General features: G+C 35.7%; 4 protein-coding genes across 4 annotated transcripts; 1 reads left to right on the top strand and 3 right to left on the bottom strand.

Annotated features, from left to right (window-relative positions):
* Window positions 1–1,996: 1,996 nt before the first annotated feature.
* LOC123558935 (cytochrome P450 1A2-like) lies at window positions 1,997–6,146 on the bottom strand. The gene is made up of 3 exons (XM_053544858.1): window positions 5,885–6,146; window positions 4,661–4,788; window positions 1,997–3,915 (listed from the first exon to the last, which is right to left on the bottom strand). The coding sequence occupies exons 1-3, from the start codon at window positions 6,125–6,127 to the stop codon at window positions 3,699–3,701; spliced, it is 588 nt and encodes a 195-aa protein (XP_053400833.1). The 5' UTR covers window positions 6,128–6,146; the 3' UTR covers window positions 1,997–3,698.
* Window positions 6,147–6,196: 50 nt separating this feature from the next.
* On the bottom strand, window positions 6,197–17,003 carry LOC128557475 (cytochrome P450 2J6-like). Its single transcript, XM_053544857.1, has 3 exons — window positions 16,438–17,003; window positions 13,853–14,065; window positions 6,197–6,596 (listed from the first exon to the last, which is right to left on the bottom strand). The coding sequence occupies exons 1-3, from the start codon at window positions 16,999–17,001 to the stop codon at window positions 6,444–6,446; spliced, it is 930 nt and encodes a 309-aa protein (XP_053400832.1). The 5' UTR covers window positions 17,002–17,003; the 3' UTR covers window positions 6,197–6,443.
* A 6,365-nt stretch (window positions 17,004–23,368) lies between these two features.
* Window positions 23,369–24,135, top strand: LOC123558345 (proton channel OtopLc-like). The gene is given in 3 exon segments (XM_053544566.1): window positions 23,369–23,602; window positions 23,822–23,993; window positions 23,996–24,135. Coding segments are annotated over 3 exon segments (534 nt in total). The 3' UTR covers window positions 24,124–24,135.
* Window positions 24,136–38,247: 14,112 nt separating this feature from the next.
* LOC123558927 (uncharacterized) lies at window positions 38,248–42,569 on the bottom strand. The gene is made up of 3 exons (XM_053544856.1): window positions 42,403–42,569; window positions 41,366–41,517; window positions 38,248–40,161 (listed from the first exon to the last, which is right to left on the bottom strand). The coding sequence occupies exons 1-3, from the start codon at window positions 42,544–42,546 to the stop codon at window positions 39,369–39,371; spliced, it is 1,089 nt and encodes a 362-aa protein (XP_053400831.1). The 5' UTR covers window positions 42,547–42,569; the 3' UTR covers window positions 38,248–39,368.
* Window positions 42,570–51,002: the final 8,433 nt, after the last annotated feature.

Raw genomic sequence — 51,002 nt, 5'->3', positions numbered from 1 at the left:
GGTATTTCATATAACATACCGGTAAATCTAGTCGACATTTTATCTGTATAATACTTTCATGTCATATTAAGAACACATTTTATGTACTCGGGACCAGTCTTTTAGTACAGACGGTTTCTTATGAATTATATCGTTTGATAGATTTAACGTTTTCGTGATTTTATCTTCTTTACGAAAATGCGTGTTTTTGATATCCTCAAAAATAACTGTCATCGGACGTTTAGGTGGTCTGAATGCCAGATATTTCCTTAGACTGACATTATCGCCTCCTTTTCATCAGATATAAATTATTTTCTCACTTGATGTTAACCCTTATCCTGCTAAATTTCTATAATGAACTTGTCCATGTTTCACTTTTGACAGTACTATTAACTGTTTAAAGGGGTGCATACCAAACAGATACTGACTGAATGGCGGACAGTGCAGATCATGATCAGACTGCATGTATGTGCAGGCTGATCATGATCTGCACTGGTCGCAAAAGCAGAATAAATCGTGTCCAGCATGTTAAGGGTTAGATAGACTTTACTGCCAAACTAAGTATTGTTAGAATTCATACATTGTCAACTACTATTGCCAAATAGAAGCAGATTTCACACATGGCATTATTTTTGGATTAAGTATCAGTTATGCACCTTAATTGTTCCTATGTCGGGACAATTGATTAGTGTATTTAGCGCCGCATATCTTGAGTCTCATTAATTCAACTGTTGATTTGACAAGCATATCGAAAAGATGTTGGGTGGTCAAGAATTTGAAAACGATTAACTAATTTCGAACCGGAAATTTCCCTCTTGTAAATTATAACAAAAAGACTAAATATCAAGAGCTTTGCATCACAGGTACTCTGCGGCTGGACATAAAGCTGCTGGGCTGACTACCCCCCCCCCCCCCCGTGATTTGACCGTCATATCTCCTTTCTAAAAATCTTTACATTTTTAGTCACCAAAAAACTCACAGCTTTCAGTTTAAATGCTGCTTTAAAATAATGATATTAAAAAATGACAATGTAATTCTGTACCATTTTTCAACCAAGGGAAGTGGATTGAACCCGGTTTAGTAATGAAAACAACAAAATCCGCGAGGGCTGGTGAAAAGAGCCAGATTCTCGGCATGCGCATGCGTTTTCACTTCCAAGCCGGGCTCAATCCACTTCCATTGGTTGAAAATACCTTGTCATTTTTTTAATATCATCGGAAAATTCTGGATATGTAAGAAATTTTAAATAGAAGAAATAGCCTCAAATCAAGGCGGCTAGTCAAAACGGCGGCTGTATTTCCATGATGTTTTATTATACATCACTTTTGTTCACAATGATAAAATCCCATTACCCGGGAAAGAAATATTTTGACTATCAAAAACATTTTTCCAAGCGAATCATGTAACCGCGCTGATATTTTGAATGTCATATATGGGGAAATAACTGTTTCAATTTTTTAGCAAAATCATGAAATGATTGCCTCCCTTTTACATAGTGAAAACAGTGGATTTCTTTTGATAATAATTGTTGCAATTTCTTGCTAATCTTACCATTTTCAGCTTCTAATGTGATGTTTTGTTTACCTTGCTGAGCTTGTTCATGAGGATGTTGAAAAGATGAAACTGTTGAATTAAATTAATTAAAAACATTTTGAAACTTTTTATGTACTTAATTTTGTTCGGTATAATGAAATAAATATCACATGGCAGCGTGTGTGATATTGATATCAAAACAGAATGTCACCACTCGACTTTCGCCTCGGGTGACATACTGTCCTCGGGTTGACAATATCAATGTCACACACGCTGCCATGGGATATTTATATAATATGCTACAGTGATATTATCTGTTAAGGTACAGTGCACTTTATATCTCAATGAATTTAAGTATGTACAGGTATCAATTTCAATGTAATCATAAATTCTGTCAGTGTAAATTTGAAGTGGTTTTGAACATAAATTATACAGTTTGAAAAACAAACATTGCGCAATGATGCACGCAAATTTATATTTACGTTGAAAAATATTTTTTTATTCTCACCTTTATTATAATATTATACAGGGATCATGTACGCTATTATGCATTATGTCCTTGTTATGAATTTATTTTTGTCCTGCTACAGTTATGATATTTTAGTACTTTAATAGACTTCACTTTCTGCACACTTCGTTCCTGTTTGCTCAAATAAGGGGTTCATTCTGTGAGCAGAACTTCAACAAAAACTGGAAACATTTTTTTTTCCAGTTGATCTGATACAGTTATTTGTTCCATTTCAAAGTCTTAAATGCCTTTTCAGTAGATTCTTTTGTTGTCTGTCGTTAAAACATGCTCTGAAAATAATACTATGATCATGATAACATCGTGCGAGTCACTTGCCACTTATTTCACTATACAGTCAAACCTCGTTCGTTCGAACTGGACGGGACCGGAAAATATTGTTCGAGTTATCATTAGTTTGAGTTATGAAACAATCTACATTACACAGGGACTTTGCCGTGACGTGTCTAGGTGTTCCAGCGAACGGCGTTGTTCGATTTATTCGGGTTCGAGCGAACGAAGTTTGACTGTATATACTTGTATATCTATTCAGAAATAATAGAAGCGCAAATATAGCTATTTATCATCAACTGGAATAACTTCGGTAGATGTTATAAAGGAGGTAGTATACCTTAACAATATAAAATACCTATGGAGGGTCATGTATTTAAAAGCTGTATAAAATTGTAATTGAAGCGACAGCGATAAAAGAACTTGAATTGGTAGAAGCTAAAATATTAAATTACACTATAATATACAATCAATTGCTACGGTTCAATTAATTTGAATCTACGCTGGTGGTAAGGTATACTACATCCTTAGTGTAGAATTTGATGATTAAAAATAGTCAAAGGAATATGCCAATGAGTTAAGTCATATCAGAAAATGTTCACACAAATAAGGTAACTCATTATTAACTCAAATAGCATAAACTAAATAATCAGAGATATCTACAAATTTCAGAAATACATTGTCCGCACAAATAAGGTTATAATTCATCATCAAGTTAAAAGTCACAAATTGTCGGTATATTTTCAGTCAAATATTTATCAATCTGCATAATAAAGAAACACACTGTCTGCATAGGGCTATGACCTTTCCTGAACTGGGATAGCAAATAGCAGCAATAATATTCAGTCAAACAGATATATAAATATATCAATCTACAAATAATAGAAGCATAGTATTCGCATAAATAAAGCTATACTTCATCACTTAAAGTGGAATTATGCGCATTTTCAAGTAAAAATCCAGCTGAAATAGATGTGTGTGTACAAAGGGTGGAGGAAATTATAGTTTTTAACCCAGTATACCAAATTCTTCCTGTTAGCAGTACGAAATAATGACTTTCCAAATTTAACTTTTTTTTATTTTGTCTGGGGCAGTCTTTTAAAGAAAAGTCAAACTGTATGCAGGAGTTGCTTCCCTTCAACTTCAGAAATATCTGCCTAAAGGTAAGGGAGATCACTGCGTAGAAGATTGAAGAAAAGAACTATAATTATTTTATTAGTCCGATTTTTTTATTTCTAAAGCATCAACTTCAAATACGTATGCAGCATTATCGTTAATTCAACATATTTAAATGCAGAGCATCCGAAAATTGCTTTTATAAAACATTCACCAAAAACACACTATGTGCAGAAAGATGCGCATAATGCCACTTTAAACTGTCTATAAATATTTAGTATCGTTCCTGCACATGGCAATAAAAAGGCTTAGGACGCATTGTTACTTCATAACAAAAACTTGATTGGTCCCTTGGATCACATGACATCATTTTTCCAGGTGGAGCTACAAATTTCCAACGTCTCAAAAGCGACGCCAAATACATGAAGATACGGAAGCGACCAAACTGTTCTCCAATACACTGCCTTCTTCCATAACCAAACGGAAGCCAGCTGAAATGTACAGTTTTCCGATAACTGTTTTTTTTTCTGGCCTCAATCTGGGTAACCCCGTTTTTTTTAAAATTGTATACATACATAAATACATACAAACACATGAATGAATAATGTAAATATCAAAACATATTATTTAACATGTTACCTTAATGACCTATTTTATTTATACATATTTATGTAACTACTTCACATACAGGGCAAAGTCCTATATCGTCACTGAAATTTTTTATCTGACAATTTTCAAATTGGGGTAATACATACAAAAATGTTTTTCGATTACTTATACGAAACTATTGAGGTTGACTCAATACTCAGGGCCGGAATTCGAAAGCTCTATGTAAACATTTTAACTACTGTTAAACATATGGGAATGGGAATAAGAATAAGAAGAATTATCCTACGACACAGACAATTTCAGTATAGGAAAACATAAAACTGACGACGTGGGTGACAGATCCCAATGCAGTCCTGTCTCTCGTGTTTTGTGACCAACAGAATTAAAACTAATACAAATGTGCTAAGTTTCCTTTTGACGGCGCGATAGTATTTATTCTTCGCTTGGACTAAACAAATACGCCGGTATTAGAGGCAATTACATATATTTTTCAAAGTAATTCAAACATACCCAAACACTCATGAATTTACGAGTAAACTCAAAATTATATACAAATCAAAATAATTGGGAAATCCAGATCAGCACTTCACATACAGAAAACTACACTGCATGTTGGTTGATACCCACTTTTTTCTATAGACGTGATCTCTTGGCAACAGATTCCCTTGTTCGTCGAGCCATCTTTCAGGTCGAAAGTTCCAGGGGTCACCCCATATCTTCTCATTATGGAAAATATGCCAAAAATTTGCAAAGACCTAAAAAAAGCAAGGGCACCGATTTAATAGGATCGACATGTTCAACGAATGCACCCTCTCCGAAAGAAACCCTACACCGATGTATGCAGCGATGTGTAAATTTTTGACATTTTAGACAAAGTAAAACAAACAAAAGAAAAATGTACCGCCTTGAAACGACCAGCCACTTGTAAGTTTAAACCAGTTGATGCCGCCCAATGGCACCAGAACAGAAAGAAAATGCCTCTGTACATGTTATACCCTACCCCTAGGTATTCTATAAGAACCATGGTCATGAACGGGAAAATATACTAACCCGTTTCAATCGCGCTTTTCATACATAAAACACACAGCTCGGTAAATATGTACTATGGATATCAAACAAGTGGTAATTTATCTTCCATTAACTTGCTTGAACTTCCCTGGTGAAGTTCCGTTCTAGATTACAAAACTATTCTAACTGGCTGTTGTGATAATGTTTATCAATCGTCATTTTACTACACGTGTTCGCTAAAATGTGAAAATGCAGCATAAATGTGCAAAATGTATAAAATAAACAGAACAGATGCAGACCAATGTACCATTTCAAATTAAAGATCATATACAAGATGAATTTCATTCATCATTTCGAGTTTTAGTATAAAATTGTGATTTTTTTAAATTCTGTTTTAGTTTGTTTACATTTCGCCAAACATGTGCACACTGCAGTGACCTCTAGACCGGTATGTTTTTTTAAAAGCCTACCATAATAAAACACATTGAACGAGAATCTAAATTAACACAGTTTTCTAATGTAGCGAAATCATGGGCATTGTACATAATATTTGCCTGCTCACAGTTAATGTAAAAGCTACGAAAAGCAAGTCTTTAAAAAAAATATCCATTCGGAGATTACCGAATGCACCTGACACTGTACATGTCTTATCATATCCTCTATATATTTGGAACAACAATCAGCTAGTTTTCCGTGCCTAGATACTTTAAAATCATTTGTACGAAAAGTACACAGTCATGTAATTATATCTTATTCAATCTTGATATACAGATAAGCTTATTTAATTATCCTGTAACATTCTGTATATAATCTATTTACAGAATATTCTGGAACTTAACTTACCATACTGCCTTTCGGTAAGTCGTATCCTTCAAACTCCAAGTTTACTCCACACAGCCTAGGACCAACTAGTGGCGCGACTGGTATATATCGATGAGTTTCTAGCTCCACAGCTTCATAGGTAGGACATTTTGCCTTATCGTTTATACAGAGGTCCATGTCGCGTCCAGCAACTGCATCTAGTTCTTCAAACATCTTATCTTGGTATTCCGAGTGATGCAACAAACAGAGAAATGTACTGGGCATGATACTGCGTGTTGTCAACAAAGCAGACAGTTATTAATCTTATAACACAATGAAACCTGTCCAGTCATTATTCACTGAATGAAAGAAGACAAGGAAAAACCACAATACAAGAACACACACTTTTCAAAACTACCCAACAAACTTTTAAGTTTTTCTTATACGTAAAAAGAACATGGGTAAAAAGCTTTGTAACGTGATGAAATTTCAGTTTTTCAGGCGGGAATAAAAGTAATGAAAAGATAAAATAAAGGAGGACAATACCTCGCAATGACACAATAAGATTCTGTTGTTCAACATTTATAGGACGCATTGGTTATTATATTAACTTACCATTAGCCGCTATTTCTAATATTTGGCAGATGATTCTTTCATCTGTATAGAACGGTTCTTGACCTGCTTCTCTGTCTTTCCGTTGTTCTTCCAGGAACTTGTCCACAACACCTCTAATAACACCAGGTACATGACTTTCCTGCAACACATGCAAACAAAGGTCATCAATGTTATATGGTGCTGATTTATGCCTTTCGTCTTTTTGCCCCGCGGCCTCGCCAAGAGAAAACACGAAAATTGAGAAGTTAAAATTGCGGGGGCGCGGAGCGAAAACTCGTTTAACAGCGGAGGCGCTGGGCAAAAAGTCGAGCTTCTTGAAATAAAACGGCATGGTTCGCACCTTTCTCGAGTGCGAATATTCACTATAAAATCTTACATTTTAGTTCTTTATCTCTTTAGCAATATTCATGATTCTTTTCCTGTGCTTTTCATCTCGGCGATATATGACCATTTTGTGTCAATTCGCCGTAAACCCCAACTCACTGTGCTTTTCATGAGAACGAACATTCATTCTTACATGTTCTTGATTCATTTCATGTTCATCTCTCAAAATAAAAGTGTACGAACGAAATTTGTCTCTCTTCCCTTAATGTCACTACTTTTATAGTACATGCTCTTGGTTTACAAAACTTGCATTCAAAGTTTAAATTAAGATCTTACTTAGTTAAAGAATAAAGCATATAAATATATCCTGGAATTCAATTAAATATTTATTTAATGTCGGTAATCATTTACAGTAGCTTGATTAATCTTGAAAGAAAATCTAGGAACATTATGAATTGGGTGTATTACGTGCATGTTTTGTGATATTTTGCATTACAGTGTCCATCTGTCCAAGTGTTTACAGGAATAAGGTCAGTAATTCGGTTGTAAGCCTCCGTGGTGTAGTCGAAAATAGTGCCTATATATAAATAGTCCAAATTTTTTCTTGGGTAAAAAGCAAATTCTATATGAGCTGAAGCATTTATTCTGCACATGTTATTAATTCACTCATCTGTGGATATTAGAAAGATATTTACAATGTTTTGTGATGTACTGTTTGGAAACAGGAAGCCACAATAGGAGGTAGGTATTGTGGGTATGTTGCGGATTAATTTTTTCACCGACCTTGACATTGGTAGAAACAGCTGACTGGCATTTCACTAGGAACTATTCAACACCATGTTTTCTGTTTGTTTTTCATTTGCAGACACATGGAACTAAAGAGAAAAGGTAGTCTACCAGAGATTGATGTTTTAGAAATATTTTTACAGAGCTTTGTTTATAGCACATTTTATATGAAGTATATAGGCATTTTTTTTACTGACCTTTGACCTATAAGAAAGGGAGACTATTTTGTAAACATTAAAATCTGTCGTCTGTTTTCAGTTTATTTGAAAGAATTAAGTGAAATATGGCAAATAATGACTTTCTAGCAATATTAAAAGCTAGATTAGATGAAAAATTAGAAGATTTTGGCCTTTTGGGCTGTAAGCGGTGGACCGGCGTTGTCTGTGGCACTAAATGGCCCCGTTATGGAAAAATGAGGGCAAAATTTCCACAAGATGTTCATTCTAAATATTATTATGTACACAGATTGGCCTATATGATAGATAAAAACATCATAGAACTAGAAAATACTGATCATGTGTCCCATTTATGCAAGTTTTCACTTTGCTGTAACCCGGAACATTTGGTTTAGAGCCTCAAATAATAAATAATTCAAGACAGCAGTGTATGGAACAGTGTTTTGGTCATAAATGGCAAGGCCGGGTTTATCCGAATTGCATTTTACAGGTATTTCAATGTATGACAGCCTCTATAATACATGTAATATGGAAAAAGAAGTGAAATTTCTATATATACATTGATCATAATATAATACAGTATTTACAGACAAATAGCACTAGTCGTACAGCATTGACCGAAATATTTTCCGGTACTTAGAAAGGTGACCGGTTCAATGAAAATACATATGATCAGCAAGTTCGGGAATTTTCGACAAGTCCGCGGTAGGGTCAGTAAGCCCTTTAGAGTAGTGGACCTCTGCGTGAATCTTATACCTTCGCATACGTGATGCGTAGCGAGAGTCGTTCCTTTCTTTCTGACATTGTTTAGATTTCAATCTGAGGGCAAGTTTTTCAGACTTAAGTAAGTGTTTAATAACTGATGTACCCTTAGGTAAACTTGCACCTAAACACTGTGACTTTAAAAGAGTGGAGTTAGTATATCCGTGGTTCAGTTTCAGGATTTGACCGTGTATACGACCCAAACAGTTCCTAGAATACGTGACAGACTTTGGCATGCATGAAGTATATGCACGATTGACCGCTTCACATTTCTGAGTTGAAGTCTGTAGTTTGGTTAACTCTATGCTATTTGGACCAAGCAAAACTTGAATACATGAATATAAAGTTGCCTCATCAGATTTGGTCATTTTCAGTTTTAGATTTGCTGGCAAGTAATTCTTTGATTGTTTAAAGTTACCGGGACAAACAAAGCTGTATTTCTTACAGGATTCACCGCAGTAACCTTTGAAGCAGAGAATAATTGTTAGTGTAACATTATGCATAGCCCTTTTAATTGCCTCAATGTTTCCCTGGTATACAGAATGGGCCTTTTTTAGCTCACTTACACACCTAGACCTGATAGATAGTGATAGTCTACTTTGAAGGTTAGCCCTGTGGGGGCCACTAAACTATTCTTGCTGAACTTTGCCTTATTTATTTGACGGCGCATTGAATTGCTAAGGTGTCTTAAGTCTTTTAGATGTGAAACAGGTTTAGACTGGCCCTTGTCAACACCACTATGCCCCTTAGAATCCCCATCACCAGTGAAATGGGCAATACTGAGATCCTGATTTATTTCAGTAGTCACCAGACTGTTCCAGCGTGATTCATTGCCAATGGAATCTGACTCAGCTAATGATGCTGTACAGTGTCCCCTGTGGTTAGGACAGACTACAGTTTCCCCTTTATTTCTAAGTTCTGAGGCAATTTTACAGATCTTCACCCCCACAAAAGCACCAATTATTTGCTTGTTTCTTGTATTATTTTCACACATAGTGGTAGTGACAATGGTGCCAGCTTGGAAAGGGGTACTATCAGCATTAAATAGAGGGTTGTTATAGCAAGAATCTCCCTCAGCATTAGTCATTTCTGGGTTTTTGTTGCCACATGCCTTATTTTCAGCTTTTAATTTTTGCCTTAACTCATGCATATTGTTCTTATTTAGTTCAACAATAGCCTTGCCAACACTATTAGACTGTAAGCGCATAGAATTTTTAGCCGGTGGAGTGATGTTTGTATTAGCAAGAATCCGCACTAAGCCGGTGTTGCCTACCGGGGTAGTCATGGCTCCTAACTGTAGACCTACATTAGCTTTTGCAGACTTTCTACCTCTTACATTGGAATCTGCATGTTCAAATAATTGGTAAAACTTGCTCTTGTAATTGCATTTAGTACATTCAGGCGTTCATTCCAACAGATTCCCATTTACGTGAAACAGAAGCATCAATAATCAAGTCACCAGTACATGCATATTTCCAATACAGTGCATTTTTATTTCAGAATTAAACATCTGGTTCAGTTCAAGGGGACGGTACAGTCTATTAGTCAAAAGGTCAGGGTGTACATCTATGTTATCTGGTACAGAGTAATCATCAGACAGTGTTATAGTCTCAGCCAAGCTGCGAAGTGGTACAGCATTGGTGTCAGTACCATCAACATCTTTAAAGGTAAAGATACCTTTGTACTCTTGAATGCGGGAGTCATGAGACTGCTTTGGGAGCCTTATGTACCTTTTATCAGTGTTATGCTTGACATAATTACGTTTTTTACCTTTGTGCACATTACTGACACCTTTTTTAAATCCACATAGCCTTGACAGTCTTTGCCGCTTTGAGACAGACGGCATTGTGTTAACCGTAGCACTAACTATAGAAATTTTTACTATATGAACCTTAGAAAGTCTGCCAGAAGAATAAATTAAAATGCCAAAAACATGTTATTTAACAGGGGCAACATTCTTAGGGTCATGTCAAAGAAGCCAGGTGGTAATTGCAGAGGTGTGAAATGTGTCATTTTTTCATTGTTATTGGAGTCACAGCCATAATTATGTTTGGGTATACCAGAAAGAGGTCTGATTGAAGCTTAATTACTCTTAAATGCTCACTGGGACATCAAAGCATTTTGCTAAAGCAATTATATGGCTGTTTGTCCAAAATAATGTTTAGAAATGCCTTTTGATACTAATATTTTATGAAAAATTTGGTTAATTTTGCATAAAATTTGATTCTTCTGGTGGACAGTCTGCCAATGAAAAACATGTTCTACTATTTTTAAAGTATGATTTCTGAATAATATGAACAGTTTTCAATACACCGGTACCATTTCCTTTAATATATCCATGAAAAAATGACGCGAAATAAGAAAAAATCTATTATCATGTAATTGACCGTAAAACCTCGATTTTGTGGCACCTAGGCGCCTTTGACATGACCTAACAGTTATGCCTGTATTTTCTCTACTGTTGGTATTTCAGCCATGAAACTTGGTAGGAATTTTGGCAAAGGATTATATTTAAAGGAGAAACCAGTTTAATTTAGATATATTATCAAAAAAGTTTCTTATAGGAATAAGGTCAGTAATTCGGCTGTAAGCCTCCGTGGTGTAGTCGAAAATAGTGCCTATATATAAATAGTCCAAATTTTTTCTTGGGTAAAAAGCAAATTCTATATGAGCTGAAGCATTTATTCTGCACATGTTATTAATTCACTCATCTGTGGATATTAGAAAGATATTTACAATGTTTTGTGATGTACTGTTTGGAAACAGGAAGCCACAATAGGAGGTAGGTATTGTGGGTATGTTGCGGATTAATTTTTTCACCGACCTTGACATTGGTAGAAACAGCTGACTGGCATTTCACTAGGAACTATTCAACACCATGTTTTCTGTTTGTTTTTCATTTGCAGACACATGGAACTAAAGAGAAAAGGTAGTCTACCAGAGATTGATGTTTTAGAAATATTTTTTACAGAGCTTTGTTTATAGCACATTTTATATGAAATATATAGGCATTTTTTATACTGACCTTTGACCTACAATGCTAATTATTATTATAGCGGTTTTTATCACTTCCTTATGAAGTACGATCACGAAGCCTTGTGTGGGTCAGCAATATAAACATCAATGACGTTGTGCGCAAATCTGGTGCACTTTTTAAAAAAGATTTACGCATCTTTGTAATTTATATTGGTATAAAATAAGCTTAAACTCTGAGGATTTCATTTTCCAGCATATCTCTCGAATTTATGTCTTTTTAATGGTAGACAATACAATAATTGTAATGCGGACAAGGAAAAATCGACCGTCCCGCGTTGCAATTTTTGTGCACGAGGTATCGATTTTCTTCTGTTTCTGGTAACGACTGCAAACCGCATGCACGACTTCGCAGATGTTCACTTTATATCGACCTTTCTGTTTTTCATATTACAAGTAATTACGAGTAACGGTGGTTTCGTGAGACCCGAACGGTCGAGTGCATATTTTTTCTCGAATCCGTATGTACGAGTGGTTTCTCTTTAGTTAACCAGTTTCTGTATTTTATGGTTTCATAAATAAAAATAACTTTAATAAATAACTGAATCATACAAACTAAATTTAATAAACACAATCTATCGAACTTGACCATTGGAAAATTCACTCGGTATCATCAGATTCATAAAATATAGCTCGGGTAACAAAGTTATCGGTTTTCGCGAGTAAAAGTGATTTTATATCTATATAATATAAAGTTTATTGTTGAACTCAGTTGATAGTGATCGGGTCATTGCAGTAGTCTCTAAGGAGAAAAAATAATCAGAAATGTATGAATATTAAAACAACGAAACAAAAATAAGTCTTCACGCGATATTTTATAACTAAAAAAGTGAATATTGGAGTAAGGTACATTATCTATTACACTTATGTGTCACTTCAAATTTCATTTTTTTTTAAAAGCTTAATGATTTGACAATTAATGTTCAACCACTCGAATAGGTGTATATGCCAAGTTATCAAGTTACTCCATACAATAGATAGAGTGAATTCATGGTTAACTAAAGGGTTCGCGAGTTCGATCCACGGATGCGGTGTATATGACAGCATTTGTAAATCAAAAATATTAACCATCGGATACTACAGTAAAATGATGGATAAAATAAGGTTTGATTTACAAGCTTTTTTTTCAGGCATGTGCTCGTTTACAAATAAATCTATTCTCATCCTGTCTCACAATCGCTGAATGATCACCGATCGCTACAGGTTAAACGTACACGGTTAGACCACAAAAAACGTTACGTATTTCAACGTAAGTAAGGCGATATCTTTAATGTTAATTTTAATCTTTATTGTTAATCTTTTGTCAAATGAGAAAAAATAGGAAGCTATCATTTTTAGCTCACCTGTCACGAAGTGACAAGGTGAGCTATTGTGACCGCTTGATGCGTCGTGCGTCGTCCGTCAACAATTTCTAAAAAATCTTCTTCTTGAAAACCACTGGGCAGAATTACACCAAACTTCACAGGAATGATCCTTGGGTAATCTCCTTTCAAAATATTTCAAAGACTTGAATTCCATGCAGAACTCTGGTTGCCATGGCAACCGAAAGGAAAATTTTTAAAATATTCTTGTCCAAAACCTAGGGCTTTGATATTTGGTATGTAGCATCATCTAGTGGTCCTCTACCAAGATTGTTCAAATTATCCCCCTAGGGTCAAATATGGCTTCGCCCCGGGGGTCCCAAGTTTTACATAGACTTATATAGGAAAAAAAGTTTAAAAATCTTCTTGTCTGAAACCACAACAATTAGACCTTTGATATTTGGTTTGTAGCATTGTATTATGGTCCTCAACCAAAAGTGTTCTAATTGTACCCCTTGGGTGAAAAGAGGCCCTGCCCTGGGGGTCCCAAGCTTTATATAGACTTATATAGGAATAAGCTTTAAAAATCTTCTTGTCTGAAACCATACGATCTAGGCTTTTGATATTTGATATGATGCATTGTCTAGTAGTCCTCTACCAAAATTGTTCAAATTATGCCCATGGGTTTAAAAGAGGCCCCGCCCTGGCGTCACTTAGTTATTATGTGAGTTATATAGGAAAAATACTTAAAAAATCATCGTTTTCAAATATTTGTCAATATATTTGAAATATTATTTCCCAATGTCTTAAAGGTATGTTAATCAGATATTTCATAAAAAAATAATACATAATTTGTTATAGATTACTCTTTGTCTGAATTTTTGTCTCAAGTCGGGTGAGAGAGACAGCTCTTTCAGTTTCTTTAAGTGTTGTGAAAGAACAGTTGTTGTACAAGACCATTCTTTTGCTTTGGTTATGCAAGGTAGTACTGTGACATTCAGGGTATTTCTAACCTTTTGTTCCTTGAAGAAAATGTTGATAATAGTTTCTCTTGTCTTCAGAGCTTTAGCAAACTGTTTTCCGTAAGGTCCCGGCATGTAACGAAGGAAAGGCAACGTTGTCAAAACATTGTTGACACTTGCATTTGAAAAATAGTCTACACAATCACTAAAATCGTCAAAGATGCTAGCGTTTGGGTCATTGTCGTCGAAAGGTTCGCCTCTAAACTGAAATACAAATATAAGACATGTCCTAATATATTGAACTAACATTTATGAGTTAATTTAAAAAAGTGGCTAAAATTGCAAAATTCGAGAAATGTGTCACTTCGTGGCTAGTGGTGAATGAAAATTATAAGCATCTTAGTTACATGCATGCATGTTTTAGGACGGGTTTTGCAACGAAATGGATAGCAGAAATGAGAAAAAGAACTTTAGCTTTATTATGATTTCTGGTCCATTTTGATCATGGAGCCCATTTAATATTTCGGTGTAATACCGCTAGCAGGAATGAGAGGTGTTGCATATTTCAATCTCTCTCATGAACTGACATAATCAAACTAAGGGTCTTGTAGGTAGGGTTTCAAGTTGGAGTCTAGTTTAATGCTCCCGACGAAGGACATAATCGCATATAGATCACTGTATTATAATTGTTACTGTTATAGTTTAAATTCAGTAACTCAAATTCCAAGGGAGCGAGCATTTTACTCCGAGATAACCGAAATTCGACTTAAAATGATATCTTATGCACGTATTTTCGAGACGGGACTTGAAAATGTCTTCGAGATAGCAGGAATTTTAAGAAAAGCGAGTTCAAGATATCGAGTTTCAGCTGCTATTATTATTATTATCATTATTAGTGGTGGTAGAAGCAATAATAATGATAGCATAGAATAGTATGTTACAAAACATTTCTGCTGTAGTTAGTCAAATACATAGTAGTTATTCTAGAACAAGTACAAAGTTCTTTATATGTACATTAATATGTCTTTTAGATCTGAAGTACCGCCTAATACAGGTCATTTGGGGTAGCACAGTCAGGATTACAAGCTTTCCCAGTTTTCCTTTTCAGCTAAAATGGATTAAATATAATATTCATGAAGACTAATGGACACGGGTTTTGTCATAATGCTACACGTTGACAGAGATGTACTTCATTTACAGTTCTTGCCACTTGTAGCCTACAATATACAATTTTGTTAAACATTAATTTTCATCTCAAGGAAAAAAAACACAACAAATTAAACGCTCAAGATAGACAGCCTAATAACGATTTATCCACACGTTCGCATTATGGATATAATACTTATGCTGTGGGTCCTTCCTCGAATATGAGTATCGGCGCCTACACATTGACTTTTGCCAAGCTGCACCCCTCATAACCAGACTAGTGGGTAAGGAGAAAATTGCGTTTCAACAGTCTTTTCTTTCAGCTCTAGCGACATGTGTTTTTGACAATTCGAAATAATTTCAACAATCTTGGAAGACAATCGCCCTGAACACTTCTATGTAATAGCCTCTATGGCAAGCTATCAACATCAGGCTGACAATAATTCGTATAGGGTATTAACCCGGTGCGTTGAATATTTGATAATGTAGGTTAGAGATAATTATTATCAATATGCATAATCTAAAAATGTGTTTATGTGATATATACAGGTGCTAGTGTATGTTAATCCTGTGACAAAAGATCCAGGAAGTCTACTTTAATATGGCGGTCTAAAAATTTGCAACATGATGCTAAAATCAGATTTTCTTTAAAGACCAAGTATTGCATATGCGCTAGAAGGAACTTTTGTCTTATAGAGACATATCAATAATTTAAGCAACGTTTGATTTTACCTGAAGTATACGGTTAACTCCTTTCGGTACATCACCGTTGGGTCATCACGAGTTCCGAATGATGTTTATATTGCACGAAATTTCAAAATGTCAGACAACGTGAATGTCTGTCCACCATAACCCGATGTTTTTAATCAAACAGGCATACTAGACAACAATAAAAAACTAGAGCTATTGTCATTAACATGGGACAATGTCCATGTCTTCGACTTTCCAACCAGGTATTAGTGTTATCATCAGTTTTCGGAATTTTGCAAAACAGACTGTTTGACACTGTTCAGAACTGTTAACAACTTAAATACCCTACCGATTGTTAAATGTAATTGAAAATTGTAAAAAAGAAATACATATAGAATATAGAAGCGTTCTCGTTAAGTTTGCTCTTCTTTTCAGAGTATACAATAATTAATAAAACGTATATTCGTGCAGTCTGATCATGACCTGCGCTGTTCGCCATTCAGTCAGTATCTTTTTGGTATGCACCCCTTTTAACAATCAATAGTACTGTCAAATTTGAAAGATGGACAAGTTCATTATAGAAATTGAGCAAGGTAAGGGTTATGCCGATGTAACTGGCGTTAGGAGTGTTGCTCTTTCCATTACGTCTCAGGAACATACCCAATGTAACGAAAAACTGACAAACCAAGTCTACTTTTATTTTTTTCTTGGTTTCATTCTATTTTTCCAAAGGGTCTTCTTACATAGATTATTTTTGGCTAAAGATAAAATAGTACAACCGAAAAAATTGAGATATTTACCAAGCAGGACAACGTGTTTGCTAGTGATCGTTTTAGCTCGTAAGCGATCTCGAAATCTCTGCCATTGTAACCTTCAATTCTCTTCATCAGTCCCCTTTTTATTTCTGTCATAAACATTTCCTCAATGGTAGAGTCGCTTCCGGCTCCATAAACTTTCATTACGTTTGTAAAACCTTTTCTATAAGCAGTATGTTCTGCACTATATCCATCCTTACAGAACTCCGTACTTTGAGAGCCATAGAGTAACATTTCCGCGTAGAAAGTTGCCGGCTTGTCGTTAAGGTATTCCTTATACCCATCTTGCGCGTAGGCCAGTCTGATTAAATGTTCAGAATTCAGTCCAATAATAGTGTCATTCATTAGTTTGAATTGAAATATGTTACCATACTCATATGCATAGTCGGAGAACTTCGTGTGAATATTTTCTTCTTTCACTTCTAGAACGCAACCCACCAAGGGTAGACCTTTAGGCCCAGGAATCCTTCTTCCTTTCCGTCCATTCTTTCTAAGAATCCAGAAAATTGCAAGTACTGTGAAAATCCCGAATAGAAAAACATCAACCATTTCGGCAAAATATTTCAGATCCATTTGCATAAAGCTAAATCAATATAAAGGTCCAATAGGTTAAAGCTACTTCTTCGTTCATTTATAGAAACTTTTACAAATGATCCAGTCCGATACAATATGTAATGCATTACTGAGAGAGAAAAATTGTAAGTGTGTGCTTTAGTCACAACAAAACCTTTTATTCCATTGAGCTAATTTCCAGCTTTTATTTTGGATGCATATAATTGATAAGCATTATTTTATAGATTCTCGTTCAGCGGAAGAAGACGCGATGTTCCGCTCTGGAAATCACATCAGACACGTAACGGAGCTTGGGTAGAAAAAACGATATGACCTTCCACAAACCAGAGAAGCCACGAAAGATGGGGTAACTGGGGAAACATATATATGTAAACGTAAGTACCCAGCCATATTATAAATTTTGTGTGTAAATTCAAAACTGCTGCTTTTTCTTTTTCGAAACATGGATTGTACCATACAGTGATGTTCTAAAAAAAAGGTATGGGATTCTGTAGAATATCACTCTAATAAATTCATTTTATTTTTATTTCAAACAAGTTTATGTGAACAGGTCGCTTTAACTCCTGCAAAGCGTGCACGCGTCGTTGAATAATCTAAAGCTATATCATTGAATGCATGCCCTGATTTAAAGACGCAGGAAAACCTAGTCACCTACTTTTTCTCCCACAAAAACTTCACTAATACAGGTAATATTCAGCGATACTACATGTTGTCAGGTGTGCAATTAAGGCTCTTGCTGAATTAATGGGTTTACACAACTTCATCTGCAAACTTATTCAGGCAATCTCTTTACAGCATAGTTTACAAAATATAGATGAATAACTATTTTACACTGTAGAAACAGTGTGATCGAAATTTAACTAAAACATTGACTACTGCGCAAATTGCTACATCAATTCAATAAAATGTTAAGCCATTAAACACATTGTCTTTGCCTAATATATGTCACTGTCAATATGTAACTAAATACTTGTATGTCTCATTTTTTCATGCAAATCATTTATAACTACCATTATGGAGATACAAGAGAATACAGTTATTTTGTTGTGCGTCTTTAATACTTAAAGAGATATTATAGCAAAACCTGATATAGCTACCCTTCACCGACCTCACTCGGGTTGTAGAATTTTTCATGTGAAAAGATCCTTTTGAATAAAACCAAACTTGGTTAGACTGAGTCTGTTCATGAGAGGTAATGAAATACGCAACACCTCTCGCGTCTCGCTAGCGCCGTGCAGTCGATATCTATAGTGATCAATTTATTTATTTATTTTGTTGGGTTTAGCGTCGCACAGACACAATTATATAGGTCATATGGCGACTTTCCAGCTTTGATGGTGGAGGAAGATCTCAGGTTTCCCTCCGAGCATTGTTTCATCACGAGCGGGCACCTGGGTAGAACCACCGACCTTCCATAAACCAGCTGGATGACTTCCTCACATGAAGAATTAAACGCCCCGAGTGAGGCACGATCCCACATCGATGAGAGGCAAGTGATTTGAAGTCAGCGGCCTTAACCATCCGGTCACGGAGGCCCCTCTATAGTGATCGGTGAGCAAGCAGGGGAAATGATAAAGGAGAGTCTCAGCAAAGGGGATTGCAACGGCGTGATGGTCAGTGAGTCGGTCAATGTGGTGGATACCGAAGTAACCAATTTGGGATAGTCAAAGGATTTTGGAATGTAAATGGATGGAATCCTGATAAAGGCTCCATTAATTTCCAATTTAAAATGACAGTATTAACTACCTTTTTTTGGTCATAATAGGCATAGCAGAAATACACCTTAAGAATAATGACAGTATGTTCCTTGAAAAATATAAATGGTTCGGTAATAATAGGCAAAATTTGCATGTTAATAATTGGACGGAGACTGGTGGTGTAGGGTTTGTGTTGGAATGAGATATTTCAAAACTTTTTGACATATCTGTAGATAATAATAAGGAAGAAGGTATACTTCGGCTATGTTTATAAAATAAGGCAAATAATCAGTCCTTGTATATGTATGTATGTTATGTTCTCCAAAGAATTCAACTAGGCTAATTGATGCATTTAAATTTTATGATAAGCTCTTGTGTGGCATATATGAATATCAGAACAAAGGTGTAATTTGTATATATAGTGACTTGAATAGCCGTTGTGACGATGACGCCGATTACGTTGAAGGTGTTGGTCATGTACCTATAAGAAATAGAAATATAACTGATTATACGTGCAATGAGTATAGTGATGTCTTTACTGTTTTTTATTTGGTGCAAACTTTTGTATCTTCAATGGCAGAAACCACGTTAAAAATGACTTTACGTGTATCAGGCCACAGGGATGTTCAGTAGTGGACTACTGCCTTGTACGTCATGATGAGATTGTGTTCTGATTTTAAGGTCATTTGATCTACAGAGTTAGTAAATAATGCAAATATTTTACAGCCAGTTGAAGTTCCAGACCATTTCCGTATACAGGTCGATATTGACACTGCATGAGACACTATGCAAAACGATAAAACAAACTATGCATGATAAATTACCTTTTAAACGTATTGTCCTATAGTGCGTCATATGTGCCAGTAAGTTTCGTTTTGATTCTATTTCTACCCGTGATATATCTTTTACAGCTTCATATGTGCCAATACGTTTCTTCTTGTTCCTAACTCTACCCGTGTATTATCCTGTATATTGTCAAATCTTCCAGTAAGTTTCATCACATTCTTATCTATCCATATCTCTCCCTCTGTAGTGCAGTATCTTGTACAGCGTCATATGTGCCAGCAAGTTTCGTATTGTCCCTAATCCTAACCGTTGAGTACCTTGTACAGTGTCACATGAGGCAGTTTGTTTTGTCTTGTTCATATCTCCACCCGTGTAATATCTTGTACAGCATTATATGTGCCAGTAAGGTACGTCTTGTCCCTGTCTTTACCCGTGTAGTATCTTTCATAACTTCATAACTGTAAATAACGTTCATCTTGTTCCTGTCTCTACCCGTTTAGTATTTTTATAGCTTCATATGCGTCAGCAAGTTTCGTCTCGTCCCTAACTCTACCTACTCTACAGCGTCGAAATATGGTTAGACGTGTGAAAAAGAAAACAGATATAGATCTTCTAGCGTATAGAATCTACTATTGAGTTGAAAATTCGTGGTATTTATTGGAATCGGTTCTGTTCGGTTTTCTTCCAGTAGACTGTGCGCATAGCAATTAACGGGGTCAGTAGCTTGCTGTTTACGGATTACAAAAGCGTCTCGCTTACTGCTGTGAACATTGAATAACAATGTAAACGGGTGGTTAACGATAAGAAATTAGCGCCGAATAAATTTTCTACGTAGAAAAAAAGCTGTAATATATAAATATCAATGTGAAACGATTTTCATCCCGCTGCCGTAACTGAAATGTTAATTAAACAGGAGTTTTCGAGAATTTCGGCGAACAGTCTTTTTCTCTGAGTAAAATTCTAATCAGTATTTTTTAAAAATGGTTTGTCTTTTGAATTTAAAACAAACATTTTATATGTAAATGGATGTTTGTCATTCTACCATACCAGACGTCTACCATAGCAGAATTTTGGGCAGAAATTTGGTCCCATTCTTACTTTCAAAAAGAATGTAATTTGACAATAATGACATTAAAAAGAATTACAAAAGTCAGAAAGTACGTAAATTCTGATTCCTATAAAGTTGGAATTGGAACATAAAATATTTACATTAGGTCTTCATTTCCAAACATTCACCCGAAAAGAGACACCAATTTCTTTAATTAGGCTGTAGGCCTAATGAGATTCTATTAGAATAAAAGATTCACAGGCCAAGCTTTTAAATTTGATCTTCAATCTTAATGCAGTGTAAGAGTAATAGCAAGCTTGTACATCATATATTGCATTCAGAAATTATGGATTATCATTAATACAGTTGATTGTAATATTAGAACATCAACTTCCTAAAACAGATCCATAATTCGAGATATTTGCAGCCATTGCAATAACATTTCTTTCATGGCGCACTCGTGATTTTTCAAGGCAGCTCTGCCTTTTAGGAAGCAACTAATTTCATATTATCATGTACAGCGTCAAATGTGCCAGTAAGTTTCATCACATCCCTAACTGTCCCCGTTTTATATATTGTACAGCGTCAAATGTGTCAGTAAGTTTCGTCTTGTCCCTGCGTCTACATGTATAATATCCTGTACAGCGTCATGTAAACCAGTAGGTTTCGTCTTGTCCCTGCGTCTGCCTTTCTAATATCCTGTACAGCGTCATGCAAACCAGTAAATTTCGTCTTGTCCCCGTGTCTACATGTATAATATCCTGTACAGCGTCATGTAAACCAGTAGGTTTCGTCTTGTCCCTGTGTCTGCCTTTTTAATATCCTGTACAGCGTCATGCAAACCAGTAAATTTCGTCTTGTCCCTGTGTCTACATGTATAATATCCTGTACAGCGTCATGTAAACCAGTAGGTTTCGTCTTGTCCCTGTGTCTTCCCGTGTAATGTCCTGTGCAGGTCACATATGCTTGTAAGTTTCGTCTTGTCCCTGTGTCTACCCGTGTAATATCATGTAAAACGTCATGTGTGCCAATAAGTTACTTCTTTTCACTGTGTCTACTCGTGTGATATCCTGTACAGCGTCATGTGCAATAATAAGTTTCGTCTTGTCCCTGTGTCTACCCTTGAACTATCATGTACAGCGTCATGTGTTCCAGTAAGGTTCGTCTTGTACCTATCTCTACACGTATAGTATCTTGTACAATATCATGTGTCATTAAGTGTCGTCTTGTCTCTCTCTGTATCAATATAATATCCTGTACAGTGTCATTTGTTCTAGTTAGTTCCTTCATATGCAAGTAAGTTTCTTTTTTGTTCCAGTTAGTTACTACCTATACCTATCTTTAACATTTTTTTATAATTTTGTACACCATCATGTTTATCAGTAAGGTATTTATTGTCTCTATTATTCTCCAAATTGTATATTGTAGATCTTCATATGTGTCCCATTCGTACCCTTGATGTATCGTGTACATCATCATCACATTCCGTACCAGTTAGTTAACTCCATTAGGGGAACATATGATTTAGATCACTGACTACGAATGACTTGTCTTACTTCGGTACTGGTTCGAAACTTTGCTTGGGGTGTAGAATTCTTCACGCGAAGAAGCCATCTGGCTCACGGATGGTTCTAATCATTTGATTGGTCGTACCTGAAACAATACACTGATGAGCATCAGCGGTCTATTTTTAGCGTCAACCATTGGGTATGTGACCATATGACTAAACTTTGTCGGTGTGACTCAACAACCCAACAAAAAAAGTGAAAAAAAATCTTACTTCCTTTCCCTTATATACTGTACATCATCATGTGTACTTGTCAGTCAATTTCATTGTGTAGGCGGGGCTTACAATCCGTACTCTAACGTTGACAGGTATATTTAAAGTCGCGTGTTCTTGTCTGCTTTGGAATAAGACTGAATTTAACTATTTCAATGTTGAATGTAGCCTTCACAACATCATAGGTACTAGTTAGGAACTTCTTATTCCTATCTGTTCGCTTGATGTACCTTGTGCATTAGACTCTGTACCACCAGTAAGTTATATACCCGTATTGAATATTATACGGAATAATTTTGTACCAGCTTGATACATCTTGTCCTTGTCTGCAGTATCGTAAATCATCATTTATTTCCGTTTGTTAAGTTTTCTCCCTTTATCTGTTTTCATGTAATTCTTTTGTAAATCAACATTTATGCCTTTTTGTTACGCATGCCCAACTGAATGCATCCTAGTTTTATCTTGTACTTCATGATTTTGAACTAGTAAGTTATATCGTCCCTTCCTGACCACTGACCGTCGTTTATATGACTGAAAACTTGTTGAAAAGGACGTTAAACCCGAACACACACACACACTGCCTGACCACTGCAGTATCTTGTACATCATCATGAATACGTTACATAGTTTATATTAATTTTGTCCCCTTATAATGTCAGGCACTTGTATAGCATCATAATATACCGGTACATGCCCTAATTTTTAAAGTCAGCCAGATATTGCCATAGTTAGAGAACCACTTTCGTACAAAAATAATGGCATTGATTTCACGTAATTCCATGCTAAATAAATACCTATAGATATGATAGTTTGCTCTGAAGAATGAAGAATATATCGTTATATGAGTAGTCTGCATATTATAACTTAATTTCACATAATCAGTGCATAACTTGAACATGCAAATGTGTTTACCAATTAAACAATCAATGACTTTATTCAGACGGCTTCCTATAACGTTTAAATTACATTCTCGCCATCGTGTACGCTTAAATCTGATTTCATGTTATATTTTTAATAGGCATCTTGTTCGTGATGTGGCTGAATCTGGGCAAACGTGACTGGAAGCTTGACCGAAATTCAGAAGAATGTGTGCCAAAAGAACGCTCGAGTGTAGATTGTTCAAGTTCAAGTAGAGGCTTGTTTCTTGGCATCATAATATTCGTGGCTGCCGTGATTATTCTCATCACATTTTTCGTGCTTGTGCGAACTGACGAATTTATGAATACAGCTGTTCGTCTGGACCAATTGGGAGATGTTGCAATATTTGTTTTAACCCCTATCTCACTGATTTGAGCATTTCACCGGACGCATGTACTGCGCTACCCTGAACAAGATCAAGGTCCCGGTTTTGAAGACGCTTTATTAGTGATTTCCGTTATAGGAATGTTTATTTTGTGCATTGCAAACATTATTGCAGGAATTCCTACAGACGTTGAACATTACGGGCATCTGATAATATTGTCAAGCTGTCTCAGACGTGTTCAGGTAAGTGTGCAAATGCTCTATTTGCTAAACACGATGCGGAAAAGCGTTTGGAAACGAGAGCACGAAGAAGCAAAAACAGGGCGCGAATTCGTGACTTTTTTGCTTATTTGCAATATTGCATTATAGGGTATGAACATTTTTGAAGTTCAGAGATCTGAAGCTAACCCTGTGCAAAGTTTTATGGAAGTGTTGCTTGGAATATAATCGCGTATGTTTCTGTGCCATTTGCAGTCTTCTACTGGTTCCATTCAACAGTTTGCTTAGCAAATATCTGGAAACATGCTTGGAAATTCAGAAATTAGCGCCAGGACAACCACCTTCTCAGCCATTCAGGAAGTGTGTTTATTGTCTGAATATAAATCATGACCTCATGCAATAAGCTCTAGGCAGCTCGTATTTCATATAACATAAATCTATTCGACATTTTATCTGTATAATCCTTTCATATTATATTAAGAACACATTTTATGACCAGTCTTTTAGTACAGACGGATTCTTATGAATTATATTAATTGATAGATTTAACGTTTTCGTGTTTTTGTCTTCTTACGAAAAGGCGTGTTTCTGATATTGTCAAAAATAACTGTCATCGAACATTAAGATGGTCTGAAAGCCAGATATTTCTTCAGACTGACATTGTCGCTTCCTGTTCACGAGAAATAAATTATTTTTTCACTTGATGTTAAATAGACTTTACTGCCAAAGTTAGTCCTATTAGAATTCATACATTGTCAACTACAATGGCCAAATAGAATCCATACGTTGCCAACTAGATTTCGCACATGTCCATTTAGAATTAATACTTTTCCGATGTCGGGACAATTGATTAATGTAATTAGCGCCGTATAGATACGCATATCTAGAAGATGTTGGGTGGCCAAGAATTTGAAAACGATTAACTAATTTCGAACCGGAAGTTTCCCTGTTGTAAAATTTAACAACCCCCCCCCCCCCCCACCCACCCCTAAAAATCAGGAGTTTTCAGCTTTGCATCACAGGTACTCTGCAGCTGGAAATAAAGCTGGTGTGCTGACTACCCGCCGTGATTTGACCATTATTTCTCCTTTCTGAAATTCTTTACATTTAAAGTAACCAAATATCCCACAGCTTTCAAATTAAATGCTGCTTTAGAATATTCAGAATTTGTCTATGATATTAAAAAAAATGACAATGTAGTTCAGACACCATTTCTTTCAACCAACGGAAGTGGATTGAATCCGGCTTAGCAATGAAAACAACAAAATCCCGCGGAATGGTAAAGACGAGAGAAATATCAGGCCTAAGACCACAGTTATTTTTACTATATGTTCTATATAGGCACTGGACACTATTGAAATTTTGCATGCATTCCAACCCCCTAAAAATACCTGAACTCAACAGAACTGTTTAAGAGAAAAAATTCCAGCCACAATAAACATGGGGTTGACCGGCTCTTTTTTCCAGCATTTTGAACCAAATCACATGCGTATGAAGAATACTCTGTAGATGGCCGCAAACAGGCAAAACAGGCCCTATCAAAAAGTCATGTTATTCATATTCTGACATTCTCATTCTGTCAAATTGTACATGTACCTACTATTTCATATCTCCTCTATTAAATTATGCCATTTATTGCAGGTCTTTCACTCAAAAATTTACCAATATTCAACATCAAACAGAGGAACTATTTTCCGCGTAACCACTTCCTTATTGTAGTCAACCAAGGGCAAATAACTGTTGTCTTGTGCCAGAAAGAGATTCCCGGCGTGCGCATGCATTTTCACTTCCAAGCTGGGCTCAATCCACTTCCCTTGGTTGTAAAAATGACATGAGAGCTACCAAGTCCGGCATCTTTTAATATCATCGGAAAATTCTGGATATTTCAAAAAAGCATATAAATCAAAAGTTGTAGGCTATTTGGTGACTATATAATTATGTAAAGAACTTCAAACAGAGAAATAACGTCAAATCACGGCGGCAAGTCAAAACGGCGTCTGTGTTTCCATGTGCTTTGTATATGATGCTATATGCTATACAATGATATTATCTGTCACAGTAAGGTACAGTGCATTTTGTATTTCAATGTATTGATTAATCTGTTTACTATGTACAGACGACAATTTCAGTGTAATCATAAATTCTATCAGTACATTTAGTTTAAACATATTTATTCCCAAAATAGTGTACATATATTTATACGTATGACATACTGTAGTGAAGGCAAAACAGAAAAGGATAAGAATGAAAGACAAGTCTTATAGAATTCTTCTCCTTTGCGGACAAAATATAACTGTATGGGCATATCGAGCTTTAATCTGTAATGGGGCTAGGAATATAGTCTTAAGATATGAAAAAATAAATATATGAAAAAAAAATATCAGTACATTTAAAGTGGTTTTGAACATAAATTATTCAGTTTAAAAAACAACATTGCTCACTGATGCACGCAAATTTATATTTACGTTGAAAAATATTTTTTCATTATTCTTGCCTACCTAGCGGGGAAAGTATACATTTGTCTGAGCACGCGCCAGGGATAGATATTCATGTCTTTCCCTAGGGAAAATCCTTGCACTTTGGTGACGTCACATGGTACTGGCACTATTATGACGTCATAAACTATATAAATAATGCAAGGAAATACCCAAATCTATTTGTCATCACGATCTGTTTTGAACATAATAGGCAAGAAAAATGATCTTACATGTCTGCCTGTGTAAGACAGCTGTTTTCCCAACCCTCGGGACAGTCTGGATAAAAAGAACTCGCTAACGCTCGGTTTTACATTTCATACTGTCCCTCGGGTAGGGAAATACCGGTCTTACACAGGCAGACATGTAAGATCCTTATATTCTCACCTTTATGATAATATCATACGGGGATCATGTACGCTATTATGCATTATATGGTCGTTTTGCTGTCCTTGTTGTGAATTTATTTATGTCCGGCTACATAAACTGATATTTTAGTACTTAAGTAGACTTCACTTTATGCACATTTCGTTCTTATTTGCTCAAAGAAAGGATTTTGTGAGCAGGACTTCGACATAAAATGGAAACTTTTTTTTTCAGTTGATCTGACACGTTATTTGTTCCATTTCTTAGCCTAAAATGCCTTTTCAGTCGATTATTTTGTTGTCTACCATTAAAACCTGCTCTGAAACTAATAGTCTAATACTATGATCATGATGATATCGTGCTAGTCACTTGCCACGTTTTTTACTACACAGTCGAACTTCTTTCTTTCGAATTGGACGGGACCGGAAAATTATGTTCGAGTTATCATTAGTTCGAGTTATGAAACAATACAGGGATTTTGCCGGGACCTGACGAGGTGTTCCAGCGAACGGCGATGTTCGAATTATCCGAGTTCGAGCGAACAAAGTTTGACTGTATATACTTGTATATCTATTCAGAAATAATAGAAGCGCAAATAAGCTATTTATCATCAACTGGAATAACATACAAAACTGTCGGTAGATGTTTTTAAGGAAGCAGTATATCTTAACATTATTAAATACATATGGAGGGTCATGTATTTAAATCTGTATAAAAATGTAATTGAAGCGACAGCGATAAAAGAACTTGAATTAGTAGAAGCTAAAACATTAATAAATTACCCAAATACAATCAATTACTACGGTTCAATTAATTTGAACTGAATCTACTTTGGTGTCAAGGTATACTACATCCTTAAGGTTTAGGAGTATATTATCAAAACACAGAAATATTTGATAAACGAACAACATCTCTACGGTACCAATATTTTACCTGACCATTACATGTTCTGCCGTACTGTACCGTACGACGGATACTTAAAATATTATGAAAAGTTGCACCCCCCCACCCACCGTCCCTTTGAAAATGAATGATATTTGTAAAGAAATAAAAATAAAAAATTGCTGAAAACTGTGTTCCACCTAGTTATGTGAAATTTCAACATTCGTACGCTATTGCAAATGCATCAAAACGAACATATGTAACAGTTCTTTGAAAATGGCGGGTTTTTAAAGGCGTTTGACTGTCCGGAAGTTGGGCCCCTTTAGGCAGTTCTTTTCCGGAATTCAATGTTTATATCTGTATACTGACACTTGTTTCATAGAGTAATATACATGTTTTACATGCTGTTCAATTTTCATGTGAAACAACTCTTTCTTTCTATGATTTGATGTTGTTTGATTTTTTTTTCTCAAAACGTAAGGCTAATTAAGCGTTAATTTATAAATTGACACAAACTGTCGGTAAATTTTCAGTCAACTATGAATACAAGTAATATCAGAAAATGTTCACATATATAAGGTTTAAACTCATCATTAACTCCAATAGCATTAACTGGCTGTAAATAGTTATATCTATCTACAAATTTCAGAAATACATTGTACGCAAAAGTAAGGTTAAAATTCATCATCAAGTTGAAAGTTACACACTGTCGGTATATATTCAGTCAAATATTCATCAATCTGCATAATATAGAAGCACACTGTCTACATAGGGCTATCTATGACTCGTCATGAACTGGGATAGCAAATAGTAGCAATTATATTCAGTCAAACAAATATATATATATATAAGACAAAAGAAAGACCCAACATATATACAAATAATAGAAGCATATTGTCCGCATAAATAAAGCTATATTTCGTTGCTTAAACTGTCTATAAATACTTAGTATCTTTCTTGCACATGGCAATAAAAAGGCTTAGGACGCATTGTGACTTCATAAGAAAAACTTGATTGGTCCCTTGGATCACATGACATCAATTTTTCCGGTGGAGCTACAAATTTCCAATGTCTCAAAAGCGACGCCAAATACATGAAGATACGGTTGCGACCAAACTGTTCTCCAATACACTGCCTTCTTCCATAACCAAACGGAAGCCAGCTGAAATGTACAATTTTTTTTATTACTTGAGGTTGACTCATAATACTCAAAGTATAGCTGTAACAGTTACAATTTCAATAAAGCAAAATTTTCCCGCTATTTAAGGGCCGGAATTCGAAAGTTGTATGTTGTATTTTAATTACTGTTACATATGGGAATAATAATAAGAAGGATTATCCTACGACACAGACAATGTTAACGTTTCACTGACGTCGGTGACAGATCCCCATGCAGTCCTGTCTCTCGTATTTTGTGACCAATAGAACTAAAACAATTACAAATATGCTAATTTTCTTTTCGGCGACGCGATAGTATTTGTTCTTCATTTGAACTAAACAACTACGCCGGAATTAGAGGCAATTACATATATTTTTCAAAGTAATTAAAAAATAACACAGCTAAACGAATCAAGAATTTACAAGTAAACTCAGAATTATGAACAAATCAAAATAATCAGCACTTCACACACAGAAAACCATACTGCGTCATAATATAAAATGAAGGTTGATACTAACTTTTTTCTATAGACGTGATCTCTTGGCAACAGATTCCCTTGTTCGTCGAGACATCTTTCAGGCCGGAAGTTCCAGGGATCACCCCATATCTTCTCATTACGGAAAATATGCCAATAATTGGCAAAGACCTGAAAAAAGCAAGGGCACCGATTTAACAGGATCAACATATTCAACGAACGCAGCCTCTCCGAAAAAAACTCTACATCGATGCATGTAGCGATGTGTAAATATGTGAGCCGCGCCATGAGAAAACCAACATAGTGCGACCAGCATGGATCCAGACCAGCCTGCGCATCTGTTCAGTCTGGTCAGGATCCATGCTGTTCACTTTCAAAGCCTATTGCAATTAGAGAAACCGTTAGCGAACAGCGTAGATGCGCAGGCTGGTCTGGATCCATGCTGGTCGCAATGCACTACGTTAGTTTTCTCATGGTGCGGCTCATTTGATATTTAAGACAAAAGAAGACGGTACCGCCTTGAAGCGATCAGGCACTTGTAAGTTTTAACCAGTTGATGGCGCCCATCAATCCTCACTTGTAACCACCATCGTGTTTTAAAATCACGGGGCAGTACAAATAAAAGTTAACCCCCACGATTCATTGACTCACGCAATACCAAGAAAAAACAGATATGTAAAACACAAAAATGCTCAAGCAAAAATTCAAACAAACGTAGCAACAGTTTAGGCTCATTCATTCAATGCTTTTGCAGAAGGCAAAGCAACAACAGATAAATTAGTAAGGGCCGAAACAGGGCAGAAGGTAAGTATCAAAACGGATCAATCTCAGTGTTCTGTTCCAAGAGGATAGCTTAGTGCCCAACAGGAAAGGCTAAACCAACATAGTGCGTTTGCGACCAGCATGGATCTAGACCAGAATGCGCCTATCCATGCTGTTCGCTTTCAAAGCCTATGGCAATTAGAGAAACCATTAGCGAATAGCATTGATCCTGACCAGACTGCGCGGACGCGCAGGCTGGTCTGGATCCATGCTGGTCGCAAACGCACTATGTTGGTTTTCTCATGCCGCGGCTCTATTATATGCTTTATAAGAACGTCTGATCCCGACCTTACGTGTAATAAAACGTATAGCTGGACAAAACATTTTCGTAAACATATTTTTCAGCTCATGTTTAAGCATTTTCAGGACTATGTGTCAATGTTCAAATTAATACATCGGAACACTGTCCCATAATTATTATCAAATAATACGGAACCAAAGATTAATTTCTAATATTCTACTTGAATTTGGAATACAAGTTATATAGAAATCATTGTATTTTTTTTAAAGTCTACCGTAATAAAAACACATTGGAATTAACAAATGTAGCCAAAAATGTTTCTTGTTTTCGCCCCTCCAACACGCCAACACGAAATGGCAGAAATCGGCCACCATACATTGTGAACAACAATCAGCTAATGTTCAGTGCCTAGATACTTTAAAATCATTTGTATGACACGTACACACGCATGCATATAAGGTAGTTTAATTATTCTTTAATATTCTGTATATAATATATTTACAGAATATTCTTACGGCATCGCCACAGTGGCGGCCAGTTTACTCAAAGTTTTACATGCAAATTTTCATAAAAATAAAAGATGACCAAGTGGTAACAACTTAGTCAATAATTTTGTCATAATTAAGTTTTAAATATCTATGGCAACATATGCAAGTAAAAGGAGATGCATTTCACTACCTGTATTATGCCTTTATTCGACATGTTTCTCTGGCCAAAATGACAAAATTTTGCAGTTTTACTGCAGCCAAACTCAATATATATTCAATATATGTTAAAATAATCACAGCCAGTTATAAAGCAGACCGTGAAGAACAAAGTATTAGCCTAAGGGAACTATTTTGAAAATGTTACCTGGTTACTGAATTATACACAAAAATCCAAACACCATCAATTTATCCAATTTGTTTTATCTGTTCACACATAATTTACAGTGTATCCTGACAAAATCCCCTGCGGACAAAACCCCCTTCGGTCATTTTTGCATAGGCGGACAAAACCCCCTTCATCTTTTTTACAAGGAGGACAAAAACCCCTTCACTTAATTTTACAAGGAGGACAAAACCCCCTTCGTGATTTTTACAAGGAGGACAAAAACCCCCTTCACTTAATTATAAAAGTGTATTATTAGCCCTTTTTATACTAGAATGAAAGGTCTTGATCGCAGACAGTTATTAATCGTATAACACAATGAAACATGTCCAGTCATTATTCACTGAATGAAAGAAGACAAGGAAAAGCAAGATACAAGAACGCAGTCTCCTCAAAACTAAACGCCAATTACACGGGAACAATTTAGGTCATATGGCATTTCCCCCCAGCTTTTGATGGTGGAGTAATACACCAGGTGCCCATCCGCGCATAACTTAATCACTGGTTGGTGCCTAGTTTGAACTGTAAGCCATCTGAATGACATTCTCATCCATCGAACCCATCACATCAATAAGTTGCCAGTGATTTGAAGACAGAGACCTTATAAAACTTTACTCTGCGGTACTGACTGTTTGGAATAAAATCTATGTGAGGCATAGAAGGTAATTAAGCCAAAGAAGAATAGGCTCGTTTTGATCAACTATGTTCATGAAAGGTAAAGAAATGAGCAAAGGGGACAGTAAACAGTTTTCAGCTTTTAGTGTCAAATTGGCCAGGGTCAAATTTACAAATAAGAGGCAATTTGCGGATTGAAGTGCATATTTGTATTTTAAAATAATAATAATTGCTAGAATAGAAGATTCAGTGGCAAGAACTGAGTATCAGTTGTTGATAGAAAATTAGTCGAGTAGTCTTAATCTTGAAATTATGACGTTGTGACTTGCATAATTATGCGAATACATGCCTTCCTTGGGCTAGCTTAAAGAGGAGTTGTCATTTTTGCAGGGGCCTCAAGAAAATTGGAATAGTGCAAAAACGGTACGGATGGCACATATATTTGAGCTTATTTTCAGATTTTACAGTGATACCGGCGTATGAAACAGTGTAGCAGTTGGTGCTATCATTTGCAGGGAATTTTCTGCAGCGATTTGAAAATTGGCGAATTTAGCTTTTCTGTCATCAGCTTTCGCGACCGGGAGATCACAAAATTTAGGTCTTATAAACAGAAAACTAGATTTCAGACATGTATTGCAGATGGTTTGTAATGATAGACATACATTCGTGTTAATATTGCAATATCTTTATTTCAGGTGCGTGTTTGCAAACTTTTATGGTGAGGTTTCGAAAGTCAAGTAGGCGACTACAGTCCGAGAAGGTCTAAAAAACCTGTTTACTGCCTCCAAAAAGCAACCCCACTAGCATCGGTTTAACCGCAATTATATCTGTCAGAGCATAATATTTTGGGTCCAGAATTTGATTTTTGTCTAAATTGTGTTTATTGGCTAATCTGGTAGACTGACATGCTTAGAGTAAATATCTGCGATTTCAGAACAGAAATCAGCCACTAACATTGTTAGAACACCATGTGTTCGTCTAAATGTATCACAATTGAGGCAGAATATCCTAAAGAAGACTCCTTTTTAATACAATATCAGTACAAAATAATAAGATAAGTGATAGCAAGCTACGAGAACATATAACAACACTGGCTCCATGTTAACAAATAAGAACTTTGATTCAAAAAGATAATCATTTAAGTAATTGTAACTCATGTTCAAGAAATAGGAAAGACAATATGCATATTTTCCTTTTTTTAATGTCACATGACACGTCATCATTTTAATATCTAGAAGAACACATACAGTCATTGATCACATTCTATAGCGTCCTTATCAAACCTTTTAAGTTTTTCTTATATAAGTAAAAGGAAAATGGGTAAAAAGCTTTGTTCCAGTTGGAAATAAAAGTAATGAAAAGTTGAAATGAGCCGGGCCATGAGAAAACCAACATAGTGGGTTTGCGACCAGCATGGATCCAGACCAGCCTGCGCATCCGCGCAGTCTGGTCAGGATCCATGCTGTTCGCTTTTAAAGCCTATTGGAATGGAAGAAACTGTCAGCGAACAGCATGGATCCTGACCAGACTGCGCGGATGCGCAGGCTGGTCTGGATCCATGCTGGTCGCAAACCCACTATGTTGGTTTTCCACTATGTTGGTTTTCACATGGCGCGACTCAAATAATGGACAATACCTCGCAATGACACAATAAGATTCTGTTGTTCAATATCTATATATGACGCATTAACTTACCATTAGTCGCTATTTCTAATATTTGTCAGATAGTTATTTCGTCTGTAAAGAACGGTTCTTGTCCTGCTTCTCTGTCTATCCGTTGTTCTTCCAGGAACTTGTCAACAACACCTCTAGTTTTGAGTTGCTCCAGTATTCACGTGAACTTCCATGTCTCCTCCTTTTTAGAGAGTAAACGCCAATGGCGGCCGATTTTTAACAACAGTGAGCTGCCGTTGGAAAATATATGCGGTATTCATTTAGAAATTCGAGTACTTAGAGAAAAATCCTTGAAATTCTCGAGGGTGACTTTTTTGTAGTTTAACTAACGCCATTTACTTTACCGATAGCTGCACCAGTTTTGTCACCGTGCATCCAAGTTGATGTTAACCGATGGGATGGGACAGACTTTAGTCTTAATTCGCCACTGGCCGTTCCAAAGCGAAGCACCACTATACACACCCTTTCGGACACTGCTTTACTTTAACGGTTTGAGGCGGCATTGAAGTGTTTTTCTCTATTGCATACTTATTGTTACCGGTGTTCTTTGGTTATCATATTTACCTTCATAAACTAAACTGTTCGTTACTAAACGATAATAAAAATTTTAACTGTAAATGTCTTTAGAATGCTCAAGGTCTGTGGATGAAGCAGCAGAATGATGTTTAAGTGCATTAAATGGTCTGTAGATTTGAAATTTAACTATATCTGCGTTAATTAATTTGTAGTACTACTATGTAACATCATTCGGAAACTGTATTTGTTTTCAAAACTGTAGTGTTTCTTTTTGATATTTTATCCATATTACACTATATAGTTTTAATGATTTATGATTGATATATTTAGATGTCATTGACCTTTTTATGATACAAGTACTATCTAGGAGAACATGGCCACGCTTTAAGATAGATTCCTTTTATGCATTATTAAGACTCATATTAATAGAAATATAACTACTTAAACGTCGATTCGTATGTTATATTTTCTCATTTATATTATTTTCTCTGCTGGCGAGTAATACATTTATTTACACTTTTCTTTACTTTTAGAACATGGTGGGACTTGAAAATGAGGTATAGTGCGCACCTTAAACTTGATTAAATTAATCAGTGGCGATTTGGACACCAACAGAGCCAAGGTGGTGCCAAACTGCGATCTTTTATTTGTTTTATTTTTATCCTTATTGTGTAACTATTTTACCTTGTTTATGTAAAAAGTAAAAAGTAAAGTGTTTGTATATTAAAGTGTCACCGCTACTAAAAGGGCCAGCCAAGTTGGCTTATGTGACACCTACATACATTGAGCAGCATTACTTCAGGATTCCTATTTTTATTAATGCCAGGGACCAGGCAGGTAGGCAGTCGGTAACCATTATTTAACTAGCTGGCGGCTCAACCGTTCTCTCTTCAGTAACTAGTCCCGCCTCTGACAGTGCTCGAACCTTCGACCTTCCGATTGCGGGTCATGTGCCTTATCCATTAGGCCACCGCATGTATGTTTGTGTAAGTATCTATCACTTGCAAATCTATACATACACTTCTGTACATTCAAGGAAGTACTCGTATCTCATATTACAATGCGACGTTTGTAAACAAGCGTTTTGGGCTCGAGAGGTTTCCCCCATTACATTACCATTACCTCTAAAATCAAAATCAAGTTTCAGTCTCGGAAATATTGAAATCAACCCCGACGGAGGTAATGATTTCGAATCTTTTTGATTTTGATTTTGAAAGTTCCATGTCATATTGTAATTCATTTTGAAAAATTAAGTTTTGTGTATCTTAAAACAATTTTTGCTTTCTGGTATCCTGGATTTGACTTTTACTTTACAAAAACGATATGAAAATAGATCTTTATTTTCTCATATCAGTCGTAGCATTTAGTGAACGTCTTCTATGAAGTTGATAAATATATTGCCAATTCACTCCTGTAGCAGGACAACCGTTTTTAATCTACGTGAAAAATTTGCTAAAATTTAATATTTTAATCAGGCATTTTGGATAACTTGGAAATAATTTGCTAAATTCAATTTTTTCTTTCTTTGATACATTAAGTCATGTACGTAAGGCATTTTGTATGTTGGTGGAACTTGAAATTACAGCTATACGCTGTAAAGGTGTCATAGTCTAGGATTAAAACTGTACCTACTTCATGTTTATCAAAGATCCATCGGTAAAACCGGCATTGTAATACATTTTGCAATAATACTTTTCTGTTAGATTTCTTATATAGAATATAAAAAGAAAGCATTTTTTACTTCTCGTAAAAAGAGACTCGATGGCCGTTTGAAATCAGAGAAACGTCTGATAAACAGAGAGAGTTAGATATATGTCGCATGTCGGCTTTTTGTACACTGTGTGATGTGATACGATGATAAATTGTTGGTATCTAAACAACCTAGCCGAATTGACCTATTCCTAATACAACAAACTAATTTTTAAGTGGGAATGAAAGGAAATAAGAACGTCACCAAACGTAGCATGTAAGACAGTTACAATAAGCTTGTCAGGAAATATTTTCAAGAAGAGATTCAATTCGATTAATGGTTTTTGTATTAATGGTGTTGTCACACTTTTTCCAGCTATTCTCTTATATGTTAAAAGAATGTCATATACAAATATTCTTTTGGATTGTCGATACCGGTAGCTCATTTACATGCAGTGCTTAACTACTTCAGAATATTTGCTAGGTACTCGAGAAGAAGTAGAACTTAAATTATATGTCATTTTCGCATATTTTTATTTTGAAAAATATCTCTGCTCTGTTTCTCAGCACAAAAATATGTTGAAAGATTTCAAATTTTTGAGTTTTATTGATATTAGGTCCGAAACAACATCGTAACAACTGTGAATGTGCTAGGTTAAGCAATGCACTTGAACAAATATCATGTTTATTACGCATACACAGTTGTTGCATACGAATACAACAAACAAAAAACTAACAACTGTGATGGCGTACACGAACAATAGCAGGGGCGAAACTGTTCAAAATTTTGTTTACTGAAAGTTTACTTTTTGTTCTTTTGAATTTTGGCCCTTTTGGAACTGTTATGTATTTTTTTTTACTAGAAATTGTTCCGCAGACATGGGAGCTAATCAGTCAAATCAACTACATTTGTGTTTGGACGTTCAAGCACCAATAATACAATTAAGATTATCGGCAACTTCTCCTAAATTGTGGAGTGCATTTGTGGAAATGCTTTGTAGTGTTGATGAATTAAGGCACTGTTACGAAAATGTTTTGAAACATTTACAGGTATGTTCTCTGTACATTATCCCCTTGTGTAAAAGTACTAGCTCGTCTATAAGGATGGACTTAATCATGATACGTATCTGCATATTATGCGGAATGAAAGGTTTGTGCCTTAATTCTAAATGCAAAATCGCTTCGCCAGTTATATAATAAAGATAATTAGTTCACTTAAAAAGCATTTGAAACATATTATTTTAATTTCGTCAGTGTATATATCGTAAATAGAGCTAAAACGTCTACAACTGCAATGGGAAAAACTACATCAAGGACGAGGTTAGTTCCTTAAACGGGCGCTATTTATAAAGACAGTTTGCCTAGAAAATAATACATGAAGCATAGATACATCAATCCTTTTTAATGATAGAAATGACAGTTTTAAAAGTAAGTTAATTGCATAATTGAATGTTTATATTTTCATACACAGTTTGCTTGTTCTTGCTCACATTTATGTAAATGATGTAACAAACATTGTATTGATATTGCACGCAGGTTTCTTGATAGTTGTTCCATCAGGCAATGTAAGCATTCCGTAGAGAAATACAACTACATCTTATCAAAAGGGCAATCTTTAATATTCTAATTCATTTTCTGTCAGAAAAGTAGAAAAGGTCGCATCCTATAACTATTTCCATCTCTTTCATTAAGCTATTCGTCTCGCAAACTCCATTGATTCTTAGAAAGACCAATGACATCTTCTACTAAATAATTTTCAAATACCTCAGACAAAGATTAGAGTTCTAATAAAAAAATGTACTGCTAAAAGAATCATGTACTCGCCCATGCCCGCGCCTGAAATAATGCTCAGAAGGGTACCTGTAGTTATCTTCCACCATCAAAAGAAGGAACGATCGCCATATGACCTATTTTGTCAACAACTGGGAAACTACTCTATAGAGTAAATATCTCTTTACTTAATAAAAGTGTCAGCATTTCCTACTCATTTGACAAGATTGTTTCTCCTTTGCCATTTGGTTTAGAGGCGGACAGTCGGTTGGTTGATATGCCATGCCTATTCTTGAAATGTTTAAGTTAAGCTTACAAATGCATGCCTCTATGAATATTCAAAACAATGAGAAACACGAACTCTACTTGAATGATTAATTGCAAGTAAAATTACAACAATCCAGAAATCATAACTGTTTCACATTTTCCTTTATCTTTTATGAATTGGCAAAGTTTTATCACTCGTGTTTGGCACGATTCGTCATATTATGGCTTTCAGTGTTATTATATTTTCATGAAGTCCATTCAATAGATGTGTAATATAGTTCCGCTTAAGCCGGTGGTAGGGACGTGAGAGGTGTTGCATATATTATTACCTCTCTTGAATGGACTCAATCAAATAGAAAAAGTGAAAACTTCACAGTCTGCTATTTTTGTTTTTTTTGGTTACATTGTATGCTTCCAAGGGATATTTTTACAGATTTTATTAACTATCACAACAGCAATCTTTAAGTGCCGTGTGTCGGCAGTAAAAAGTACCCCCGTACTTTGATTCGGTGTTATATTTTCTGGTCCGTTGGGATCATGGAGTTCATTCAATAGACGTGTAATAGAGTTCCGCTTTAGCCGTTTCTAGGGTGCGTGAGAGGTGTTGCACATTTTATTACCTCTCTTGAACAGACTCAATCAAACCGAGTCTGCTATTATTCTTTTTGGGTTGCATGCTATGCTTCCAATGGATATTTTTACAGATTTTATTAACTATCACAACAATAACCTTTAAGTGCCGTGTGGCGGCTGTAAAAAGTCTCCCCGTACTTGTATTCAATGTTGTTATATTTTTTGGTCCTTTGGGATCATGGAGTCCATTCAATAGATGTATAATAGAGTTCCGCTTAAGCCGGCGCTAGGGGGCATGAGAGGGGTTGCAAATTTTATTACCTCTCATGAACAGACTCAATCAATTACCAAGTCTGCTAATATTTCTTGGTTGCATTCATTGCTTCCAAGGGATCTTTTTACAGATTCTATTGTTTAGAATGTGGCTGCCTCAATGTTTGTTGTAAACACGAAATATGGCTTATTTCTTGTAAAATCCTATTTTGGATAATTGTTTTCTCAAAGATGATAACGGAACCCTGTAGAAGTTTATTGGGAATATATAGAGATTACATGCAATGAAATAAATACATGACTGAACACTCCACGAAATCTTATTAACTGAGAAATACATATCCAATACGCTATTTTCCGTTCAAAAGGCCACATTTCTTTTTTGGATTTTCTTAAAATGTCAGTTCTTTTCTTTTTGACGTATAAAGATTTTACCGATGCGTGCGTCATCAAGCATTTCAGCACAAGAACCGTGTCAGTTTTGTTCTTTTTAACATCTGCACTGAACATTTTATTGTCTGTATGTGTTCATACCTTGTTTTAACATTGTATATGCTCTGTCTATGCTCAGTTCAATTTAAAATGATAAATGTTATTGGCTAACGTTTGGCAGGGTGGAAGTGACAGGGTAATTATATATACTGTGTTGACAGAGAATTGTGTGACATGATTAATGCATAAAGTGACTTAATTCAACGATCAGATTAGCGTCTCCGACGAGATCTGAGGCAATTACGCGTTTATTCAAATTATTACCATGTCAGCACAAATAGTAATCTGAATTAATCAATCTTAATCTTGCAAACATATTTTATTCATTGATAATTCATCCTGTTCCTGTCCTTCTGAAATTTCATCGTGAGGCGTCACCTATTGCATCGTTTCTTATGCCTATTAAGTGACAGCTATACTTCAGAAACGTCATACTCAAGATCATTTAAATTCTGTAATTCTTTCTGAATGCGCCTCAAATCGGATTGTAACTTTCTTATTCTCGTCCTTCTTTCGTGTTCTAGTATTGACCTTGCACGGCGTAAACGTGGAGATGTCCGACGTTCGGTACCTGTATCCACTTCTGTTATAAGACATGCCTCTTGCATTGGTGGTACAGCTAGCGTATTGCCATATTTTCGACGTCGGCGAATAGGGGCAGAATATGCTTTTGTTAGTGTCTTTTGTTCACAACCAGGTAAATCTGTATTGGACGGAACCTCGAGAAGGTCCATTTGTGGTACATAAAACTTAATAGGTTCTTGAGCAATTTCAGATTCAGCGTCATCCGATACTCGAGTGTCGCATGTTTGCGTTTCACTTTTTTCAGAGTCTTGCTTGGATACATTTGCCATTTCCCCTCCCTGTCCAAGCTCTAGTGCCTCTTGTCTCATTAGAGGATGTGACGATCTGCTTCGTTCTATTTGTATATTATGGTACAAATGTCCGTCTGGAGACGTCGGTGAACCTTTTAAATCTTCATATTCATGTTTATAGTTTACACTTCCAACACTGAATCTTGGGCGTAGTTTACATAATTTTGTATATGCATAATTTGTAGCTACACGTATGCTCAGTCTGTTGGCCCGTCGACGGAAAGGTTTGGGTCGCGGACGCGTGTCTTCGCCATGTTCAACATGGCCATCATCAGAGCGGTCCTCTGACACTCCCATACATACATCGCCAGCATCTGATATGGAACAACACCTGCAATGAATTTTTACCAAGTGAATGTTCAAATAACAAAGTGGCCAACTAGGTATAATCGCCTAGCGGATAACTGATTAATTCTATCTTATGACTAACAATAAACAGAACACAAAAACAATCTATTGAAATAAGTAAACTTGCATAAATCTACAGTCACAATTTTGTCAACTAATATTCACATTCCTCGCTGATAAAAAAGCTTAAGAGTCAAGCACAAACATCCAATAGGAAAAGGCATATTCAAAGAACGTAACCGCGCACTTTCATGGAAATATTGGTATGTGCGACTGTATACACGCGCACAGTGGCTGAGTGAATAAAAATATGTACACAGTAACACAAACGAACGCAGTAATAACAAAAATGTAACAAACAGACATAAAACGTACATGAAGAAAGAACATAGCTAGGTACCACTTTGGAACGGTCAGTAGCAAAATTCCCACTGGGGAGTTTAAACTAGCGAACCAGCGCCACACCTCACTCTTAAAAATTTATCGTTTTCATATATATAAGGCTGTGTAAATAAGATTACTCCCCGCAAAGTGAATCCCTAACACATGAAACAGTAACCACAGAAACACATTGTAAAACACAAAATATGCTCATGTAAAGATATATGAATCAAAATTCATGGAACCGTAAGCATGTGTACTCAATGACTCTGAAAAGCCAGAGCACCATGGGAAACACCATTAAGCGGACGATGAAGCAGGGCAGAGGACAAATATGAAACCAGTCAATCCCAAAAGGGGTATGTAAGAGCTAGCTACTGTAGTGTCCCTCAGTTGTCCCGTCATCGCACAGTCAAAGATGACGGCGTAGTGACCAACAACACTAAACGCTCATTCTGCCTCAGAAGTTCAAAACAAATGGGTCATAGCCTTTTCAAAATGTTTAAAAAATAATGGTAGAAAATGGCTTTGTGCGAGTACTGCATGGAGTTTGTAAATCACATCTCAAGTTTCCATTTATTTACCAGTCTACATGTAATATTAAAGGTTAGCGTGCAATTTATCAACATTTTGCAAACGTATAATCTATTTTAACGAGTAACATATGCGCATAAAAAGGAAGCTCGTATAATGCTGTACATAGATTTTCTCTTGCTGACTTATATATATTGTAAAGAGAACTTATTTCATGAAAATGTGAACATTTTGTCATAGTTGTTCAAAGGACTTGTAAACGTTAAACGTACAAATCTCTGTCTTGTTCCCACCGCCGTCTCACATCCGGTGACGGGTCCACTCTAGATTCGGGTAATGCATACAACAACTCTTTCGTAAGTTTAGGATATGGTTTGACAGGTATCTCCATCAGTCTTTCAAGGCGTAATATCTCTTGATCTAGCTAAAATATCAAAAGTATGACTTAGAATTACAACAAAACAGATTAGATGATTAGATATCTTACTCCTATCGTAAGTTTATCGCGTTTCTACCAGTATTTTGTTACTTTCTCCACCTATTTGTCAACGGCTTAAGATTTAACTGTAGTAAAATCCCGCTTATGACGGTACTAATGGGCGTAAGGGGTGTTCATAACTTCTCATGAACAGACTCAATCATACCGAGTCTGCTAAATATGTTGCTTGGTTGGTTCTATACTTCCAAAGAATCTTTTCACAGATTTTATATCAATAAATTTATTCCGGTTAAAGCCGGTTAAAGTGTTTTTTCGTGAACGTCACCATAGTTTTGTTAGTCAATATACAGATATTGACTTGAGTAAATATGTGTTAGTATTTGCGAAATACATTTTAAAATGTTTGTCCCTCTAAAACAGATAACCTTTAAAAATATTGTCTTCTTTAGTTTGTGGTTTTGTGCTGATTTAGGCAGGTTAAAAACATTTAGGAATTGATATACAAAACAAGTCAAAATTGTAATAAACAAATACAAATGTATTTGAACTAAAAGCAGCAGTGGAAAACGCCCTTTGATAAAAAGTTCAAAAATGTTACTGTTTCATTCATCAAATTCGTAACAGGATCTTCCGTAATTTGCGGCTTTTTTTCTGCAAGATTCAGAAATTCTGAATGTTACCAAGGATGTTAGAAAGGCTATTATTGAATATCTGCAGAAGTAGTTAAAAAGGATTTAACAATTCAAACAGTACTCTACAGTTGTTAAGAATCATGTGTCAACGTTTCTTAAACCCGGTGACCATCTTTAAACTATCGGTCAAACTAGAAAGCCGCTCTTTCTCTGTTAGTCCTCAATGAGTGTTAATTACCTCTATGATTTCCCTTTTGTAAACCCTGTTTTGTACTTCAGCTCTGTAAAAGTGTTCTCGACGTTCATCTACTGCAAACCTACGACAATTTGCGTCTACTGTGATACCTGACGCAGCAATAATAGGCTCCCCTTTGTATGTCATGATTGCGTAGATCTTTAATAGAAACATCACATATGATGAATATGAAATACCATTTTTGCTTTCGTTTGTGTTTCACTTGCTTTACTTTTTTATTTAATCAGTTATATCTAAGTAAATAAGATCATGCTTGTAAAAATGTGTCATTATATTAAAACACTGTTTATTTAGTATTTACTATGAATCTCGCGTACCAGCTTAATGGAACAAGATTAGGGAGCAAGCTTCGTTTTTACTTAAGGTATACAAACCATAATTGGCAATACAATGATAAGAACACTAATATTATACATGTTTTGAAAGCATGAATTGGTAAAAAAAATTATTCCGAAATATAAATACTTTTCATACAAGCAATTTCTCCACGAAGTAAATCCAACAGCCAGACTCCCGAGTTATGACCATTAACAAAAATCGAGACAACACATGAATCGTACTTTATAATTGTCCTTTTCAGTAATTACCAAGTATACACTCATTCAACTTTCATAAGCATCTTATAATGCGATCTAATAAAATGAATTTCGTTCTAAAATTTGATAAAACAATCTTTTGGCAGCGTTTAAAAAAGGGTATAATAAAAACATGTTCACGTAGCTAATCGTAATCCTTTGAAGTAAGAAAAAAGATCTAGAATAAAGACGAATCTTAATTAAAATCAGTTTCTCATCCCTGATCCTCATTGAACACATCTATTATGTTTATTTCATAATAAAGAGTAAATAGTGTCATACACTGGCGCAACAAATTAATAACATATAATGTTTTAAGGATTAAAAGAATATAAAATAGAAAAAGTGAATATGCTCCTGGTTGGGTTTCACCCCTCGACAGTAAATTAATTACGGTGACACATCCCAGGTCATTATGTCTAAGGACAAGGTCACACTGATCTAAAATTTGTGAACTCTCCATATCTTATCAACCAGTGGAAGGATTTTCATCAGTTAGCATCAACTATTAATCTCAATAAGACAATATGTTGAGTAAAAGCACGTGTCACTAGGTCCAGGGTAAAGGTCATGATCACGACACTTTGATTTCCCTTCATCAAAGCAGCGTCAGGGATATTAATCGCATGTTAAGTAGCTTTAGTTTCCAACAAATGCCATAAACCAAACTCCCATGCAGTGATCTCCTTTGCCGCTACGCTAACATTGATCATTGCCGACCCAACATTCACGTGACCAATGTTTATCACGTGATGATTGGTAAGTCTACATGGCGCACGAAACTCCGAAAAAACGGGTTCCGCTTAATTGTTTTCTTTGTGATAGAAAGAGGTTGTTTACTTGGAAAAAATGCCAGAAATAATAATTAAGGTATTTTTTTTTTCGAAAACAGTGCGAAAAAAAAAAGCGAAATAATTAGATAAATTTAAAAAACTCCACAATTTTAGATATAAAAAAGGTGTTGGCAGTGATCAATGAGAGCGTAGCGGCAAGTGAGATCACTGCGTAGGAGTTTGGCCATAAACATATTGGTGTATTTACATAATTTAATCGCATTTTACATTATATAACCTATGAGGTGCAAACCCATGCAAAGCTAGGTGTCTACCATTCAGGAAGTCACAAGAGAAAGAGAACTCAGTGACACTTACTATCTGCAAAAAGACAAATTGCCAAAAATTATGATTTACACTGTTGATGGATCTAGGTACAGTCAAGTATTGCGTCTGTTTTTATAGTTGCATACACATAAAGATTGATTTTTTTCATAACCCCTTTCAATAATAGAAACATTCATATTCATGAGCACACTTGGAATATGGGTACCTAAAATATTTTTTAAAAAATTAGAAATTCGAAAATTCTGAGCTGCCACTTCAAAACAAAGACCAAAATTAGTTTGTGTAAATAATCCAGCAATATGATATATTTTTCAGTCATTTTGAAAGATTACTTACACAAGTCAGGTTTTTAATAAAGCACACAGGAAAGGAAAAAGATCTTTAAAGACTGCCTGTCACTATATGTATAAACTACTGTTTAAACTACTGTTTAAATGGAACGGGAACAGCCTGTCACTACATGTAAACTCCTGTTTAAACTACTGTTACAGTGGAACGGGAACAGGTACATTTTTATACCCTTTCAACATCGTGATTCTTCTATAGATGAGATCATTTTTTTTAAATCTCAGATTGTATTGTTTAACAAGTTCCCTCACAAAATTACAAGTTACATATATTTTGTAACACTTTACTGAGTATTTTCTTATTTCTTAGTAGAACATTGCTTACTAATCTAAGGAAGCGTCAGTATCAATGAAATCATCACTTAATAAAAAGGGGATGTACCGCAAGTAGCTTTAAGAAAACCTAGTACCCAGCATAATTCAGTTACATAGTGACTGAAATATGTACCAAAAGTGTAATGACCAATCGGGAGGAAATGAGTAATAATATCATGATCTTTTGATTATTTTTGTACTTCCTTCTTAAGTTACCTTTAATATTTAATTTCAGCGGTTTCCACTTGCTTTTCTAAATTGTATCTTTATATAAAAGAATACATGAATGGGTTAAACATCTTGATATTAGCTAACCATTGCACACGTAGAACAAAGATAAAATCAACCGAAATTTTTACAAGGCCTGATCGTATGTATGTCAGATCATGTATAGTTCACGTCTTTCAAACGGAGCAATAAACACAACGTGTACCTCTGATCTCTAAAAACAATGCTGCTTCTTTAGGGTCTTCGATATACACACACAGCATTATATTAAATTACACTTCACCACAGGGACTCGTACTTTGTAACACTTCTACGTAACGTTTGATATAGTCAGTATGCCGACCAAAAAACACAAACTTGGAGTATATACCATATATCATTTTAACTTATGTAATTTACTTATAGATGGTTATGGACCTCTGATCTCTATCATATTTCTGATCTATATCATATTTCGTCCGCGACCCCGCCGAACGAAAACGCTGGAATTAACAAGTTAAAATGGCACCGCTAAATAGCGAGTTTTCGTCCCGCGGCTTCAGTCATTTTAACCATTTTAATCATGGTGTTTTCGCTTGGCGAGGTCATAGGGCGTATAGTTGAAATGTCACAAATCAGCCTCATAGATAATTGTAACACGTAACCCTTACAAAAAGTCGAAATTAGAGAAATAAAGGCGAGGTCGCGGGCTGACAACCCTCTAATTAGCGAGGCGAAAGTTAAACATTACAGTGGTGGGGGCACGTGGCGAAAACTCCCTAAATGTCGGGATCGCGGGGCGAAACGTCGAGATTTAGTAACTAAAATTGCGAGGGTGCGGGGCGAAAACACGATAATTAGCGCTCTTCAAACGTCGAGCTTACGTACCGCGCCCCGCCATTAGAGTGACTAAATGTCGACTTTTCGCCCCGAGACCCCGCTAATGTTCGTGTTTTTGCTCCGCGCCCCCGCTAAATATCGAGTTTTCGCCCCGCGCACCCGCCATTTTAATTTGTTAACTCTTGTTTTCGCTCGGCGAGCCAAGGCGTGAAAACGTGAAATGGCAGAAATCAGCCACCATACTATCATCATATATAGCTTAATTATCTCAAGGCATATACACATACAAACTGTCCGAGGAGCTATATTTAAAAATGAGCTTCTTCATTTCAATCTTTTATCCTTATGTGTTGTGTTGAATAGCCTTCTTTTCTGGTTTAGTTTTTATGTCTTAAATTTGCAGAACGTAAGAATTCGTTGAAGAAAACAGTAGATTTAAAGTGTGAGCTGTTGAAATTGATAACGGTCAAACGCTTATTATCTAAGTTTACAAGTATAAATAGGATACGTTTGTTATTAACTATTATTTGAATGTATTCATACTACCTGTGTTTTAGGAAATATGTAAATAAAAAACAAAGGATGTTCACATTCAATACATGGAGAACTAACAAATGTTTCCTGAATTAGTTTATATGTGATGTATTGAGATAAAGCAAGACAGGTGAAATTAATATAAAAGAAATATTTTATAATGGGTTACATTTTATAGGTGGAAAACGTCAACATTGATTACAGTTGTATTGTTCTATCTTTAGATTAAGATTCATAGCAAACAAAGATTTGCAAACGCTTTATGGGGTTAAGTACACTTTACATAAAAGATATGATTTTATGGGGAAAAAAATTAATTATCATTTACATAAGGCCGAAAAGAGTCCACTCGAGTTGAAAACAGATCAAACTTCTGTTTAATATCCCCTTGTTGAAAATATTTCTCTAAACAACAAGGGCAGAAGCCCAAAAGTAAAAAAGGCACATTCAAAGGAAGCGGCCACGTGTAAATGTATACAGGTACAAACGGCTGATATCTTGTTCACAATAATACAAACAAATGAAAAAAAACCGATGTTATATACACTAAGGGAACGATCAGTGGCAAAACTACAACGGGTGATTTGGCACCAAAGCTCACTCTTTAACCACTCCATTACCTTATATTATAAGATCTAGCCAATAAAGTAACTCTACACCATGCAATTCAACCGAAACAGTCACCACAGCAACAGGAATATTGTCAATCTGAGGGCAGAATGTCACCCGAGGCGAAAGCCGAGTGGTGTCATTCTGTTTCGAGGGTTGGCAATATCAATGCCACACACACTATCAAATGATATTTATTTTATTAAACCGAACAAAATTAAGTACATAAAAAGTTAAATCATGTTGTTAATTAATTTGTTTTTCTTCTTATGTGCACGCATTGGTCGAGAGGGCTAAGACGCTTTCATACGGAGTTTGATTCCTTGCTACTTCCATTGCGGTGTGTCCTTCGGCAAGGCACTTAATCACAATTGGCTCATTCGACCCAGATGTAAATGGGTATCAGCAAATTGCTGGGGGTAAGGTAATATTGGTTTTAGTTGTTCTTGAAATAGGGTCGCTCAAAAGCTCTACAGAGCTTATGTTCATTGTTTCACAAAGCGACAGTAAATAAATTTGCCTTTGCTTTTACCTTTCTGACAGTTACTGTCGTCTGAATCGCCTGTGTACACATTGAATAGTTACGTCACTACTATATGTGTACAAGGGAGGCAATCATTTCATGATTTGGCTAAAAAATTGAAGCAGTTATTTGCCCTTAAATGACATGCAAAATATCATCGCAGTCATATGAGCTGACAGTCACTTTTGCTTGGTCTCGTGACAAAAAGGCTGAAAGAGGTTTTGATATTCAAAATATCTCTTTCTCGGGTAATGGGATTTTATCATTGTAGACAAAAGTGTGGTATAATAATTAAAGATAATATGAACTAAGGCAAAGCCTCAAAGCGAGCTCAAAGAAATCGGATTTAGCTAAAAATATTATGCATCATTTATTTGTCACAAATAAACTATTCACTAGTCACAAGAATTCAGGAGAACCTATTCACTTGAAAAGTCTACATTTAGTGTCACCATGCCTATAACAGTGAATACCATACGTTGACAAATTTATGGGAGCCGGTGTCACGGTGACGTCATTACCGCGTTCCCGTTTCTTTCTGCTTATTAATGACATTTTTTTCCATTTTCTGGCCGATGCTTGATCTTTTAAATGCAAATAATATTTTTTTTCAAACAACTGGAAATCATTCTTTCATTATTGTTGAGTGATGAATAATTTTTAGCAATTGAATGAAGTTCTGTATTCACTCCGGAAAGAAGTACTTCCTGTGAGCACCAGTCCGCTAGGGTGCGCTTTTTTAAAACTTCCGACGAAACTTTTCAAATCCATCACCAAGTGTGAAAGTATACTTGCGTTACCGTAAAGCTCGATTCTCGAGCAGGCCCTTCGGGCCTGCTCTTCGAGCTCGCTATTAAGATGAAAACCCATGGAACAGTACACGTATGGTATCAGTGACGTTGCAGAAGCCTGAGCACCAAAAGAAACACTGTTAAGGGCACAACAAAACAAAGCAAAGGAAATCAGATTTCTATAGCATGGTACAAAATTTTGACTTGTACATATAACGCCATGTCTTGCAAAATGTAAAACTAATTATTAATGTGTAATTAAGACAAACAGTGGTAAAATATATGATGGCGTATTTAAAACATTAAAAATGTACAAGAAACACAATTCAAAATGTGTATTCAATTATGGTGTAAGTAACTGCCTAGGTAATTAACATTTAATAAATAATTTAAGAGTTTTAGCAAGTCAACTCAATGGTACAATTTATCTGTCGTGATATTCAAACAAACTGGTGTTAATGTATGATACCCACAGGTCGAGTAGAATCTCCAGAAAGCGGCTATGTAATCATTTCATCAAATATATAGGAAGAAACTTTGAAGGCAAGCCTTATTATACTTGTCTGTTCGGAATACAGTAGAAATGTCTCTCATTTGGTGACGTATTTTATTGTGGAAGAAACATAAGAAACATATAAAATATATGATATAATAACATGACTAATATTACACAGAGAACACTGTATGAGAGACTGAAACTTTTTCTTAAATAAACACTGTTTATATATTCGGGAAGACGTATTTGTTTCTGAAATTTATGAGCACTAAAACATAAAAGAATAGCTCAGTAGCTATTGAAATTTGGTCATATGTTCTTGTGCAGTGGAAAGTCTACTCTGTGATTCGCTAGCTTCAGGTAACAAACATCCATATTTCACATTGTATTAGGCCTGTATTGTATTTTTTCTTAACATATTTTTGCATACCGGACTGGGGTTTCCGTTATTTTCACCGGTGCTAAAATATCTCCACATCTTACCCGGGAGTAAGATTACTCTCGTGCTGTAAATAACGTATTACGGACTACATATGTAGAAGATTTGTGTAGTAATTTAAAGTTTATTTCATAAAACGGAATAAAACTCCAATACCTTGATAGTTCTTCTTTGTTCCTTATAGTATATTCTCGATTCAAAAACTTTAAGGTTATTACAGATACATAACGTTATGCTGCAAATGATGAAACAAACCGGAACTATACATTGTTATTAGTCTTCGAAGCGTCATGACGTCTGTCCTGTCTACGGACGGATATACCCCACACTTTGTTTAGATACCGGTACGCAGCTGTAAGAAAATAGTTCTAAAAAGAAAGTCGTTTGTTTGATTTTCGTTTTGCTATTATTTCTTGAATAGTGTATGCAAGGAAAAGATTCTATCACTGGCTGTAGGTGCAGATGGGAATATCCGGCTCTCGGGTAATTGCACAGCTTCGTAACCCCTTTAAATAGTTTACCTAGAGGGCGGATATTCCTATTTGCACCTACTCTTACAGTCTATATCACAGTCTTATTAGACATAAAACAATGTTAAAAACCAAGCCCCTGTTGCGGGACATTATAAACAGAGCATTTCCTCCTTACAATGTGCAATTGCTGTTATTTATACTCCATATAATTCTGAAAGTACTGACATGCTTGAATAAAAAAGTATGGGAAAACGAAGTGGAATCACAAAAGAGACAATCGGGATAGATTTTACAAAACGGGGTATGAATTTAAAGTTACGAATGAGTAGTTTCGAAAGTTATCCAAAAAGCAAGTTACGAACGAACTTAAGTTCAAAATTCAATGTTTCGATATACGTAAGACTTGTTCTTCTGTTTTCTTCGTTTTGAAAATGTTACTGAAAATTAATTTTTATTGGCCTCAAATTATACATGTAGTTTAGTCTTAGAGTGTACTAAGTACTAAAACAGCAGTTTTAAAGTGGCATCTGGCGGCTGTAAAATCTGTAGAATTCATCTAAAGGCGGTGCTAGGGGGGCTTGAGGTGTGTTGCAACGGGTCTACTGTTTTTTTGCTTGGTTATGTTTTCCTTTTCCACCTTTTCCAAAGGATCGTTTCTATAGATTTCATTAACGACCAGAAGTCTTTACGTGCCGTGTGACGTCTGTAAACAGACACTTCGAACTTAAACTCAGTTGTTATATTGTTTGGTCCTTTGGAAAAATGGAGTCAGTATATTTCCACTATTATAATAAATTTGCTCAAGCCTGTGCTAAGGTGCGTGAGGATAACATATCATTAGCCCTCAAAAACAGGTTCAATAAAACCGAGTGTGCTATTTTATGCCTGGTTGCATTCTATGCTTCGAATGATCCAATGGGTCTCCTTATAGATTTTATTCATAGGCAAAATTCACCCAGCTTAGAGATGATCAGAGCTGTTGGAGAGCTTATTTTCAACAGTTATGAAATTACGAATTATTCCATGAGGTCTTTATGCAGGAATATTGAAGTTCTATGAAAATATATTAGCCAACAAACGTGTGGCAGGACAACTGATTAATTTGGTATTTTGATATGAAGTCTTTTATTTGAAGAGTTAAAATGTTGCAATGACTTTGGTGTCAAATCATTGAGATGCATGCTGAAAATTGAAGAACTGTGTTCCATATATGAATAAAGCGAAATCCACTTCCTCGCGGGATGGCTTCTTCACATGAAGAACTCAACGCCCTGAGTGAGGCTCTTGTAATCCTTATGTGAGGAAGCCATCC

Source organism: Mercenaria mercenaria, chromosome 5 (assembly GCF_021730395.1).
Source record: "Mercenaria mercenaria strain notata chromosome 5, MADL_Memer_1, whole genome shotgun sequence".
Lineage (NCBI taxonomy): Eukaryota > Metazoa > Mollusca > Bivalvia > Venerida > Veneridae > Mercenaria > Mercenaria mercenaria.
Note: the sequence above shows the minus strand (reverse complement) of the source record. Positions and strands in the feature narration are given on the sequence as shown.

What these genes read in the sequence shown, in the direction of transcription:
- LOC123558927 (XM_053544856.1), bottom strand. Translation starts at nt 42,546, where the DNA reads ATGACATACAAAGGGGAGCCTATTATTGCTGCGTCAGGTATCACAGTA. An exon ending in ACAAAAGGGAAATCATAGAG is followed by an intron (nt 41,518 to 42,402) that starts GTAATTAACACT and finishes TTGATATTTTAG; the next exon opens with CTAGATCAAGAGATATTACG. An exon ending in TGGGAACAAGACAGAGATTT is followed by an intron (nt 40,162 to 41,365) that starts GTACGTTTAACG and finishes AATTCATTGCAG; the next exon opens with GTGTTGTTCCATATCAGATG.
- LOC128557475 (XM_053544857.1), bottom strand. Translation starts at nt 17,001, where the DNA reads ATGGTTGATGTTTTTCTATTCGGGATTTTCACAGTACTTGCAATTTTC. An exon ending in CAAACACGTTGTCCTGCTTG is followed by an intron (nt 14,066 to 16,437) that starts GTAAATATCTCA and finishes TTTGTATTTCAG; the next exon opens with TTTAGAGGCGAACCTTTCGA. An exon ending in TTTTCTTCAAGGAACAAAAG is followed by an intron (nt 6,597 to 13,852) that starts GTTAGAAATACC and finishes CATGTGTTGCAG; the next exon opens with GAAAGTCATGTACCTGGTGT.
- LOC123558935 (XM_053544858.1), bottom strand. Translation starts at nt 6,127, where the DNA reads ATGCCCAGTACATTTCTCTGTTTGTTGCATCACTCGGAATACCAAGAT. An exon ending in ACTTACCGAAAGGCAGTATG is followed by an intron (nt 4,789 to 5,884) that starts GTAAGTTAAGTT and finishes TGCTTTTTTTAG; the next exon opens with GTCTTTGCAAATTTTTGGCA. An exon ending in GATCACGTCTATAGAAAAAA is followed by an intron (nt 3,916 to 4,660) that starts GTGGGTATCAAC and finishes TGTACATTTCAG; the next exon opens with CTGGCTTCCGTTTGGTTATG.